General features: G+C 46.3%; 2 long non-coding RNA genes across 3 annotated transcripts; both read left to right on the top strand.

Moving 5' to 3' along the window:
• Positions 1–2,125: 2,125 nt before the first annotated feature.
• On the top strand, positions 2,126–6,645 carry LOC140908104 (uncharacterized). Its single transcript, XR_012157753.1, has 3 exons — positions 2,126–2,444; positions 5,509–5,595; positions 6,376–6,645. It is a non-coding gene; the product is annotated as an uncharacterized lncRNA (long non-coding RNA).
• Positions 6,646–22,816: 16,171 nt separating this feature from the next.
• Positions 22,817–44,717, top strand: LOC140908103 (uncharacterized). Of its 2 annotated transcripts, XR_012157752.1 has the most exons (4): positions 22,817–22,902; positions 23,085–23,302; positions 27,072–27,297; positions 44,515–44,717. It is a non-coding gene; the product is annotated as an uncharacterized lncRNA (long non-coding RNA). The 2 variants fall into 2 exon arrangements; XR_012157751.1 differs by lacking the exon at positions 44,515–44,717 and having other exon boundaries at positions 27,072–27,342.
• Positions 44,718–72,089: the final 27,372 nt, after the last annotated feature.

Genomic DNA, 72,089 nt, shown 5'->3' with positions numbered 1-72,089 from the left:
CAGCCGTGTTAGCCACAAGTCCTCCTTTTCTCTTTGGAGAACCTGTCCCTTCCTCTGATGTATCTGAGAAAGGCATTTGACCTGCAATTTACATCTTCTTTGTATTTAAGGAGCTGGTTTATAGCCCTGCTCCCACTCTGTTCAATGGGAAACTCCCTTTGACTTCAGTGGGATCAAATGTGGTCTTAGGGTGAGTTTGCATTTGCTCTGGCCTATTTCTTTTTCCATATGAGGGTACAGGGCGTGCAGAAGCAGGGACTCGGTGACTGCAAACAGCAAGTACTAGACACTGTCAGTTTCACCTAGGCTCAGTGCTTCCAGCAGACAGCCCCATGAGCCAGTCACTGCTCACAACCTTTGCCCTCTTCTAAGCACTGCAGCTGCCTCATTGCACTGATAAAGATCATGAGCTGAACTTCTCTGCCTCTCTGCTATTAACGGAGCTTCTTTCTTCACCACATTCCCAGGGCCGATGACGCATCCCCACTTGAGGCTTGATCCAAAGGTCTTTGAAGTCAATAGGAGTCTTTTCATGAGCTTTGGGTCAGGTTCCTGGAAGGGGACAGCCACAAATTTACCCTTAAGAGGACATGTTGTACAGAATAGGCTGCACTTCCTGGGCCAGATTCTGATCTCATTTACACTGCTTTACACCAACTGCAGTGGAGTTACTCCTGATTTACACCAGTGTAAGTGAGATCAGAATCAGACCCACTGTAACTATTGCTGGATATTTCTTTGTCCAGTTCTACTTACCCCTGACTTAGCACCAGAGATACCAGATGTAAGTAAATCTACTAACAGTAAAAGGCATGAAAATGTGCATCTGAATAAAACATTGCACGATCATCATGTATTTGTGTTACTCCAGAGTAAAATTCCAGGCTATGGATCTGCTCCCCACTGTGTTACTCTAGTTTTACCCCAGAGTATTTCCTTTGGCTTCAGTGACGTTATCCCTGCATAACAATGAAGTAACTCAGTGGAGAATCCTGTTTTATGGCCTGCCCTTGAATGGCTGAAATGGCAAGTGCTCTCAAAATGAACATGCCTGGGCCAGAAGCTCAGCTGGTGTAAATCGCCAGAGCTCATTTACTTCAATGGAGCAATGTCAATTTCCACCAGTTAGAAGTCTAACTCTGTGTCTGCCTCTGTGGCTATGAACAGAAGCTGCCTCTGTGGCTATGAACAGAAGCTGAATGAATCAAAATTTGTTTGGAAATCCCAATTTCCCAGATTACAGGGTGAGATGCATTATTATCCCATGGACCAATCTCTGAAGAAGTGGTGGACTCCTCCTCACATGGGACTTCTCTTTAGCATCCATCATTAATCTCAGGACTTTATTTCTGGAGTCTGAAATGTTAATAGGAAATGCAGGAGGATTTTCAAAACACGTACAGCGTTGCCAATTCGCACAGTTTAATTGTAAGTTTTGTGATATTTGGTGCTTCTCGTAAAGCCCCAGCTCCTGGAGTCAGTTGATCACCTGGAAATTTCAGCTCTCTCTTTTTGTTTAAAGTGTGTTTTAGCCCTCCTGTTCGCAGAGAAAAACTTGAAAACACGAACCCCAAAAGCTAGGACAACAGAAGACAAATAAAAAGAAACCAGCCTAATATTTTAAAAAATCTCACGTTGTTTAAGCCAATCTCATGATATTTTGGGGCCTGTCTCAGGATATTTGAATGGTTGGGGTTGACAATACTCCTAAGTGATTTAGGAGCCTAGTTTTCTTTGAAAGACTTAGGGACTGCCCTTCAGCTAATGTAAACTGGAATAGCTTTATTGACTTCAACTGACCATGTAGCCAGTTGTCCGTCTGCCCCTCTGGCTCCTACATCACTTTGGCTGTTTTGAAAGTCCCACCTGGTGTCAGGAAACCACCCCGAATACTATTAAAACAGTTCTACAGTTTCAGGTAGCCATGGGTTTTTTCCAGTGTTACAATTGGGTGTTTTGCATTTAAGTGAAGAGCACAGTCCTAAGTTTGACACTTCTGGGGAAAGAAGGGGGTTTCCATGGGAAAAGAACATCTTTTCATTTACTCTCTGCTCTGCCTGATGTCCAGCCAATGAGCTTCCATTCTGCAATGCAGATAAATGCTGATCCTGCACATTTAAGGCCTATTTTACGAAGCAGCTTGTGCTGCCGTTGCCACATTTAGGAGACAGCGAACGGGAAGTCCCATTTTCCTTTGTGCCTCAGCCTGTCTTGTCTGCACCAGACTTCAGGAAAGGTAAAGTATCCACAATCTTAGAGCGGAAACAACCTCCCTCCAGGAGGGATTTCAAATCCCTAGAAGAGTGAGAGCTGGAACTGCTCTTATGGACTGGAGACGGGAATGGATCTTAGCTGCTTTGGCATGAGAGCTGTTCTGTAGCACAGGGCAAGCCTCCTAGAGAACTACCTGCCTCCAACTGAACTAGGAGAGCATCTGTGGGAAGGTACGTGGTTTGGAACTTGCTCTTTTGCTCATTTTAAACTCATGGGGCTTGATTCTGCCATTGACAAATGAGTAACACTGTGCCAGGGCCCCTGGGGTCCCCCGTGTGAGGAGCTGATATCCTCAGGGGAAGGTACAGTCATTTCTAACCCTTAAAGGTTTCATTAGTTGAGTTTTTCTGCATAAATGACACTGTGACAATAGCTTGTCCCCAAGATTAATGAATTTCACGTCTTCAGCACCTTGGAATTGTCAGTTCTCAGTGGTGCAGAGGGAGCTGGGGGGAGCACTGTGCTGGGTAGAGAGAGGTTTTCTGGCTGATGGAAGGCACGACCAGGTGGACCTTTACCAGCAGTGGATGTGGGTCATAAAGAGTCTGGAACAGCCCCCATGGAGAATTCCTCCTGTTATACTGATTCTGATGGAACATAAGGGCCCAAAGAGTCAAAGATGTTCACATGACCTGTCACTGTACAACATTAATATTTTCAGAGTAGCAGCCGTGTTAGTCTGTATTCACAAAAAGAAAAGGAGTACTTGTGGCACCTTAGAGACTAACCAATTTATTTGAGCATAAGCTTTTGTGAGCTGCAGTTCACTTCATCGGATGCATTCAGTGGAAAATACAGTGGGGAGATTTATATACACAGAGAACATGAAACAATGGGTGTTATCACACACACTGTAAGGAGAGTGATCACTTAAGATGAGCTATTACCAGCAGGAGGGGGGTGGGGCAGTAGAAAACCTTTTATAGTGATAATCAAGGTGGGCCACTTGCAGCAGTTGACAAAAACATCTGAGGAACAGTGGGCGGGGGGGGGGGAATAGTTTTACTTTGTGTAATGACGCATCCACTCCCAGTCTCTATTCAAGCCTAAGTTAATTGTATCCAGTTTGCAAATTAATTCCAATTCTGCAGTCTCTGGTTGGAGTCTGTTTTTGAAGTTTTTTTGTTGAAGAATTGCAACTTTTAGGTCTGTAATCGAGTGACCAAAGAGATTGAAGTGTTCTCCAACTAGTTTTTGAATGTTATAATTCTTGACGTCTGATTTGTGTCCATTTATTCTTTTACATAGAGACTGTCCAGTTTGGCCAATGTACATGGCAGAGGGGCATTGCTGGCACATGATGGCATATATCACATTGGTAGATGTGCAGGTGAACAAGCCTATGATAGTGTGGCTGATGTGATTAGGCCCTATGGTGGTGTCCCCTGAATAGATATGTGGACACAGTTGGCAACGGGCTTTGTTGCAAGGATAGGTTCCTGGGTTAGTGGTTCTGTTGTGTGGTATGTGGTTGCTGGTGAGTATTTGCTTCAGGTTGGGGGGCTGTCTGTAAGCAAGGACTGGCCTGTCTCCCAAGATCTGTGAGAGTGATGGGTCGTCCTTCAGGATAGGTTGTAGATCCTTGATGATGCATTGGAGAGGTTTTAGTTGGGGGCTGAAGGTGATGGCTAGTGGCGTTCTGTTATTTTCTTTGTTGAGCCTGTCCTGTAGTAGGTGACTTCTGGGTACTCTTCTGGCTCTGTCAATCTGTTTCTTCACTTCAGCAGGTGGGTATTGTAGTTGTAAGAATGCTTAAACAAGGTCTGGGGTTCCAAGTACAGAGACCTTAGCATGCTTAGTACCATGGCAAACACACTAGGAAATTCATGGCCAAGGTTAGAAACATATCGACTGAGACCCACGAAAGGAAAAGAACCAAAACAAGGCAAAAAGCATTGAAACTGAAACTGCCTGATTATCCAAAACACATTTAATTAAAACATATATCAGACCTTTTTGAGCAGGAGAGGTCTCGGTTAGAGTCTCTTAGCCCACGAAGCAGTTCTTGGTGGGGAAGAAAGGGTTAGTTTTCTTGTTCAATTCTGCGTTGGGAATGATAGTCACTTCCCTTCTTTCAATAAAACAGACATACGGAAAAAGTGAAGACGCGACAGGACAGTAAAATTTGGGGGAATAAGTCTTTTGTTGATGTTCTCAGGATACAGGGCAGCTGATCAGTCACAGGTGGATGCTTTGGGCTGGTAGGTCGGCCGCGGCAGCTGTTACTTTAGACCCTGGCTCACCTCCCTGGTTAGGGACATCATCTGGTTGGTTTGGTCAGGTCGTTTTCCATTACTGCTCCTTCTCAGGCCAAACGCCGCTGGGTGAGCCATCTCATCTCATTGAGCTGGTGCTGTGCAGTGCAGTTGATTTCAGTTTCAGGTGAAAAGCTGAAAGAGAGACCTAAGACAGGCTGAAAATAGTGCGGTACGGAAAGGAACACACAAGGGAGGATAAAACAGAGCAGGATCTCACATATATCAAGCAAGGGTCCTTGCTGGTGCAGTGGTGATGGCCTGGCATCCCCACCGGTGTGTCACAATGAAAATCCTTCCTCTGCCCTCTTTCCTTCCCCAAAGACTTCTTAAAGGGGCTGATGAATGGAATAAGTGCATCCCTTTATTATTTTGTCCACCAATGAGACTTAATTTCTGGTCTCACAACTCCTCTTGTTTGCCAGACACGGCTTTAACACAGTTGTGGGGTGGTATTATTATACCTCTTTGTTTACATTAATGCAGCCTCCCTCTCTCCTTTTTCCATCCTTCTTACACAATTGTGCATCACAAGCCAGTGTGACAATTTAGGAACCTCTGCACACTTTCCACCAGCTAAGGTCACAAGCAGAGCTGGCCTGCTAGGGCCCAGTTATTCCTACACACACACCCCTGCACAGAGGAAGCACAGGGCTGGCATAGGAGTCCTACATTGCCCTCCTGTGGAGACCCTGGCTAGGTCCTGGCAGGAGCAAACTGGGGTGGAAGAGGGAATGGCCAGAGTGCTTTACACTCTGGCAGTTCTGGTCTGCCATGCAACAGGGGGGAGCAGCCCAGTGTTAGAGAGGCACAACACTGGCATATAGCTGTACTCCCTGATCTTCTATGATTCCTGCCCTCCCTCCCACCTTGGGCTGTGCTCCCTGAGAGATGTAACACACAATCTGGCCCAAGGAGCCTCCCACTCCATCTATTAAGAAGCTTCAGTCCTGATCTGCTTCTCTGCTTTCCTCTTCAGACAACTGAGACCCCACCCTACCTCCAGCCATGAGGATCCTTTACCTTCTGCTTCTTGTTCTCTTCCTGGGCCTCCATGCAGCTCAAGGTAAGGCGCACACAGGGATGGGATGGTGAAAACTGATACCCACTTAGCATCTTCAAACCTTAACCTGTTAATCCTCAAAACATGCCTTTAGGGTCACGTGGTCCAGTGGTCACAGCAAGAAGTTGCAGTCTAGAATCCTGGGTTCCAGTCTCAGCTTTGCTACTGATCTTCTGTGTGACCTTTGGAAATTCATTTACGCTCCCTCAGCCTGTTTCCCCATCTATAAAAATGATCATGAATATGAGCTGCGCTTGAGGTCTGCAGATGACGAGTGCTATGTCTTATCATTTTCTCTATTTTATGGGGAAACTGTGTCACAGTAGTAGCTTGCTTAAAGCCAGAGTCCAGACTGCATCTTGGGAGATCTGGAACCCCACCCCTATGATCATCATGTTGCCTCTCAATGTCTCTGTTCTGGTGCTGTTCCTAAGGAAAGTTGGCCGTTCAGCTCCTGCTGGATCACACAGTTCAGTAGATATCAGGAGATCACAAGGTGGGATTGTTGAATTCTTGTGCTTCAAATTGTATCATCCATGTCTGTCAGTGTCTTGAAGGCAATAACTGTACTGTGTGCCATTTGTAGTTGACAGTGTGCATGATCGTTAACATTTTCTTTAGACTGAACACTTTTCTTGCAACAATATTTTGCCCTCGTGGGAATGAATTCACTGGAATGTAGATGTACCAGGCTCTGAACTAGATGTCTCACTCTCCAGCACTGGATAGCTGGCAGTGTCTTCTTTCTTGAAACCACAGTGACTTTCCGTGTTTATTTTACAGGAAGCTTTTCATTTAAAGACACTCGGAAATGTAAAAGCAACTGGTATCATATGGGTGGCCGGTGCCGACTGTGGGGATGCAAATGTGGTGAGAAAAGGACTGGAACATGCTTGGCTGGGTTAATGACCTGCTGCCACCCAAAGCACTAAAGAACCCGCTGTGCTTAGTTGAACATTCCAAGAATGGACTAGTAACATCAACAGCAACATAGATTGTAAGATCCAGGTGGCAGGGACCTCTGGGCACTGTACCACGCCCACTCTGGGCACTCAAACAGTAAATAAAATAATCAAATAATAAATGTGCGTTGTCTTGCACTGGTGCCTAGATGCTATGGTGATGGACTCACTAGACAGGCCATAGAATTGAGATGAACTAGTTTATTTGAAAGCAACAGGCCTGATTCTCCACTAGATACACTCTGTGGAGTCCTTTACATCTGTGCAAAGTGGGTGCAGAATGATACCCTGCCGGAAGGGTGGCTTTTTACACCCACTGTGCACGGGTGTAAATAGTTTGAAAAGGCACAAGGTGATGGAGAATCAGTCCCAAGCTGTTAAACTATGTTTCTTCAATAAGGATTAAAGCCTTTCTGTGACCCATGTGTAATGCCTACAGGCCCCAAGCACCTGGGATCAAAATTGGGAACCTCTGGAGCTTAATGCATGAGCCTCTACTGCATGGTCTAGCCACCACTAGAGGGGGACAGAGTGCCATACCAAGTAGGCGTGGGTTACATATGTACATTTTAGACCTCGGCTTGCATGCATTTATACTTTTTTCTACATGCCTAAATAACCTCAACTTCCCTCCATCTCTCCACCTTTAAGAAGCTACTCCAAATCCTCCATGCTTCAGAAGCATTCACACTTAGGGTGTGTCCACACTGCAATCAGTCATGACTAGCACAAGTAGACATACCCGAGCTACCATTGATCTAGCTAGCATCTCCAGATTGCAGGGTAGACCTACCCTTAAATGGTCACCCCTCACTTTGCACACTGTCTTGTTGTGTTTGCCTCAGTCCCTGCCTTTTTTAGCTGGTCAACTCTTCAGTGGCAGGGACATTGTATCTGTGTAGCTCTGGGCTTGTCTACACGAACACTTAATTCGTAGGAAGCTAAGGTGTAACACTACCCACCATCCACTAAGTGTCCCCACTGACGCTCACTAAACATTCCCTGGTGCAGGTTAATCTAGTCCCATTTCAAAGCAGGGAGATTAAAGCACACTAGAGAGCTTTTAGTGCACAGCAGAAGGGTCCACACAGACACAGAGCGCAGCAGGTTAGATTTACACGCAAGCTTGCCACAAACTAAGTGTTCGTTTAAACAAGCCCTCTGTTCTTCCACCCTACAGAACCACGTGCATTTCTTACGGAACTATATAACGATCTGGGCCTGTGAGCTGCTGAGTCCCTGCAAATCTCAGTTGCGTTGAGGATGGCCCACACAGGGACATTGTTGCAGGCACCATCTCTGAGCACCCCCTTGTGGTCCAGCAAGGCCCAGCAGGCACTCTGGCCTCTATTCGGATTCAGAAATAAACCAGTCACCTCCATAATCCTTACACAACAGCTCCCTTCTCCTGGGATCTAATGTATTTAGTTTGCACAGCTTCCCCCGAGAAGGGCTCCCCTTTAGGTTGACGGGTCCTCCCAACCCTCCTGCTTGGGGCTGGGGAGGATTTTAGTCCTGGCCTTCCTGGCCTCGATTCTCCCCTCAGGTTTGGGAATCGCCCCAGCTTTCCTGCTTGGGGCTGGGGTTGTGTGTCAGACTGTGTGCCTTCCGTGTGCCTTCTGTGCCTACAGCTCCCCTGGCTGGGCTGTGTTCATTACTTCAGGCCCTCTGTGCTGTCTCCTTCAGCAGGTCCCTGTCTCCAATGAGTCCCCCTGCTCCAAGGGTTCAGCAGACAGCCTCCTCCTGGAGTCTCACTCTGGTTCAAGGGAAGAGGCAGCATATATACAGCCCTGTTTCCCAGGGCTGGCTTTGGGGGAGAAGGGAGCCATGCCTCAGCCTCTCCACAAGGCTCCTGGTCCCAGGCCCGTAAAGGAATAGCAACCCAGGTTTCCCACAAACACAGACTATTCCCTTGGGACAGCTTCCTCTCTTGCCATATCTGCCTTGGTCATTTTCATAGACCATTGGGTCCCAAACCTTAAAGGGGCCACACCACAGGACAGGGTGGGATGAGTCTTAGGCCCTACTACCCTAAAGGCAGGGGTGGGCAAACTTTTTGGCCGGAGGGCCACATCGGGGTTCCAAAACTGTATGGAGGACCGGGTAGGGAAGACTGTGACTCCCCAAACCCTAACTGCCCCCTCCCACTTCTTACCCCCTGGCTGCCCCCCTCAGAACTCTTGATCCATCCAACCCCCCCTATTCCTTCTCCCCTGACTGCCCCCTCCTGGCACCCCCCTGCCCCTAACCGCCCCTCCAGGACCCCAACCCCTATCCAACCCCCCCTGCTCCCTGACTGCCCCGACCCCTATCCACACCCCCACCCCCTAATAGGCCCTCTGGGACCCCGACCCCTATCCACATCCCCATCCCCTGACAGGCCCCCTGGGACCCCACCCCTATGCAAACCCCCCCCCACTCCTTGTCCCCTGACTGCCCCCTCCTGGGACCCCCCCCAGCCCCCTGGAACCCCACACCCTATCCAACCCCCCCTGCTCCCTGACTGCCCCGACTCCTATCCACACCCCCACCCCCTAACAGGTCCCCCGGGACCCCACCCCCATCCAACCCCCCCTCTAAAGCCCCTTTCGGAATGTGGCCCTGTGAACACGGGCGGAGGACTCAGGAGGAGCAGGGGCAGCCATGCAGCCAGAGAGAAACGGCGGTTTTGCCTTCAAAAAAAAGTGGGCACAGGCGAAGGAATCAGGGTCTGAGCATGTATGTTGTCAGCGGCACCATAACAGTGAAATGTTTTGGCCACAAAAATAAAGCATCAGCTTTAATCCCTAACTATTTCTTTTTAAGGGGAAACTGAGGCCAAAAAGTGATGCCCAAAAGGTCAGTGTCAGGGCCCAGACTGAAACTCAGGAGGCGCTGGCTCTCACTCCCCAGGGCCGGCATGGAAAATCCCAGACCTGTCTAATCCGGGCTGATCAAGGCAGATAGAACAAAGCCTCTCTAAAAGTGTCAAAACCATCCACAGACGGTGAGAGCAGCAACCAGGAAACAGATGAAATGGGGAATTCCCAACAAGAACAGTGTCATGTGAACCACCCCAGGCTGTCACAACACAAGCCCCAGGGCTGACCCAGCGTCATAAAATAGAGCAAGTAAAACACAGTTCCATGCAGGGTGTACCTATCACCTGTCTGATGCTAGGTAGAACGTGATGGTGGGGCTCCAGAGACCCACCCGGGAATGTGCGGCCCACAGTTTGGGTCGGGACTCCGTGAAAAAGATTTTTGTTGTCTAGTGGCACGGGGCCAAATCTGCTGTCCCTGACACTGGTACAACCCCAGTGCAGTCAGTAGGCTTGCACCCGTGTCCCCCGGGCCCAACCCACCCCACTATCCCAGCTGGAGGTTCGTGTTTGTTGGGGGAGATGATGTGAGGGAATTAGCCCCTCAGGCTGCAGAGCAACAGTGAAGCCACCCCATGGGGAGGAGTGGGCGGCTTCCATTCATTTGTGTCCATGGCCCTAAGGCCCCCCCTTTTCACTGGGATAGGACTGGAGGTTCAGAACTCATGGTTCCCCTGCCCTCCCTTCTCCTGCAGCCCCCAAAGCCCTCTGTGTGGAGCCATGCCTCTATGGAACTGGTGTCCAGCCCATGTCCATGGACCTTCACACTCACTCCTCAGATCCCTCCTCCTCTCCCATCAAGCAGCTTAACTGCACTGTCTGGGGCTTTTCTTCACCTCGAAAGAAGGGGCAAGGCTGGTCCCTTCCGGCAGGAGTGGGGCCACGTTTTCACCAGCAATGCAGCTACTCCGAGTCAGTTGTTCAGGCTGCCCACAGAGAATAGGGAAGGGTTGGAGGGTCACAGTGGAGCATGGGAGGAGGCCTCAGGTAGAGAGGGATACAAAATTTTCACACAAAACTCTTTCTCAGTGAAAAAATGTAGAAATTAGCAACACTGAAACATTTTGCAAATTTGTGTCAGTTTTGCCAAATTGTTCATTTGGGGGGAAAAATCTAAAATTCCAAAAGAATCAGGACTGCCACTTTCAATTTTTTTCAAAGCTAAATGTTGCTATTTGCCACTTTGAAATGACATTTCATTTTAAGATGGCCTTTAATTTTATTTTTCAAAAATTCTTTTGAAAAAGCTCAGAAGAAAGGGGGACTGGTTTGATTTCTGTCACACCCAGGCACTTCATTCATCCCAAGATGATTTTTATTTTTCAGTTCATCAGAAATGTTGAACATTTTCAGTTTGGGTCCTAGCCAGACGCAATTTTTCCCCCAGTATCTCAAAACTGCCAGTGAACCCGAAAATCCGTTCTTCCACAGCTCTAGCTGCCAGGCAGATCCATGACCACCAGCAGCACTCTGAAAACTGAAGGGAGCCTCTGTAGATTGCAGTGAGCTTTCAGAGTAACCTCCTCTTCCTCCAGCCCCTCACATCTCTCTGCAGTAGCCGAAGGAGTGCAACACATAGCTATGATTACAGTTGCGTGCTTGCTGCTGGCAACAGTTATGATGCCAAACGGCACTGCTTTTCTAACTGGCTGGGCAGAGTCGGCAGGAAGGGCTGAGGACTCTGCATTCTGTTTAACCGCTCACCTTTGCTCTCCCGAATATTGCTCCCAAAGCATTTCAGTGGGTTGCTGGGACTATTCGCGTCGCTAAGTGCTGCTCAGTGACAGCAAGGGTCACAGTATGTGTCCCTCAGTTGTTAACGTCACTCTCCATATGTTGCTTGAAGTGGAATTATCAGATGTTGCTGCAAAACCCTGTATTAATTAGACACACTCAGCACAGGGGCAGTGATGCTTCATGCCATTATATTTAGGAAGGCTAGGGAAGGAGGAGGAGTTACGGTGGCTTTGAGGGCCACCAGAGAGCATATGATGAGCCTCTGGGGCATAATGTTGATCCACACAGGGCTCTGAGAATTGTAGGGAGTTACTAAAAATGGGCTGGATTCTTAATGGGCTCCTTAAAATAACAACCCCTCATGGCTGTCACATGCTACCCACACCAGATACTTGTTCCCCATTTATCAACAAAGATATGCAGCAAGAGACAGAACATAGCTACTGCCACGATGCACAGGCCCTTCATTGTAGAATTCATCTTCTGGCACATGCAGGCTATGGGACATCCACAAAAGGGTTCGGCAGTTCTCAGACGTTGCTAGGTCACAGAGTCCTGGCCTCTATCCCTGATCATTCCCTGAGAGTTTGTCCAGTGATGTAAGCCGCACTTCTGCACTGTGTTTCATTGGCTGAGCGTGCTTTCACTGATTCTGCTCCTGGACGGGTGTATCTGTTCACACAGGAAAGACCTATTATGTCTTAAAATCACAGCCCATATCTAACTCAGTATTGTCACTGTTAATTTATTGGTCTGAACCAAACATTTTGGAATCTTTTTTGTATTTATGCAGGGTCTGGCCAAAGGGGCAAGAATCCCTTTAAGTAATTTGAAGGGATAGAACTACAAGGGCCTCATGAGAGCTCTCCATCAGGTCAATAACGACTTATTGCACCTCTCCTTGTCAGACAGAGATGCTGCAAGATCCAGAGAACTAGGTGACCAGCAGAAATCCTGGCATGGGAGCCTTGGATCACTGGAAGAGCAGGTTTTTTCTGCCTCTTTAATGAAAGACAAGCTGTTAAACCATATATTTGCTAATAAGAATATGAATCCTCCAAGTGTGCGGAGGGAGAGTAAGTGTATGTGAGAAAGTTCTAAAGGAAGAATGTTCCTTTCGTTCTTCTCTATGGAGACTCGTGTGTGATTGAAGTGTGGGAAGGGAATGGGGCCAGCTTCTTACACCCTTGAATATTTCAGTCGCTTAGGAAAGTTAGCTCTCAAACTGAGATTTGAGTCGCTGCTCAGAGTCCAAGTGAAAATGTTTGAGGTTAACTCCTGACCAGGTAGGCTCTGTCCACACCAAGGCACGCTTATACAAAGGCAAAATTCATTGATGTCAATGGGAGTTGCAAGTTAGGGCAAGGCTAGGCCCTATTTGTTTATTATGTTAGCGATTCACAGTGCAGGGTCCTGTCCTGGAGAGTTTACAATCTAAAAATCCTTAATTGTAAATTTTTGGGGGCAGGGATTGACCTTTCAATAAGTGTTTCTATAGGAAAAGATGGCCAATTTATCACTACAAAAGTTTTTTTCTCCTGCTGATAATAGCTCATCTTAATTAATTAGCCTCTTACAGTTTGTATGGCAACTTCCACCTTCTCTGTATGCATATATGTATCTTCTTACTGTATGTTCCATTCTATGCATCCGATGAAGTGGGCTCTGGCCCACGAAAGCTTATGCTCTAATAAATTTGTTAGTCTCTAAAGTTCCACAAGTACTCCTATTTCTATTACTGTTGCCCCTAGGAGCCCTAGTCATGGACCAGGACCCCATTTTGCTAAGTGCTGTACAAAACATAACACAAAGATGGTCTCTGCCCCAAGGAGCTTACACCCTAAGTACAAGACAAGAGACAACAGATACAGACAGTTGAGTCCAAGGGAACAGTGAGACAAATTTGATCAGCATGATAGGCAGTGATCTCTGCCCCCTAGCAGTCTAACCATTGTCAAGCTTGTTGTAGGTGTCACGGCAACAGAGAATTTTGATGTCATTGCTAAGTGGATAATACCTTGTCTAGATGATGGTGTTCCCAGGAATTACGTTGTTCACTGAGCACAAGTAACAAGAGACATGTTTATTCACCTTCTTTCAATAAAGACATGAATTGTCTCCTGTGATGAGTGCATATGGGCATGAGATTGGACAGCTCTTTCATTCTTCTCTGTGGAGACCTCCTAATAATACCCCGCTCTTATATAGAACTTTTCATTAGTGACTCTCAAAGCACTTTACAAAGGAGGTCAGTGTCACTACCCCCATTTTATAGATAGGTAAACTGAGGCACAAGGAGGTGATGCAACTTGCCCAAGTATAACTGGGCCTAGAACCCACAGCTTCTAAGTCTCACTTCACTGCACTTTCCACTAGGCCACACTGTAAAACTGCGTGAGCTTCAATTGTGGAGAGGCATGCTGTGTTTCATTCAGTGTCCCATTTCTTCCATTCCTGAATGGTCCATTCCATCAGGAAAGCATATCCCAAGCATAACTGTGATATAAACCACAGCCCAAGAGAAAATGATTGGGGTTAATTAGTCAACACATCAGCTTACTCCACTAGGGTGGTCAGAAATGTTCTCTTATTATTTATTTATTTTATCTTATTATTTTCTGATGGAAAATTGGGGTTTCCATGAATACAAAATGTTCACAATAGCTTTCTGCTTTCCATGACAAGTTTCAATTTTTCATTGAAAAACCAAAAACACATGAAAACTGAAAACTTTTCTGCTAAAAAAATGAAAATTGGCAGGGGGCTGACTGTAAATATTTATTTTGGAGGATTTTTCCATGTAAAATTTCAATGAAATTATATATCTTGGTTTTTGTCAAAAAAAATTTCCACAGGAAAAAAATCCATTGGTTTGAACTCCCCATGTATTGGAAGAGTAGGCAAAGGAGAAAGAAATGAATGCATCAGAAGACACAGGGGCCAAAATTCTCAAAAACGGATACCTACAGTTATGCTCCTAAGCCCATATTGAATTGCCTGGGGGTATTTCTACAGCACTGAAGTAACTTAGGAACACAAGTCCCAAAGATGTCAATTTTTGTAAAAATGCTTTCAACCAATCTGCTCAACTCTACGGTTGCAGGTGAATTTTTCTAAATTTCACCCTTAAAGTGGCAGAAAGCAGTAGCGGGGACCAGCAGTCACCAGTCATTCAAGTTCCTGTGGTAACTTGTAGCCCCTGCAGTCTACATGGATGCTGTCAGAGGGAGAGATTTAAATATGGTAGAAAATGCTAATAAGATACTATTCTTTGGTTTATCTCTACCATAGCAGCCATGTTCATAATAAGGAGCCGTAAAGCAAACACAGCACCCCAAATGCAGCCTTAATAACCGTATGGAAAGGAACTCTCACCTACCTGGCCATACACGTGGTACTCTCAGTGACCATCCAGGCTAAGTGGTGGTTAGAGTTATCTACTGGAATTTTTGGGTAGAGATTGTATCAAGCACTCAAAGTTAGAATCCGGCACAACAGCATTTCACAGACCCCAGGTCCCTATAAATGCAGGGACTCTGTCTCCATCTGGCACAGCTCTTCCTTCTCACTCCGTCTGGTGCCTCTCCTCGGCAGGGACACCTCAATCTCAGCCGACCTTCAGCCATGAAGATCCTGTACCTGCTCTTTGCTGTTGTCCTTCTCCTCTTCCAGGCTGCTCCAGGTGAGAGAGAAAGCTGTGAAGAGAGGGTTTTCTAATGAGTTCTAAGGCCAGCTCTTCTACTAGTTCACTAGGTGGGGTGGGTTCTCGGACACATAGAATCATAGACTATCAGGGTTGGAAGGGACCTCAGGAGGTCATCTAGTCCAACCCCCTGCTCAAAGCAGGACCAATCCCCAATTTTTGCTCCAGATTTCTAAATGGCCCCCTCAGGGATTGAACTCACAACCCTGAGTTTAGCAGGCCAATGCTCAAACCACTGAGCTATCCCTCCATCTTTTACCCTGTTTATGCTCAGTTCCCCCTGTGCAACGGGGAAACAATATTACCTAGCCCACGCATGCTTGGTGAGGGTTAATTAGTTACTGTCTGTCCAGCTCTGTGAAAATGCAGCGGACAATGTGAATTCACTGAGAGATGATGGTGCTGATGGATCAAGCTGAGCATACCTGTGTTCCTCTTTCAGTGAATGGGAAATGCTTGTCATGCCTTGTGATCTAAAATCACAGCTCATATTTGACTGGAGTGTATAGATACGAACAAACGACTTTATACTCTTTTCTCTTTGTGCAGGGTCTGGTGAAGAGGCAAGAATCCCTTCCTGTAGGTTCATGGGAGGTTACTGCATAAGGCCTGGGCAGCACTGTCCCTCAGGACGATTTCTGAATGGACCATGTGGTTTCAGAGAGAGATGCTGCAAAAGATAGAGGCCATGCTGAGCGGCACATGGGGGAACCTGGGATTATCCAAAAAGATGTTTGTTCCCTCTTTTCAATAAAGACAAGCTGTTAAATCATAGCTGCTTAAGGACATGACTCTTCCTTGGGGTGGGGTGGGGGAGAGTATGGGGGTGTGAGGGAGAGGGAAAGGACAGAAGTGGGTTTCATTCCTTTCTGTAGAGACTTCTTTCTAACACCACAGGGTTGAGTGTTAGCACATGCGGTGCTAATCACGGCTTCTGGTAGTCCCCAGTTAATCATAATAGGATCTTATATCTAAGGTTGGATTCTAAATTCCCTCATTGACCATAAAGCATGGAAAAAATACTGTTATTTCTGTCCCGCAAAAGCACATTCCCTTAATCCCAATCATGCCAAAATAAACATAAAGATACACACATCTGAGCTGGGGGGAGGGGCAGAATTCAGATATGCGTTCTCCACAATTCACACAAACGTGGTTGTGTAAATCTCTGGTGCAGTGCCGTGTTAGAAGCTGACAAGTTGCCTGCAGCAACCACTAACTCCTATCCCGCCCTTCCCAAAATATCCCACCCCTCAGAGTTTCACCTCAATGCTGGGTCTAGCGCCAGTGGCTGCAGTTTGCAAACTGGGGCCCAGCTCTCAGCTCTGAGGAACAAGCTCTCCTCGCGTGGAATAAATGGTGAAAAAATGGAGTTTCCTGCCTCATTCCCAGCCTCAGTTACCAGATCACAAAGGCATATGTGCAGATGGGGCCTCGTTATACAACATGCTTTCCCTAGAGTTCACACAGGTGTCTTTGTACTCCTGGTGGCATGTGGGACTGGAGGCCTACGAGTGACCTGCAGCCGGAACTGACTCCTATTCCGCCCTCCGGACGTGTATCACGCCTGAGTGTCACCCCTATTCTAAATGTACTCTTTACTTTTCTCTCTAGAGTAGCCAGCTGTTTCATCATACGAACCCCTGGAGCACACCCAGCCAGCACTCCTAGTACAGCCTCACTGCCTGGATAGAGAGGAATTGTCACCTCCTGTTCGTACACATGAAACTCTGGGTGATTGTCCCAGGCAAGTGATGTGTGCAGCTGCTTGCAGGGATTTCTGGCTACAGATTGTATCAGGTGCACCTCAGGTCCCATGGGTCAACACCTCACAGAGCTCTATAAATACTGGGACACTCTGTCTCCATCTGGTAAACAACCTCCATCTCGCTCTGCCTGGTGCCTCTTCTCTGCAGTGACACTGAGATCCCAGCCGACCTTCAGCCATGAGGGGCCTCTACCTGCTCTTTGCTTTTGTCCTCTTCCTCTTCCATGCTGCTCCAGGTGAGAGATAAAAATAACCTGTAGGGATTATTATTACTATGTAAGTTATGTGTTGTGTTGGCAGCGAGAGGCCCCCAACCAGGAATCAGGGCCTCATCATCCGAGGCACAGTGCACATGTCATAAAGACAATCTTTGTGCCAAAGAGTTCAGGGGCTAAACATAGGGTGAGAGACAACAGGTGCGCACAGCAAACAGAGGGGGGAGGCACCAGGGAACAGGGAGATGATAACAAAGGATAGTTGTGTCTCTGAGACTCCAGTGGCTTGAGAACAAGCCTGAAAGTTCAGACGCTGACTAATGGTGTTATCTCCGACGATGTCTTGGGCGCATATTTTAAAGTTAGACGCCTAAAGGCAAATTTAGGCACCCAGATAAGTCACCTAATTTTTAACTGGCGCCACAGCTACAAATCGCTCCATTTATGCAGGTGCCTATTTAAAGCATCCAGGTTTGAACGGTTTAGCTGTCACCTCTGTACCTCACTTTCCCCACCTGGCAGAATAGGAAGCAACAACTGCTCCCCTAGACCACAGCAGTGTTGTAAGGCTTCACCAGTCAGTGTCTGCTCTGTGCTGGGAAGATGCAAAGAGCTCTAAAACTCTAAGTGCTGTTACTGTTTGGTCACCGGTCCAGTTAAGCGTCCCCTCTTGGCCACTGTCCAGACTGCTATGAGGGGATCCAGCTGCTGGATCCAATGTGTTTTAAGCTTCCAGAGTCTGAATGGAGCCCAGGCAATGTCCCTATTTGAGGGTCTCAGACCACACTGATGGGGGGCATATAGTCTATCTGGTACCCCCTACTGAGAGCTGCGACCAAGTGGCATGCTGCCTTGTCCCTGGAACCAGTGCTGAGCACCTGGAAGTGAGAGACACGCCGCTGAAAGCCAGGCCACTTTTGTTGCAGTCCCTAAATCAGGATGTAGGAGCTTTCCTTTAGGTGCCCAAATTTGGACCACAGCTCATAGCTTCGGTGCAGCTACGGCGACCTGCAAATCACTTCTTTTTCTCTTCGTGCAGGGTCTGGCCTACGCTTACCGTTTGTTCCCTGTCTACTCAAGGGTGGGCTCTGTCTACCGCGTTTAGGCCTCTGTTCCCCTGGTATACAGCTGCTACGTGGAGTTTGCCCGGCTCCACTGATATGCTGCCAAACATAGAGAACACTGCTGAGCTGCAGAAATGCACAAGGGGGAACCTCACGGCATCGAAAGACAGATTTGCACCTCTCCTCTCAATAAAGGCAGTTTGTTAAATCGCATTGTTTAAATGACATGACTCTTGCTTAAGGGCTGTGTATAAAGACTGCTAAAATCACATTGTTTAAATGACAAGAACCTGGCTCTGTGTGTGTGTATACACAGGTTTTGTTAAATCACATTGTTTAAATGAAGTTAATCTTGCTTTGGGCACATGGGGGGCGGGGGGAGGGAAGTTTGTGTGCTCCCTTCATTCTTCTCTGTTCAGACCCATTTCTAAGGTGAGCATAGACATTCAGAACAAGGGAGATGTGTTTCATTGCAAGGCCCATCTTGTCAGTATGAGGACAATCAAAGATTGGGCTTGCTAGGTCAGATCAGCGCTCTACCCCCTGCCAAGGCTGACCTTGCCTATTTTACTTTGCAAAAAAATTGAAGTGCCTTGTGTCTACTGTGTTATTACAGGTTTCAGAGTAACAGCCGTGTTAGTCTGTATTCGCAAAAAGAAAAGGAGTACTTGTGGCACCTTAGAGACTAACCAATTTATTTGAGCATAAGCTTTCGTGAGCTACAGCTCACTTCATCGGATGTGGAAGAGCTAACACAGTTGAATTGTTCTGATGTAAAAACATACCTCTCTGAGGAGTGAAGACAACGCCTAATGGCTTGTCTGTAGTTATAATTCCAGTGATCCCTCTAACTCGCCTGCCATCCATACACACAGGGTTTGTCCATGCTGCAGACTCTTCAGGTGTTGAGGTGCGCAGAGGTGCTCAAACCCGCTATTGTCCACACTCAAAGCCCTGAACCGTGCCCTTCAGGCATGTAGATCCTGAGCTGGCATGCTTGTCTGGCGGGTGTGGGAAGGCGTACAGGTTGGGCTGCGACACACCCTCCCTACCCACTGTGCAGTATAGTGATAGCAAAGGTGCAGGTACCTGGGTCTGAGCCTAGCTAGTTATCCATTGCTATTCCCACAATTCCCTGTACCTGTATCCTCAGGCCCTTCTGCCAACTCGCTTCCCACTGGCCTCAATGCACTGGAACCTACCTGCAGACCCACGTACCCTTGCTTGGACTCCTCCAAGCACTGGAGAACTCAGTGCAGTGGTAAATAGGCCCTATGCCCAGAGTTCTGCTATCTGAGGAGCATGCCAGGGTACGAATGAACATGTGGGGTGAGTACTCCCAGGAGCATGATTTTACTAGGAGCTCAAGGAATAGCCACCTCTACGAGAAATAAGGTGCACACCTCTCCCTCTGCCACCCTTATCAGCAGCAACACAGTCACTAAGGGGTGCCGTGCTGCAATGGACTGGCTCAGTCGCAGCAAAACCAGGCTGGAGATGCCGTGAGCCCTGTCACACACAGTTCATTCCTGGCCCAGCCAGGGCTGCCTTTGCACACTTGGAAAGCTGCCCAGGCCCCCTTGGGGGCCAACACTGCTGGACTGTAGTTGGCATCTCCCACAATGCTGCCAGAGTACAGCTTGGGCAGCTCAGGGCTGGGCACCTAGGGGGCAACGGGATTTGTTTGCGGTGCTGACTTGGCATTTCAGTTCAATCTAAGCTAACAATTACCCATAGCACAGCCCTGTGTGACTCCGCCCTTACCGGCCTCATGTCAATAGCAAAAGGGGTCATTTGAATATGCTAATTGGCAATTGGCACAGGTAACCCAGATGCTTGTAGCTATGGACATTGCAACCTGCATTGGGAATAATCATGAAAACTCTTCTGAGGCAATGATTATGCAGTAACTATTGCTGTTTCCCACACAGATTTCCCCGCTTTCTTGCTGTTGCACAAGCTCAGTGAAAGATACCTTAGTGTGTTCACACACACACACACACACACACACACACACACACACACACACACACACACAGGTACGCCCCTCCGATCCTTTCACAGAGGTGGCTTTTCAGTCTCTGCAACGTGGCATCAAAGCTGCATGTCTGTCATCTGGATGCCTCATAAGAGAGCGGCAGCCCCGGAGTTCCCCTCTAGACTCCTCCGAATCTCCTCAGCAAACACAGATCATCCCATTCAGTCGCAATTCCAGTTCCAGATAGAGTCAATAGTCAACCGTCTCCTCAGCTTCCAACAAGATAGGGATTCTGTAGTCTGACTCCAAAGTGTTCCGCTGTTTATCCAACATGAACCCTCAGTCTTTTTCAGGGTCACTGCTTCCCAGGATAGAGTCCCCCATCCTGTAAGTAGGGCCCAGGTTCTTTGTTCCTAAATGTACACATTTACATTTGGCCATATCAAAACACATTGTTTGCTTGCTCCCATTTTATCAAGCAATCCAGATCATTCTGTATCAGTGACCTGTTCTCTTCATTAGTTCCCACTCCCCCAAATCTTGAGTCATTTTCAAACTTGATCAGTGATGATTTTTTGGTTTTCTTCCAGACCCACTGATAACAATGTTAAATAGTGTAGGGCCAAGAACTGATCACCAGAGATCCTAGTTTTCCGTGATAAAAAGAACAAAATTCTCCAATCAAAAACCATACAAATCTGTGGTTCTCCACAATTAAAATGAAATGCTGAACTTTCGTTTCCCTATCTACAATATACAGTAGAATCCCATTTATTCATGCCTCCATTATCCGGCTCTCTATATTAACCAACCCACTAGCTGCCTGGGGCACAAAATCGGACCCATGCCGCTGTCAGACCCAGGCAGATGGTGGTTCAGTTAATACAGAGACCTGGATAATGGAGACTTGGATAAACAGGGTTCTGCTGTATGTTTAACTATGTAAATTTAGTGTCAATCATTACCTCCCTATTCTCTAGGGCTTTGGGCCACAGGGCTTATATCAGGAACAATAGGGTTGTTTTGTAGTGCTGAGCATTTGGCATTTTCAATACAAACTATGCTAATAATTACCCCATGACACAGCCCGGTATGAATCAGCTCTTACCGTCCTTATTTCAGTATTCAGTTAACATAAATCAGCAGCTAGCAATTGTAGAAAATTGATAAAGGAAGAAAAGGTACACAATGTCAAATCTGTGGCCAGCAGAGTTAAGGATAATAAGTAGAAGTTTTTAAAGTATAGTAGGAACAAAAAGAATCCTGACAATGGTATTGGTCCATTACTAAATAGAAACAGTAGAATTATCAACTGTTCAATAAACATTTCTGTACTGTATTTGGAATAAAAACAGAGGATGTATTCATATCATATGGCAACACTCTTTTCATTCCACTAATCTCTCAGGAGGATTTTAAACAGTAGCGACTAAAGTTTGATATTTTTCAATCAGCAGATCCAAATAACTTTATAATAAATAAAGAATAGTCTGAGAAGCTCTCTGAATAATTTATGTTATTTTTCAATAAGTCTTGGAACACTGGGGAAGTTCCAGAAGACTGGAAGAAAGCTAATATTGTGACAATATTTGGTTGATAAAGGTAATATTGTTGATGAGATACACTTAGACTTCTGAAAGAGATTTGACTTGGTACTACACAACACATTAATTAAAAAACTAGAGCGATATAAAATTAATATGGCACATATTAAATGGATTAAAAACTGACTAACTGATAGATCTCAAAATGTAATTGCAAACAGGGAATCATCATTGAGCAGGTATATTTCTAGTAGGATCCCATACTGTTCGGTCCTTGTCCCTATGCTATTTAACACTTTTATCAGAGACTTGGAAGAAAACATAAAATCATCACTGATAAAGTTTTCAAATGACACAAAAATTGGGAGAGTGGTAAATCATGAAGAGGACAGGGCATGGATACAGGCGATCTGGATTGCTTGGTATGCTTGGCACACGCAAACAATATGTGTTTTAATACGGCAAAATGTAAATGTGTACAGCTAGGAACAAATTGTGTAGCAATACTTGCAGGATGGGAAGCAGCAATTCTAAAAATGATTTGGTGGGTGGAAGAGTGTAGAATCAGCTGAACATGAGCTCCCAGTGCGATGCTGTGGCCAAAACGGCAAATGCGATCCTGGGATGCACAAACAGGGGAATCTTGAGCAGGAGTAGAGAAGCCAGTTTATCTCTATATTTGGCACTGGTGTGACCACTGCTGGAATACTGTGTCCAGTTCTGGTACTCACAGCTCAAGAAGGATGTTGATAAAATGGAGAGGGTTCAAAGAAGAGCCATGAGAATGATTAGAAAACCTGCATTATAATGATAAACTCAAAGAGCTCAATCTATGAACAAAGGTTAAGGGATGCAAAGTGAGAGAAGGATCCTGATGAGGGATAAGGAAGAGATAACTGCCCCCCAGGGTGATCTGTGATGGAATTTGTGATGGTGGCAGAGAAGGAGCTGGGCTGCAGAAATCCAGAATGGTGACCTGAGAGCACCCAAACAGAGATTTGTTCCCCTGTTTTTAATAACAACAAGCTGCTAAATCACAGCTACTCAGCAAGGGCATACAACTTCCTTTTTTGTGTGTGCATGTGTGTCTGCCTTTGTGTCTATGTATGTATCCAATGTGTCTAGAGTGTAGTAAGTGTGGAGGGAGGGCAAGTGTGTGAGGTGGAGGAAAGGTTGGCTGTTTTATCCTTCTCCATGGAGACATGTTTCCAACACTGTGTGAGCCTGGGCTTTGGGTGTGGGGGGAGGGGGGTGTTTCAGACAGAGCCTGATTTCTAATTGTCTTGGCATTTCACTCTCTGTCAGCAAAGTATGTGCTGACCTGTGACAGAAACCACTGATCCCAGCCCAGTTCAAAATGAAGCCAATTTTCATTCTGTGCACCCTGAGGTTGTACACATGCTGCAAACAGCCATTTAAATACCAGCCCTTGCTGAGGGCTCTGCCTGGAGGAACAATCTGGCCCTCGGACACAGAAAGGTGAGTCAAAATAACAAAGGGCTAGATTCTGACTTTAAAGAAAACCCTTAAAGCTCTCCTAGTGCAGCTTTGGTGACTGGGTAGAGAGGAATGATTACCTCTGTACACTTAGATGTGACACTCTTGCTGACCATGCCGGTTATGTGAAAGCTTGAGGTATTTACTGGAATTTCTGGCTACAGGTTGCATCAGACATATCAAAGCAAGAATCCTGCACTTCAGCCTTTCACAGACCCCAACACCCTTTAAATACTGGGATTCATCTGGCACAGAACTGCTGTCTCACTTTGCCTTGGTGCCTCTTCTCTGCAGTGATGCTGAGATCCCAGCCAACCCTCAGCCTTGAGGAGCCTGTATGTGCTCATTGCTGTGGTCCCCCTACTCTTCCAGCCTGCTCCAGGTGAGAGAGAAAGCTGTGAGAAGAGGCACTTCTAATGCGTTCTGATGCCAACTCTTCCACTGGCGCTCCGGGGAGGTGGGGATGCTAGAAGGGATATCTGTGTGTCTGAGAGGTGGAGGGTGCCCGTGATTTCAGAACAGACCTAACAGGCGGGAACTCCTGGCTCTGACCTTGATTCACTGTGTGACATCAAGCAACTTCAAACTTGAATGCCTAAAATCTGCCCCCACATTTTGGCATTGTAATCCATGGCCTGAATTTCATCTGGAGACACATCTGCAAACTGTGCCACTCACCTAGGTGCCTAACTATGGACTTAGGGCCCTGTTTTGAAGCACTCACACTTGAGCCTTATCCTTTGTGTTACACTTTCCCTTCCTGTAGAAGGGAAGCAACAGCACTTACATATTTGGCTCACGAGAGTTCTGTGAAGGCTGGCCAATTACAGTCTACAAGGTGGCCAATTACAGTCTAAAAGGGCAAAAAACTCGAGGCATCCTTCTTTTACTTATGTCCTTTGGAATCCTGCCCCTCCCGCCCTGTTCATTTCTGTGGACAGTACATTTAATAGATTACATTCATTCTTTCATCAGATAGCCGGTGCTGTCATTTCAGGGAGGACACACTGTATTTTTCCTTCATAACAAAGAAGTCAAAATCCTGTTAACGTGCAAAACTCAATTCAACCTTAACTTCAGAACTGTGACCAGCACCTCCGTCATTTAAAGAGCAATCCACCCCGTTGCTGTATCCTATGGCGAGAGCCTTTGCTCAGCATGAACTGTGTTTGAAGAGAGGTTGGTGAATCCGCTGCAGTTAGAGAGCTGCCACCTTGCCCGGCAAGGGAATGGCTCAGAGGAATATCTCCCTAGGGCCAGGGGACAGTGGGAAGGGAGTCATGGCCAGTATTTTCAAAAATGATGAGTGGTTCTGGGTATCTCCAACCTGAGACACCATAAAGTGACTTGATGTTTAGAACACGCTGAGCCCCCACCCTCTGAAACCCAAGCCCCTTCCAGTTGTCTCAAGTTAGGAGCCCAAAATCACTAGTCAGCCTCAAAAATCTTGCCCTGGGACTCCCGGGGCTATGATCCCACCCCTGGCCTGTCCCTGGGGTGGCACGGCTAAATGTTACACCTTGTTCAGTGCCTAAAGGCTTGTCAGGCCCTAAATAACTCACCCAAGGCCACACAGTGAATCAGTGGCAGATCCAGGAGTAGAATGCAGGAGTTTTGGGCGCCTTGCTCTGTACTTTGAGCACTAGGACACACCTCCCTTTATCATCAGCAAAAGCAATTGTTATTAGGGTGGCTATAAGTACCCAGATAGGTTGGGACAGATTCTTTATTTCCCTGCACTGTGTGCAGTCACTTATCTGTAGCCCCTTCCCCTGGGCTGTAGCTCAAACCTTCTCCCATTTCTCTCCCGGATGCTTGCAGTCACCAATATTTGGAGCAGCTTCTGCGCTCTCCTGTGTGGGTTGGATCCTGGGTTCTTTTTCCTGCTGCCTGGCTCTTCCACCCAAGTGACTTCTCACTGGATCAGATACACAGAGGGGCTGACCCTTGAGAAATCAGTGACAATGCTACAAGCAGAGAAGGCGTGTAAAGCCCAATGCACAGTGAGCAATAAAGTAAATAAAACAAACACCAGCAAAGGAACGACCCACCAGTAATCACAGTATAACACAGCAGGGACTCTTTTGGGAACAGGAAAACAGGGTCTGGGGAAGGAAAGGATTAAGGGTAATTAGTACTTAATAAACATTGATAAATGAGCCAATTTTTCACCTCCTAGGGCTCGCAATGTCCTCCCTGCCGACCGTTGCACCCTCTCAAGGTGGACTGTAGGCCAAGGTTGCATGCCTTGGTATGGAGCATTGCCGTGGTGTGGCATGACAAAAGTCACCTTAGTTTTTCTTCACTCCTAGATGCGGAAGAGTACCCTCCTGACTCCAGCCGAGCTCTCTGGTTGCCTGGTCTGGAGTCCACCTGGGCTGGCTCTCAGTAGCCGGTGCCAGGTTGGATCTCTCTCTCCAGATGCTGCTCATTGCAGTGCTGGAGCTGCCTGGCCAATGTATCCGGACTCTCAGAGCAGTGCAAACTCCCCTTCGGGGAAGGGGCAAGTTAGCAGAGATTTCCTGAGCTACTCGGTCTCTCTCCCAGCTTCCGAACTTTAACTGTGTCTGTAAAGTCAGGCTGCCCCTTCCCCAGCTAACTTGCTAGAAGCTGTGCAGCCCTGGCTCGTCACTGATCCAACGGACTGCTCATCCACGTCACCCTGTGCAGAAACCTGCCTGATTTGCTTCAGCTGGGGTTCCTAGTTTCTTTGGTGCTCACCTCCGATTCCAAGCCTGCTGGGAATGAGATCAGAGGCCTGTGGTAGCCACCTAAGTTGTAATCCTTTTGGTAGGGCCCCTAGAGGCTCAGCCAAGAGCTCCAGGAGCTGGTCAAGCCCACGTGGTGGTTTCAGATACCAGTGCAAAATGGGTGTTAACACCGATACATCAGAATGGTATCTACGCACACCAACTTTGCACTGATGTAAATAAATATACGCGTCTCTGGGCAACAGAGAATCTGGCCCCATGTACTTATTTTAACTACGGTGAGCAAGGTTCTCATTGACGCTGAGGGCCTTTACCAGAATGGGCTAACGGGGCCTTGATACAGATGAGAATAAGGCTCAGTCTGGCTGTGAGAGAAGACTGAAAGCACGAGGTTGTATTTGGCATTTACAATGATCTTTTTTTAGCTGCACGTAGCTGTGATACTTGTCTGGGGACCTTTTAAACTTTGCAAAACATTAAAACAAAATACATTTTAATGTATTATTATTGTTGTTATTATTATTAGTATGCTCAGTACATTAGTTCCTCGGGACCAGCCAAGAACAGGGATTCATTATGCTAAGGCACTGTACAAGCACCGGGTAGTTGACAATCCCGGCCTCGAAGACCTTATCATCAAAATGAAACAGAAGGCCCTCATTTCTCAGCTGTCTCGGACTCAGATGCATCCCTCCATTGTTTGGTTTCTTTTACATGGGGAAGAAGTTCATGCAGACCAAGTTGTGTTTCTTTAACCAAGCAAAGACACTAATTTGTCTAAGACTGGGTGTTCAGTCAGATCCCTAGCTCCCCCGCCCCCAGGGATCTCACCTAGGTGATCAGTAGTTCTGAGGGTCTCTGCTGGTTCTGCAACAGCTTTTTTTTATGACCACAGAGAGGCAAGGGGGGTAAAGGCAATATCTTTTACTGACCCATCTTCTGTTGGTGAAAGAGACACATTTTCGAGCTACACAGAGCTCTTCTTCAGATCACAACATTTATGACCTTAAGCATTTTCCCCTGTTGCAAAGAACATGCAAGTACAATTGTCTGCTTCTTCCAGGTCAGATGCACATAAGTGGATTTTCTGCAGGGCTGAGAACTTACAGTGACTTCACTGGCAGCACTGTGTTCAGCTTAAATTAGTCACCTATCCTGATATTTCTCCATTCAAGTCAATAGGATTGCCCTGGACTTCCATGAGCCTAGGAGTGACTCCCTCCACCCACATTTCAATCATTTGGAAGTGCTGAGCATGATAAACTCCCACGGAAGTCAATGGGACTGTGGATCCCCAGTGCTTCTGAAAATCAGGCCACTTTTCTTGAAGTCCCTCAACATGGATTTAGGTCCCTAACTTTAGACACTCCAGTCTGAAAACTTTGTTCACTCCTCTTCGTAGCGAAGGCTGATGACAAATACCTTCTTTCCTTTGTGCAGGGTATGGTCAAAGGATGCAAATCCCGTCCTGTGTTTCTCGAGGAGGTTACTGCGTGGAGGCTTTTGAGATATGTCCCACACATGAATACCTACGTGGAGCCTGCCCCAACTTCATAATGAGATGCTGCAAAAATTAGAGAATGTCCGATCTGCTCAAATCCTGGAGGAGGAACCCTCGACCCACAGAAAGAAAGATTTGTCCCTCTCACCCGCCTTTAAGAAAGAGGTGTTGTTAAATCGTTCATTTTTGGTAAAGAGATCAGTCTTGGTTTGTCTGTGATTGTGTCCCTCTGCACGTGTGTGTGTGTGTGTACACTTATGAGCAGGCCTGTGTGGCAAAAGGTAGAGCGTTTCCTTCATTCTTACTTATGCACACTCATTCTAATAGTGTGTGACAAGGAGGGACTGGACAGAGCCTCTGTGTTTCATTCAAAGCCCCGTACAGTTATTATTGGAGTTACGTTATGAATGCAATGAGATCGTTCTCTGTGCCTCTCCCAAGAGCTTTAGGGGAAGATTAATCCTACATACAGCACATGGTTTGCCCCTTGGTCTGGGCTGATGTAGGACAGTATCACCTACAGGCCCAAACTGCACAGTGCATTATTCTAACACAAGTGTCCCAGCTGTTGTACACTGATGGCCAAAAGCTGCTGAATCCCACTCATTGTAAATGCTTTATATCTGGGGCTAATTGTGCTAGTCAAACCAGCAGGAAGGGTGTCATTCAGGGCAATTGGAGGAAAAATCCTACAGCCTTTCTAGCCACTCCAAGCTGCTTCTACTCTCTGTGTGCTCTTCAGTGTCAGGAAATGTTAGCACCTTCGCCCACCCACCAGGAAATGGGAATCACTAGAGCTGGTCATTTCAGGTGTGCAGCAAAAATCCACTTCTTATCAGAGATGATGATAATATAAATTAACCAGTGCTTTCAGAAGCAGGAAACCATACAAAACAATGAAATAAGAAGCTAACCATAGCATGGTCACTCCTGGCTGGGGCAATGCTTGTTCCCAACAGCAAAACCGAGCTAGCCCTGGAAAATCACCTTTTTAAATCTAGGAAAGTTATAGGTCCAGACTTTGCCCTCACTTATATCACTTTAAATCCAGAATAGCACCACCTAGGTAGAAAGCATTATTATGGATTTACACTGTTGCTAACTGGCACGATTTTATTGTGAGTCTAGCAAAATTCGGGGTATTTTTAAAAGCCCCCGTTCTGGGAGAAATACATTTAGATTGCATGCTTTTTGGGGCAGGGACATCTCTTTTATGAGGTGTGTGCCACGCTTGAGACAATGGGGTCCCGATTCCTGGTTGAAGCTTTTCGCTGCCATCACAACACAAAACCTAAATAGTAAAATAACCTGGAGGGATTATTATCTCTTACCTGGAGCAGCCTGGAGGAGGAGGACGACAAAAGGAAAGAGCAGGAAATGCACAAGGGGGCACCTCACAGCATTGACAGAGAGATTTGCACCCCCTTCGTATAATAAAGGCAGCGTGTGAAACCATGTTTTTAAACAACATGAATACGGCTGTGGTGTGGGTGCACATGGGCGTGTGTGTGTGTATAAAGGGTGAGGGTTCCCTTCACTTTTCCCTGTTCACATCCATTTCTTAGGCATGAATGTGGAGGTTCAGGATAAGGGAAGTGAGGTTCATGCCCCAACCCATTGACTCCAGGCTCGGGGCAAGTTTTGGTGATTTTCAGCCCCCACAGAACTTCCAGGGTAGGCCTGAGGTGTCGCAGGATTAGGCCGATGATTTGGAGCCATAAAAGCTCATGTGACTTGAAACCAGATTAGGAGCCGTGGTAAGAACCACATGCTTAGGGCCACTCCCTGGGCTCTGCTTCCTTCTGCTGCTGCATTCAGCCAACAACTGTGCAAACCAGCAGGACCATGCCCAGATGGCTTTACCTCAGAGTGATTTGCTTTCATGGTACCCCATATGGAACTCCTCAGGGGCCGGGTCCTGGGCCAAGGTAAGAGCTGCCTCCCCTCCCCCTTGGGCCCTGTGGGGCTCGGGGCACTGGGGCGGTGGGGGTTAGGAATTCCTACAGAGCACAGGGCTGAATCCCATGGCCTGGACAGAGCCCTGGCGGGGAATCCTGCCTGCCTCGGGCTGTGGGCCATGCCCATGAGGGGCTGCTCACTGCCCAGCGGGACTTGAATTGGCGGCGGCAGCAGCTGTTAGATATGCCCTGGGCTCATCCCAGCCCAACACTCCCCTGGGAGTGAGCCCAGTCCGCCACCCTACCTGTGGGGAGGATTTTATCTGGTGACCCTGCTTTGCTGTCCAAGTCTAGTTGCTTCTTACCCTGGGCCCATCACTGCTTCTGCAGGGCAGTGGGGTGGCTGGGTTGATCTCCCTGATCTGGGACTGGGCCTGAAGCTCCTTGGCTTGGTTCTTTCTCCTGGTACACAGCCCCTTTCTAAGGAGCATTCCCTATGCTTATGATCTCTCCCTAATCCCCACTAAGGCACTGGCCATGCCTGCAGCCTAAACCTATTCAACATAGAAACGGGCACTTTTGGAAGGGAAAATAGAAATGTCAGATCACGGGCATTAGCTAGTATGTCTGGTGTTGATGCTGCCGGTGACTTTGTCCCTCTGAGGTGTGGTCAGCAAGAGTGATATAATCAAACGCTTACTGAGGAGTCTCCATTTCCCCTCCATATAACTCTGCAATGAAGACAAGTCCTTGTGCATTATCCGGCATTAAAAAACATAATAGAGACAAGGCACTTCAGTTTTACTGCAATATCAGCTCAGCAAGGACAACCCTGGGTGGGGGTAGAGTTCTGATCTTGCCTACCTATCCTGCAGTAAACACTAGACATGCCTTGCCTCAACTGATATTTTTCAGCGAGGTAACTGTGGCCATGTCCAGCCCCTCCAAGTTGCCAGTCCCATGTGCAGCTGAATCTTTTACTTTCCAAAGCATGTAATGCCGAGAAGGCTGTGATCAGTGTGAACTCAGGGCTGAGATGCTGGGTGGAGCTTTCCTTTAATTAAATCTCAAGGAGTTGAATATACTGGGAGCCATGTTTCAGGAAGGATGTGGACAAACTGGAAAAAGTCCAGAAAAGACCAAGAAAAATGATCAAAGGTCTAAAAAAAATTACCTGTGAGGGAAGATTAAAACCATTGGGTTTGTTTAGTCTGGAGAAGAGAAGACGGAGGGGGGACATGATAACAGTTTTCAAGTACACAAAAGGTTGTTACAAGGAGGAGGGAGAAAATTTTTTCTTCTTGCCCTCTGAGGATAGGACAAGAAGCAATGGGCTTAAATTGCAGCAAGGGAGGTTTAGGTTGGACATTAGGAAAAACTCCCTAACTGTCAGGGTGATTAAGCACTTGCATAAATTGCCCAGGGAGGTTGTGGAATCTCCATCATTGGAGAGTTTTAAGCGCAGGTTAGACAAACACCTGTCAGAAATGGTCTAGATCAGGGATCGGCAATCATAGAATCATAGAATCATAGAATATCAGGGTTGGAAGGGACCTCAGGAGGTCATCTAGTCCAACCCCCTGCTCAAAAGCAGGACCCATACCCAATTAAATCATCCCAGCCAGGGCTTTGTCAAGCCTGACCTTAAAAACTTCTAAGGAAGGAGATTCCACCACCTCCCTAGGCAACGCATTCCAGTGTTTCACCACCCTCCTAGTGAAAAAGTTTTTCCTAATATCCAACCTGAACCTCCCCCACTGCAACTTGAGACCATTACTCCTTGTCCTGTCCTCTTCCACCACTGAGAATAGTCTAGAACCATCCTCCCTGGAACTACCTCTCAGGTAGTTGAAAGCAGCTATCAAATCCCCCCTCATTCTTCTCTTCTGCAGACTAAACAATCCCAGTTCCCTCAGCCTCTCCTCATAAGTCATGTGTTCCAGACCCCTAATCATTTTTGTTGCCCTTCGCTGGACTCTCTCCAATTTATCCACATCCTTCTTGTAGTGTGGGGCCCAAAACTGGACACAGTATTCCAGATGAGGCCTCACCAATGTCGAATAGAGGGGGACAATCACGTCCCTCGATCTGCTCGCTATGCCCCTACTTATACATCCCATGTATAAGTAGGCACGTGGCCCATCAGGGAAATCCGCTGGTGGGCCAGGATGGTTTGTTTACCTGCAGCATCTGCAGGTTCGGCCGATCGCTGCTCCCACAGGCTGTGGTTCGCTGTCCCCAGCCAATGGGGGCTGCAGGAAGTGGCAGCCAGCACAACCCTCGGCCCGCACCGCTTCCTGCAGCCCCCATTGGCCGGGGACTAGATCCTGCCTTAATCCTGCCTTAATCCTGCCTTGAGTGCAGGGGATTGGACTAGATGACCTCTCAAGGTCCCTTCTAGTCCTACAATTCTATGAAATATACTCAAGGTCCTTTTCTACAGCCATGTGATGAGTTCAAGCCCTGCTTCAGACTGATGCACTTTAGTTAGGGGTTTGCACGCTTACGTGGTTACATTAGGGCAAACTTCCTTCATACAGTTAGACCTGGAGTGCAGGAATCTTTGTCTATGACAATCCAGCTTTTTACGTTCTAATGTACAAGCTAGGAGAGGACAATCATCGGTGATCGGAAGGCAAACAATAACCCCCATACCTTGCTGAGCTCCGCCTCTCCCAAGGGAAGCCTGTGCCATAGGGGTATGAATAGATCATCTGGTGAAAGGTGCTTGAAAAGCCCTGTGAACCATTCACTGTGCAAACGCTGGTCTGTAAACTGCGGGAAGCGGCATGTACGTGAGGCTGTGCAGAACTGATCTGGTTGTTAGACTGGTGTAATGTCTCAGCAGAGACATTCCCACACTTTCTCCTCCAGTGGACCCATGCTTATAGAGCTAATGCGACTCTGTTTGTCAAATAAGGAGCCACCTCTATGCTAGAATCCCTGCCACACTAGGGTTATGGATAAACATGGTAGCTCCTGACATACTTCTGTCCCTCCTTGCTCATGAGACTAAGTCTACTAACACACAGGCGAGCTGGTCTGGTGCCTAGGCCTTGGCCAGAGCTGACACTTGGCTTACCAGTGTCACAGTTATCTCACTGTAAAACACTAGTGGAGGCAAGGCACTTCTAGATAGCTGGATGCGGTCAGCACTCTACCCCTAGCCAGGTTGTCCTCGCTGAGCTGATGTTGCAGTAAAACCAAAGTGCCTTTTCTCCATTATGTCTTTTGCAGTTGGATAGTTAATGCACAAGGACTTGCCTACGTTGCAGAGGTAAATCAAGTTATAACCCAGCAGTTGTCCCTGACTTGAGTCCCATCCTCAGATAAAAAACTCTGAGTTCAAGCATGATGGTGCGTTTAACTCAAGCTGGCTGTCCCCACAGGCAGGGTACAGTCTACAGTCTACAACACAATCACTCTATGCTGCTGATACAATCACTCTGCAGCCATCCAGTCAGTCTGTGGAGCTCATGTCTTATTGCCTAGTGTGGCTGCTCTCATTCGAGGTGGGCTAACTCGAGAGGAGTTACCTCAAGTTACATACACTCACGTTAACTGCAGAGAAGACATCACCTGAGTCATTCCCTCCCTGAGAACAATAGTCATTTTCCTCTTCAAAGTGTTCTACAAAGTAGCAGCCAGCTCCTCAGCTGGGGTCAATCTGCCTAGATCCATGTAAGTCAACTGACACCAGTGGAGGATCTAGCCCATTAATCTTCACTACACTGCTGGGAGATAGGGCAGAATTGTCTACGTTTTACTGATGAGAGAAAAGAAAACCAATGTGTAAATAAAAAAGACAATACAGTACAAACTTGTAGCACAAATGAATGTAACATCAATTTAAAATTAGAAAGACAGCATACATTTCTGTCCATGTTGGTGCACAAATATAGTCCATTTTGGCTACACACGCAGCAACCATGGCTCTCAGGGGTCAGTATATGTGAAGATGTGGTTGCCCTTACTGACCACCAGTGTGGAGTGGTAGGGGTAGGGAGTTGATGCAACTTGGTTTTGAAATTTAAGTTAATTTATAGTAAAAAAAAAAATCTTTACATTCACTTTCCTGTTTTACAATGAAGTCCATTCTAGAAGTGTCTCAACTCCAGAATCCTTCACTTCTCTGGCTGGCCTGAAATCCATTGCAGACATAATCAGGGGATCTTCAGAAGGCTGATAAATGCCTTACCATAGGATTAACCTTTATAGTAGGCTCTTCTTGTACAAAGTAACTCTTGGACAGGTCGGATCAGGTTATGATCTAATAAGGCTCTCCTTAATGCCTATAGGACCTGGGCCAACGCTCATTGGGAGTCTCTGTCAACTTCATTGACTTCAGTGGGTTTTGAATCAGATTCATGAAAGAGGAACCATTTTATCTTCTATTGAAATGCAGCTACCTCTGGGGTGGAAGGTGATGGTTGTGCAGAATTAACATGTTGAAAAACTGTTGAGGACAGGTATTTAAGAAAGCATACAATATTTAAAGGGTATTTGGGTCGGCAGATTGTAGCTTCTTAACTTGACATCTGTCCAGGAGACTGGGACCGGGACTAGGATTGGTAACAGTGGTCAGTAGCATCGTTTTCCATATCTTCCAAAATGCACCCTGCTGGGACATTGATTCTAAACTGATTCAAACAGACGTGCTTCCTACTAAAACATCTACAGTCCTCCCAACAGCACATGGTTTTCTTTAGAGGTCACTTATCCATGCACCAACCAACTCTGACACGGCTTCTCTTGTGAAATGTTACAACAGCACACTACTCTATGGATGCAGACAACATGTAATTGTTTTTCCAGTGCTAAATAGATGCACCCCCTCTCTGAGGTTGTTCATTAATAAAAATAAACTATGACATTGTAATCAGTGTAAAAAGAAAAGGAGGACTTGTGGCACCTTAGAGACTAACAAATTTATTTGAGCATAAGCTTTCGTGAGCTACAGCTCACTTCATCGGATGCATTCAGTGTGTATCTGCTGGTAACTCACCCTGTCTCCCCCTTGCTCTCTTTATAAAACTCTGCCTGCTTCTACCCTGTATTACTGCAAATTGCTGGTACTCGTTAGAAGAGAGAGTGAGGGAGAAGGTGGGAAAGGAGGCAAGATAAAGCATGTGCTCAGAGGAGGAAGAAGGCTAATTCGGTGTTATGGATTAGGAGCCAATACTGGATAAATAAACTTCCCTGAGCCCAGTGTGCTTGTAAGTATTGCTGTATTATTCCAACTGAAAGTGAACAGTAGAAAATAAGACCAGAGTTATCTTACTAGCAACAGAAAAATGTTCATAGATTTTAAGGTCAGAAAGGACCATTATGGCCATCTAGTCTGCCCGCCTGCATAACACGGGCTGTAAAACATCACCAAGTGGTTCCTCCATCAAATCCAGAACACGTGACTGAACCAGAGTACGTCTTTTGGAAGGTCGTCAGCATGCACGAGAGCCAGATGGCTACCATAACATCTTTTCCCTGTAGTGATGTGGAGTTAAGGGACACTGAGAAGAAGAAAAGCTCTAGTTGGACTGAGACTAAAGTTAGAGCCGAGAGGCCAGGATAATCAAAGCTATGGTCCAAGACTGGCAATCAGAAGACCTGCCATTTTCTATTCCTGGCTTTGTGACCACGAGCAAGTCTCTTCCCCTCTGTGGGCCTCTGTTTCCCCAACTATAAAATAGAGATAATCAAGATTTCATTGATTATCCCCATTTTACAGTGTGGGAGACTGAGACACAGGTGGGGCCTGTCTACACTACAGGACTGCAGTGCATTTGTAAGATGCTGACCCCCCCCCCACATGTTCAGAGCCTATGGATAACACAGCTCCTAAGCACGTGTTTGTTCTGTGCTTTGCCCCCATGTAACACGAGGGCTGGTGGCTTTTTCCCGCTGTGCTGTAGGCAGCAGGGACTTGGTACGAGGGATCTGAAGAGGCTCTCAAGAGCTATTTTTTTTAAATAATTTTTTTCAATGAACTGGAATAAAACATAGAATCACTGCTGACAGCATTGGTGGGTAAAAAAATACTGGCAGAATGGTAAATGATGATGAGGCCAGGGCAATCATAGAGAGCGATCTGGAGTACTTGGTAAGCTGGACCCATTCAAACAAAATAAGTTTTAAAAGAGACAAAAGCAAGGTCATATCCCTAGCAACAAAGGATGTCAGCCACACATACAGAATTGGGAACTGTATCCAGGAAAGCAGTGACTCTGACAAGGATTTAGGGGTCACACTGGGCAAGCCGCTCCACATGATCTCCCAGTGCGATGCTGTGGTGAACAGGGCTAAAGCCATCTTAGACATCTGAGCAGAGGAGTGAGCAGGGAAGGGAGGTGACACAGCATCAGTGAGACTAAGACTGGAATCCTGCGGCCAGTTTTGGTGTCCACATTTTACAAAGATGTTGAAAAATTGGAGATGGGGCAGCAAAGAGCTGTAACATGTTCTGCAGGCTGGAGAAAAATGCCTTCTTGTGAGCTATTGAAGGAACTCAATCTGTTTAGTTTATAAAAAAGAAGGTCAATGGGTGACTTCTTTGAAGTGTCTAAGTCCCTTCATGGAAAGAAAATATTTGGTATTAAAGGGCTGTTTAATCTCACAGAGAAAAGCATAACAAGACCTAGTGGCTGGAAAGTGAAAACAGACAAATTCATATGAGAAATAAGGCACAAATATTTAACAGTGAGGATGGTTCACCATTGGAACAACTACCAAAGGAAGCAGTGGATTCTCCATCTCTTGATGTCTTCTAATGAAGACTAGATGCCTTTCTGGTACATGCTTTGATCAAAACCTAGCTATTGTGATAACAGGAGGGCTGGGGTATGCAGAGGGTCAAATTAGATGCTCTAATGGTCCCTTCTGGCCTTAAAGTCTACTAATTTATGAAAAACTGAGTATGGCATGGGGAGCAGCCTCTGATGCTTTACTGTGTAGTCAACTTCATCCTCAGACTCAGCAGTTATGAAGTGGGGTGATCCAAGGGAAGCAACTCAAACATCCAAAAGAGGCTAGCCAGGACAGGACATCAGCCCTGCAGGGGAGGGTTGGGTGTGGAGGTGACATCACAAAGACCTGTTGCAGGACTTCAGCTTATTAGGCAAAGGTGGTGGGAAGGCGGGAACCTCACAGAGAGATCCAGCCATCAGCCAGGCAGGACAGCTGTGCAAGGCAGGGGCAACCTCAGAGACCCCCGTGGCTTTGCTGCAGCAAATCTCCTCCTCTAGGTCTCTCCTTGAGGACTGAGAGAATTAAAAATCATGTACTTGAGCATGAGGAGGAACCTCTTGGGAGCGTTCTCCTTTCCTACTACTGATTTTGCTAGAAAACTAACATCCCTGTTCTGAAGGTAAGAGCCTCAGAGAGGTTTGGAATCTGTTCAGATTGATCCACCTGGTGCCAGCTGAATTCTAGGCACAGAAAACACTAGGTTAAGATGGCAAAACTTGATTTCCTACAAAGGACTTTGCCCCGTAGAATCACTGGGGACATTGGAGTTTGTTCTTTTAGGTTTCCCTTTTCCTCTTTCCCTCCCTCCTTTCTCTTGTTTCTTTTTTCCTTTTTCCCTGCTTCCTTCCCACCACCAATGGGGGGTGAGGGGTGTGTCAGGGGAGTTTGCTCTCATTGTGGGAGGCCCTCATAAAGAGGTGGGGCTGAAATAGTGCTCTGAGAGTGATCCCCTCTGGTGGTGTGACCAGATGTCCTGATTTTATAATGACAGTCCCAATATTTGGGACTTTTTCTTATATAGGCACCTATTAACCCCTCTCCGCCTGTCCCAATTTTCACATTTGCTATCTGGTCACCCTACCCTGTGGTGGTGACCTGGGCTGTCCTTTGGGACATCTGGTGAGACCCCTCAACCTCTCACCTCTCCAAGTCTCAATGCTGATTAACCAAGGAGGGGGCTATTGACGGGGAGGACTCATCTGACGAAGTGGGTATTCACCCACGAACGCTTATGCTCCAATACGTCTGTTAGTCTATAAGGTGCCACAGGACTCTTTGCCACTTTTAAAGATCCAGACTAACACGGCTACCCCTCTGATACTCAGGTCCTTCTGTTCTCTTTTAAGACCTAGCATATAAGTCAAAACCAATCATGTATTTGATTAATCTTGCTGCTTTTCTCCAATATTGTCTCTGAGCAGTTCATGATTCTCTCTAATGTTCTAGTTCTTCTAAATTACTTGCTGAATAAAGTCTATGAACAATAGTTGGTCTGTAGTTCATCTGAGAGCACTTTATTCTGATCAGTCAATGTATGAAATTCAAGATGTGACAGTAGTTTGAAAGTCAGGACTCCTGGGTCCTATCCCCACCTCTGCCACTGACTGGCTGTGTGACCTAAGAAAAGTCACTTCTCCTTTCTCAGCCTTAGTTTCTCCCTCTGTCAAGTAAGGATAACAGTCCTCTCCTGCCTTCTTCATGGTGGTAGGAGCTGTGAGGATCCATCTGAGAGTGTGACTAGTAGCAGTGCATAATATGAGGTGTTGAATCATATCAGATTATGACATAATATAATATCTGAAATATATTTTATTTGTATTTTATTATTTTGAAATTGTTAAGAGCAGTGTGACGGGGTGGGGGGACCCCGTCCAGTGCAGGTGAGTTCACCCCATCCTTCGAGCTGCCCTCTGTCTCTAGGCAGTGAGACCTACGGGCTAAAAGTCAATAGTTTCCCTGATCTGCAGGCCTGTAAAGCCTAGTGGCCAGAGTCTATATAATCGCTCTGATCCACAGGACTGTAGAGCCTCGTGGCCCAAGTCAATGGGGTAGCCCTCCTCCACAGGGCAGCGAGGCCTAATGGCCAGAATTACCCTGACTCACAGGGCAGCGAGGCCTAATGGCCAGAATTACCCTGACTCACAGGGCAGCGAGGCCTAATGGCCAGAATTACCCTGATTCACAGGGCAGCGAGGCCTAATGGCCAGAATTACCCTGATTCACAGGGCAGTGAGGCCTAATGGCCAGAATTACCCTGATTCACAGGACAGCGAGGCCTAGCAGCCAGTGTCAATAGAGCTACTCCGGGCTTGCAGGGCAGTGATGCCTAGCAGTCAGAGTCAATAGACATACCCCATGTTCAGAGGGCAGTGATGCCTAGTGGTCAGAATCAATAGCGTTGCCCTTCAGGGTGGGGCTGTATGGCGTACGAGCCACTAGGGGTGTGTGGGCCACCACCTGGGGGGTAGGGGGTAGCCAGAGTAGGGGGACCTGGGCCTTCCCTGCTCCACCGGGTCGCAGCCCAGGTCCCTGTCAGTGGCAAGTGTGTCCGCCACTCAGGACAATGGTTAGTTCCCCCCAGGCTACTTCCTACTGTGATTCTTGTGGTGGCGGTCTGTGTATCTTTGGGGCCAAAGGAAGATGCCAGGGAGGGCCAAAGACATGGTGAGAGACAGGCCCTGCCCAAAGAGATTACTGTCTTAATAGACAAGCCAGACAGAGGAAGGGGAAGCAGAGACACTTGCATACAGTCACTCAGGAGGTCAGTAGCTGGGTCAGGAACAGAACCCACCGCTCTCGAATCCCAGTCAGATGCCCTATTCACTTAGCCATACTGCCTTTTCTGAGTGCACAGCTCCCCAGCTGGGAAAGGAAACATGTTACCGCTGTAGGCCCCCCTATTTAAGGAGCCTCTGAATCCTTTCAGAGGTATTCTGATTAGACAGACTTCTGTGTACTGTCTGCTGGCTTTGAAGGACTGCAGGGATGGGGTGGATCTACATGTAATGCCAATAGTGTGGTTATGTTTCTGTCACAACTTGCTGGTGAAAGCTGGAGCCCATTATCTGGGCTATCGCAGCACCACCTACTGATCTGATGTACGTATTACAACTTTATCGATACAGTTTTCTATTGTATGCTGTTAGGATAACTGTTAAGTAAACTTGTGTTGGGTTTATTTTGGGTGTTGATTGCCTGCATAAGAGCCATAATTTATATTTTTGCTCCTGAAGGCAACTGAGGTATACCCACAGGTGTATACAGTGTCTGTCCACATGGCCGCACTGCCAACTATAAATATTCACAAATGTAAGAGGGGATTCCCACCTAACTCCCCATCTCAGCTGCGACCTCCAGGATCTGCATTATGCTTAATGATGTAAGGCACCCAGGCCACGGGTGAGAGTTGCCTGCTCCTGAGTAGCCTGGGAAGGAAAGGTTACACTGACTTAACGAGAGTCCGGTGAGAATTAGTTAACGTTTGCAATGGCTGAGAGAATGCAAAGGTTGCTCGAATTCCAGTGACCATGACTGATTGTTTACAGCAGCTGGGTGCCCACGGCTTCCCAGACACGCAAGAAGCCCCAGTTCCGAAGGACTCTCAAGCTCAGGACAGACAGAGATTGTGGGGGAAAGGAACAAACATAGGTCAGTCTGTTTCACTGTAGACAGGGTGGCTGAAGTGGATCATGAAGAGGGATTGAGAGATGGATAAAGAACCCCCACTCGACCCCCTGGGGGGCCTCACCAGGGCACCAGACTGGGATTAGGGTAGCAGTGCCAGGGCAGAGGGTGCACATATGTAATGGTGGATCACCAAAAAAAAAGACAATAGGCACTTGGTAGGTCACCTTAATAAACAGTCTGGGAACCACTGGAATATAGGGCTCATTCTTGACCCTGAAGCCATGACCAAGGTTGGTGCAGCACAGTGGACAAAAGATCAAAGTCCTTGAGTTTTCATCAAAGTAAAAGTCCACCCAATTGCTCCACCCTAGGTTCCCAAGAAGAGAAGCCCTTCTCAACCCAAAAATAAAGGGCCAGTCACAGACCTGGAGCCAACAGGTGTAGCTCCATGAAGTCAATGAAGTTACATCAGTTTACACCAGCTGAAGATCTGAACCCAATGATTTTTAAACCACATTAGTCCCACTGCTGGCAAAAGCCAGCCTGCTAAGAACAAATGAGTGACTCGTCCCCTGGCTTTGTCAGTGCGGCAGCCCAAAGACAGAATACAGGGTAACCCGAATGAGGCCAATGGAGCTAAAGAGGGGGAAACAGTGCAAATGTCAGCTGGCACTGGGAGTTGTCTCTCCCATGCTGCAGGGTGCTTCTTAACCCAGGTTACTTTGCCTACAACTTGCTCCCCAGCTCTCTGCTGCCCCAGAGCATGGCTAAAATGTCCTATAAGCCACTCTGTAAACCCCCTACTCACACCAGGGCGTAACTTGAGCAGTCACTCAAACAAGATGCCCCCTTCAACTCAGTTGATTAATATATGAAATGATCCATTCCTGACGGCTCATGGTGTTCACGCTTTAACGCACTTTCATGTTGTTCTGGCCCGGTGGCCTTGACACTGCTATGTACACCAGCCCTTTATACAATGCACATTGTTCACTGCCTGCCTTAACCCTGTCTTAGGTTTTTCCACTGGGAATTGGCAGAAGTCCTTCTGTCCCAGCAGAATGACTCACATACAGAATTCCTTCACCTCTGGCTGTGGGGGCCTCACCTCGCCAATGTCACACATGACAAGCTAGCACCTAGTAAAAGGATAAAACATCAGCACAGGGTCTAACGAATGAAGCGTGTTGTGCTCTCCTACACTGTTGCTATTTCAGTGGCAGTGTCCCAGTGAGATATAGAGCAGAATCTGGCCCACTTTAAGGCTAAAGCATACTGTGGATTCGAAACAGGGCTGCCTGGGGAAGAGAGAGAAAACCTGGGTGTTAGAAAAGCGTTACAGGTTGTGAAGGGACTTCTCTCAAAGGGCACTACTTTTGGTGATCATGCAAAACATCAAGAAGAAAATCATCAGCATGAAGCTTCTGCACAGAATTTCCCTCTCTGCTTTGTTCTATGATCCATTTGACTAAGTATGGCTGCTTCGGTGAACTCGGTAACATTGGTAGCCCCCAGCAACCACCTAAGAATTTCTTTCACATTCACAGATTGTTCTAACACAACAGAGCAGACTCCAGCCACCTGTGCAGTGGGTGTCAGGCACCCTGTTGTCCTGGATAGTTGAAAAAAACCAAAGTAATAAATATTTATGTTTGATTCCTAAACACACACGGCTCACACATGAGTCTCGGGGTGCCGCGTGGATGGCCCAGAGTCTCATTTTCGGTGGCCTCGTCTTGAAGCTGTTCAATTTCCATTCATCCCTATGAGATGTCTGAGGTTCCCGGCCTCAAAGGTGAGCTACACACATGAGCTCAGCACAGAGCATACACACCCAGCGAGGATGGGATGCACGGAGCTGATATGGATTGCGATGATCAGGTTCAGAGATCCCGTGATTTGGAAATATTCAGATTCTGAAAAAAAAAATTCACTGGACATGATGGAAAATGTGAACTACTCTGAGCAGGGGAGTGAGGGGAGCAGCATCACAGAAACAGGCAGAGAGAAGACAACTGAGGAGATTTGTTTTCTTGCTTTGCTTCCTTCAAGCTCTCGTGACCATGCCCTAGATGAAATATTTTCCCCACTGGGCATAAAAGGGCCAGTGTCACCCCTCTTGAATGTGGAAACAAGATCTACTCATGACATCAGTGGCAGCGTGGGACTCCAACCACCTCTCAGGCTGTGCGGGGAGAAGGACCCACTGCAGAAGGGACAAATATGAACTTCCCTTTGCATCTTGTGAAACCAATAAGAAATGTTACTGGGAGACAAGTCAAGAGTGCGGCAAGAATAGCGAGAAAATGTTCTAGGAAATGTGGTTATGCCAATGCAAGAGGTGTGCTAAGGACCAGAGACCCTTTTTAAGGCCTTGTCTGGAATAGGGTTCAGTCTACATACATTTTTGTCATGGTATAACTATGTTGGTAAGGGCTGTGATTTGTTACTGATGTTACCCCTGATGGAAACACAACCATACTGCTATCAATGGGCTTATAATGATATATCCGATTCCTCTTCTGTACGGGAGTAAGCTATACTAGTATAAGCCCATTTATACCAATAAAAACACATGTACAGTAGTTAAAGTGATGCAACTTTTGTGTGTAGACAAGGTCTAGAACTTAAAGATGTGACCAAGTGACCTAGCTCGATCTAATTTATACCTTCTAAAACTCTAGTCAAGATAAAGCAGTTGTACATTAGCACCTTCTAAACTAGACAAGTATCTGTCATTTTTACTTTGATGTAGCTAGACAAGGTCACCACAGGCTAGGAGCTATAGGGCACATCTGGAGTATTGCATCCAGTTTTGGGACCCCCCACTACAGAAAGGATGTGGACAAATTGGAGAGAGTCCAACGGAGGGCAATAAAAATGATCAGGGGGCTGGGGCACATGACTTATGGGGAGAGACTGAGGAAACTGGGCTTATTTAGTCTGCAGAAGAGAAGAATGAGGGGGGATTTGATAGCAGCTTTCAACTACCTGAAGGGGGGTTCCAAAGAGGACGGAGCTCGGCTGTTCTCAGTGGTGGCAGATGACAGAACAAGGAGTAATGGTCTCAAATTGCAGTGGGGGAGGTCTAGATTGGATATTAGGAGAATCTATTTCACTAGGAGGGTGGTGAAGCACTGGAATGGGATACCTAGGGAGGTGGTGGAATCTCCATCCTTAGAGGTTTTTAAGGCCTGGTAGCCACACTGCTACAGAGAGAGGGGATAGAGAGGCATTGTTAGCTCCTGCTCTGACGTGTGAAACTCTGGGTGATTGTTTAGAACAAGTGATGCATGCAGCTGTTTACAGGGATTTCTGGCTACAGATTGCATCAGGTGCACCTAAGGTCCCATGGGTCAACACTTCACAGAGCCCTATAAATACTGGGACACTCTGTCTCCATCTGGTAAACAACCTCCATCTCGCTTTGCCTGGTGCATCTTCTTTGCAGTGACACTGAGATCCCAGCCGACCTTCAGCCATGAAGGGCCTCTACCTGCTCTTTGTTGTTGCCCTCCTCCTCTTCCATGCTGCTCCAGGTGAGAGATAAAATAACATGTAAGGATTATTATTACTATTTAGGTTTCGTGTTGCAGTAGCACCAAGAAGCTGCAACCAATACATTCAATTCCTTTGGTTTGAATTAAAGGAAAACTCCACCCAGTGTCTCGGCCCTGAATTCCCACTGATCACAGCTTTCTCAGCATTGTATGTGTTGGAAAATGAAGGTTGGGATTGCATGTGGCTTTGGTGAGTTCATTGCTCTGAATGAACACCTGTCTTGCTGAAAAAGAGAGACCCCATTTCTGGCATTACCAGGACAGAGCCTAAGCCAGTCTCAAAGCTAATCTCCATATACCAGTTCTGTGAACAATTGTGTCCTTAACTTACTCACAAGCTGATTTAAGTTTCATGTCCTAAAATTTAGGACCCGATCCTCAGCTCATGTTGAACAGTCTTTGAACTCAGTGGAGCTACACCAGGTTACTCCATCTGAGGGACTTACCTAATATATTTGTAAGATAAGATCTAAAGTACACAGTTCTATGCTGTATTGAATTTGTTCTGTTGCTACAGTGTTTGGCTTTCGGAGTTGACTAGGTGTTTCTGTGGATGTCTGGTAAACATTGCAAAATTTTAAGACAAAAGAAAATGTTAAAATAAGAAAGAAACCCCCTTTCTAAATGATTTCACACTCTCATATCGAAAATACAGGATGGGTGCTTTGAAATCAGTCTGGTTTTTGTACAGAAGCAAACACAATACATTGCCTCAGGTCCGGTCTACACTAAAAAAGTTAGGTTGACCCAGCTTCATCACTCAGGAGGGTGAGAAATCCATACCCCTGAGTGATGTAGTTAAGCCAACCTAATCCCTGGTGTAGATGGCACTAGGTCGACGGAAGAATTCTTCCATTGACCTAGCTACAACCTCTTGGAGAGGTGTCATACCTACGCCACTGGGAGAACCCCTCCCGTCGGCATAGGCAGTCTCTATACTGAAGCACCCAGTGGATCAGCTGCAGTGCTTCAGCTATACCACCGTAGCGTGTCAAGTGTAGACAAGTCCTCAGATTGAGTGTGCAGCCAGGAGCCTAACTATATTAACTAGGTACTGGGGGTGCTGTCTGTCCCAGCACTCGTTATTGGTTGCTAAACCATTTGGGATTCTCAGTCTTGCAACAGTTTTTATAATTTTAAGCATTTTCCCTTGGTGCCAAGTGAATGCATGTGCAACCCTGTTCCTTTTTATGTGCAGATTTTCTTGCCAGTAGAGCACCCCCTGCTTCCAGCCACTGCAGCCTGGGCTTCATGTTCTTATCCTAAACTTAGGCACCTTCCTCCTCCCTGTTTAGGAACTTTAAAGTGAACTTCAGAGATGTGCTGAGCACCCAACAGTGGAGTCACTGGCCGTGGTAGATATCTGACCCCGCGGAAAGCCAGGTCACTTTTCTTTTGGTCCCTACATCAGGATTTAGGAGTGTAAGTTCAGGTACCACATGTCTGACCATTTAAGCACGCAAGGGAGAGGCCAGGGAGAGTACCTAGTCCACTGTTCATACTCTATTTGCAGCTCTGGCTACCAACCAATCATGTCTTTTTCTCTTGTGCAGGAGATGGCATGCCGTTTCCCTGTCAATCCAGACAGGGTTTCTGCTTAGCGGCTTTGCAAATATGCCCTTCTGGTATATTTCTGGATCTATTATGCATTGGTGGAGGACTCTGCTGTCAAATATAGGGAATATGCTGAGCCGAAGTAATGTACAAGGGGACACCTCACAGCATCGCGCGGGAGATTTGTAACCCTTCTTTGAATAAAATATGTCACATCGCATTTTTAAATGACTGGAATCTGCTTGGGAGCGGGGCAGTGAAGGGAAAGAGTAAACATTCTCTTCATTCTTTTCTGCTCAGAAACATTTCCTAGGAGTGAGTGTGGAGGTTTAGGACAAGAGAGATAGGTGTGGATTATTCTAAAACCCCTCTAGATATGAGGAAGATAAAATAAATGATCTAAGAGGAGCCTGAATCCTGCCCTTAAACCAATAGATGTTTGAAAGGACCAGCTTCTAATACCTTTGCTTTGGTTTAGTAATACCTTACGCCACGGGAAGCCTCTGACTTCATGGAACAATGCACGTAATTGCTGAGGTATACTTCCCAAGGAGCTGAGCCCATTGTCATTTTTCTGGGTGAGTTCATTCAAGGGCATAGTGATTGTCTAGTTTCATCCACATAGTTGTTTTGTGGGGGCATTTGATGCACTGGATGAGGGACACCACACGTTGTGATAGGCATGTGTAGGGCCCATGGATCCTGAAAGGTGTGTTGCAGAGGGTATTGATCATCATAGCAGTGGAGATATGGCTACAGGCTTTGCATCTGTTGTTCTGGCAGGGTCTGGTGCCCCTTTGAGTTTGTGTGTCCTGGTCTGTGGGGAGCTGGCTTCTGATGATGAGCATGGTGAGGTTGGGGGTTGTTTGAAGGCCAGAAGAGGAGGTTGGGGAAACATTTCTGTCAGGATGTGGTCCCCATCAAGCATGGGTTGTAATTGTTTGATCATACTCCATAGGGCTTACAGTGTGGGGTGACAACTAGGGGTGTGTGGTCAGTGGGTTTCTTTTTCCATATTGAAGCAGGTCTCTCAGGGTATTAGGGTGGCCCATTCCATAATGTGATCTAGTTCTTTGGTGGAGTGTCTTTGTTTAGTGAAGGCAGTTTTAAGTGTGTTAAGGTAAATATCTTGGACTTTCCTCTCAGAGCACATTCTGTGATATCTGAGTGCCTGGCTGCAGATAACAGATTTCTTGATGTGTTTGGGTTGGTTAGTGGATCTATGAAGGTAGGTGTGGTGATCCAGGGATTTCTTGTACATAGTTGTCCGTAAGATTGCAATGTTCATAAGAACATAAGTGATCTCTCTCCTGCCATCCATCTCCACCCTCTGACAAACAGAGGCTAGGGTCACCATTCCTTACCCATCCTGGCTAACAGCCATTAATGGACTTAACCTCCATGAATTTATCCAGTTCTCTTTTAAACCCTGTTATAGTCCTAGCCTTCATAACCTGCTCAGGCAAGGAGTTCCACAGGTTAACTGTGCGCTGAGTGAAAAAGAATTTCCTTTTATTTGTTTTAAACCTGCTACCCATTAATTTCATTTGGTGGCCCCTAGTTCTTATATTATGGGAACAAGTAAATAACTTTTCCTTATTCACTTTCTCCACACCACTCATGATTTTATATACCTCTATCATATCCCCCCATAGTCTCCTCTTTTCCAAGCTGAAAAGTCCTAGCCTCTTTAATCTCTCCTCGTATGGGTCCCGTTCCAAACCCCTAATCATTATAGTTGCCCTTTTTTGAACCTTTTCTAATGCCAGTATATCTTTTTTGAGATGAGGGGACCACTTCTGTATGTTGTATTCCAGATGTGAGCGTACCATGGATTTATATAAGGGCAATAAGATATTCTCCATCTTATTCTCTATCCCTTTTTTAATGATTCCTAATATCCTGTTTGCTTTTTCGACTGCTGCTGCACACTGCGTGGACGTCTTCAGAGAACTATTCACGATGATACCAAGATCTTTCTCCTGATTAGCTGTAGCTAAATTAGCCCCCGTCATATTGTATGTATAATTGGGGTTATTTTTTCCAATGTTCATTACTTTACATTTATCCACATTAAATTTCATTTGTCATTTTGTTGCCCAATCACTTAGTTTTGTGAGATCTTTTTGAAGTTCTTCACAGTCTGCTTTGGTCTTAACTATCTTGAGCAGTTTAGTATCATCTGCAAACTTTGCCACCTCCCTGTTTACCCCTTTCTCCAGATCATTTATGAATAAGTTGAATAGGATTAGTCCCAGGACTGACCCTTGGGGAACACCACCAGTTACCCATCTCCATTCTGAAAATTTACCATTTATTCCTACCCTTTGTTCCCTGTCTTTTAACCAGTTCTCAGTCCATGAAAGAATCTTCCCTCTTATCCCATGACAACTTAATTTACATAAGAGCCTTTGGTGAGGGACCTTGTCAAAGGCTTTCTGGAAATCTAAGTACACTATGTCCACTGGATTCCCCTTGTCCACATGCTTGTTGACCCTTCAAAGAACTCTAATAGATTAGTAAAATATGATCTCCCTTTACAGAAACCATGTTGACTTTTGCACAACAATTTATGTTCTTCTATGTGTCTGACAATTTTATTCTTTACTGTTGTTTCAACTAATTTGCCTGGTACTGACGTTAGACTTACTGGTCTGTAATTGCCAGGATAACCTCTAGAGCCCTTCTTAAATATTGGCGTTACATTAGCTATCTTCCAGTCATTGGGTACAGTAGCTGATTTAAAGGACAGGTTACAAACCATAGTTAATAGTTCTGCAATTTCACATTTGAGTTCTTTCAGAACTCTTGGGTGAATGCCATCTGGTCCCGGTGACTTGTTACTGTTAAGTTTCTCTATTAATTCCAAAGCCTGCTCTAGTCACACTTCAATCTGTGACAATTTCTCAGATTTGTCACCTACAAAAAACGGCTCAGGTTTGGGAATCTCCCTAACATCCTCAGCCGTGAAGACTGAAACAAAGAATTCATTTAGTTTCTCTGCAATGACTTTATCATCTTTAAGTGCTCCTTTTGTATCTCGATTGTCCAAGGGCCCCACTGGTTGTTCAACAGGCTTCCTGCTTCTGATGTACTTAAAACACATTTTGTTATTACTTTTTGAATTTTTGGCTAGCTGTTCTTCAAACTCCTTTTTGGCTTTTCTTATTACATTTTTACATTTAATTTGGCAGTGTTTATGCTCCTTTCTATTTACCTCACTAGGATTTGACTTCCATTTTTTAAAAGATGCCTTTTTATCTCTCACTGCTTCTTTTACATGGTTGTTAAGCCACGGTGGCTCTTCTTTAGTTCTTTCACTGTGTTTTTTAATTTGGGGTATACAGTTAAGTTGAGCCTCTATTATGGTGTCTTTGAAAAGTGTCCATGCAGCTTGCAGGGATTTCACTCTAGTCACTATACCTTTTAGTTTCTGTTTAACTAACCTCCTCATTTTTGCATAGTTCCCCTTTCTGAAATTAAATGCCACAGTGTTGGGCTGTTGAGGTGTTCTTCCCACCACAGGAATGTTAAATGTTATTATATTATGGTCACTATTTCCAAGTGGTCCTGTTATAGTTACCTCTTGGACCAAATCCTGCACTCCACTCAGGACTAGATCAAGAGTTACTGATGTAAGCAGAGTCAGGATGAGCTCCACCCTGACATCTGGTGGTGAGGTGTGGCAAGTTGTGGAAAAGAACTTCAGGGGCTGATCTCATTTGCATAGGCACACCCACCCTGCCTAGAATGAGGCCATAACTGCCCAAATGGTTACTTTGGCTGTTGTGGGATCCCCAGTGTCTCTGTTATTGGGGCGGGAAGAATAAATTGTTATTACCCTGATTATGGGAACTGTGCTTGGAACTGTACTTGGCCTTTTGTTATGATGGAGGGACTCACCATCAACTGAGTAGCACTTGCTAGGCAAGGGACATGGGTTCCAAAACTCTGTGAATTGAGAGAGGTTTGAGACAAGTATTTGTACTGGGTGGTGTGGGCCCAAAACACCAATTGCACCTCTGTCTCTCTCCACTGTGGAATGTCAGAGCTAATTTTGGGTCTATTAAGAGTCTTGCTACAGGTACTGTGCTGAATTCACTTTAGCCTTATGGTGCACCAGCACTAAGGCTCTCCCTACCATAAGCTGGAATCACTGAGCACTGTGTCAAGTAGTGGGGAGCCGGAAGAACTAGAGTGCAGTGGTGCTGTTCGTGGATAGGCTGGCGGAGTGTTCGTGAGATGGTGAGGTGAGCTGTGCAGGGTGGAGCTGTTTGTCAGACAGCGGCATGTTTGTGAGACAGCAAGCTGTGCAGAGCGGAGCCCTGTGGGGCAGTCAGCCTCAGGACACGTAAGGTGCCCCTTACCTCTTTCCCCCACACACAGGCACATTTTAGCCAGACTGGGGAGCAACACTCTGCAGATGAACTTTTGAACTCTGGGGCTAGACTTTTTGAACTTTGGGTGATTTGTGGATTGCTGGACTCAAGAGACGTTTTGGGTTCTGGGACTCAAGAATTCGAGGGAAAGGAGGTGGCCCAATTTTCTGGGGTGGGTCTTTGCTCATGGTTTGGTTAATGAACCCTAGTTGTGGTGTTTCCCCAATTTAATGCTGATGTCGTTTACCTCATGTTATTAAAGATTCTCTGCTACACCAAGACTCTGTGTTTGCGAGAGGGGAAGTATTGCCTCCTTGAGGCGCCCAGGGGGTGTGTAAGATTTTCCCAGGTCACTGGGTGGGGGCTCGAGCCAGTTTTGCATTTGCTTTGATGAGAGGGAACCCCTGTGTACTGAACCCGGCCCTTGCTGCTATCAACTCGGCCTGGCAGAAGGGTTACACCTCTCCCCTTGTGGGTTCCTGTACCAGCTGCTCCAAGAAGCCATGATTTAAAGTATCGAGAAATTTTGTCTCTGCATTTTGTCCTGACATGACATGTACCCAGTCAATACGGGGATAATTGAAATCCCCCCACTATTATTGAGTTTTTTATTTTGATAGCCTCTCTAATCTCCCTTAGCATTTCATCATCACTATCACTGTCCTGGTCAGGTGGTCGATAATAGACCCCTACTGTTATATTCTTATTAGAGCATGGAATTACTGTCCACAGAGATTCAATGGAACATCATTTAAGATTTTTATTTCATTTTATTCTACATTTTCTTTCACATATACTGCCACTCCCCCCCCCACCACCACCCCCCCCCCCCCCCCCACATGACCTGTTCTGTCCTTCCAATATATTTTGTACCCCGGAATGATTGTGTCCCATTGATAGTCCTCACTCCACCAGGTTTCTGTGATGCCTATTATATCAATATCCCCCTTTAACACAAGGCACTCTAGTTCATCCATCTTATTATTTAGACTTCTAGAATTTGAGTACAAGCACTTTAAAAACTTGTCACTGTTTACTTGTCTGCCCTTTTCTGTTGTATCAGATTCTTTATATGAATGTTTCTTGTCTGATCTGGCCCATACTTTGTCCTCTTTCATCCCCTCCTCCTGACTAAAACCTAGAGAATCTCCATCAATAGACTCTCCTCTAAGAGGAGTCTCTGTCCGATCCATGTGCACCTCTGCAGCAATCGGCTTTTCCCCATCTCTTAGTTTCAAAACTGCTCTGCAACCTTTTTAATGTTAAGTGCCAGCAGTCTGGATCCACTCTGGTTTAGGTGGAGCCCATCCTTCCTCTGTAGGCTCCCCCTATCCCAAAAGTTTCCCCAGTTCCTAATAAATCTAAACCCCACCTCTCTACACCATCGTCTCATCCACACATTGAGACTTTGAAGCTCTGCCTGCCTACCTGGCCCTGGAACTGGAACTGGGAACTGGAAGCATTTCTGAGAATGCCACCATAGAGGTCCTGGATTTCAATCTCTTTCCTAAATTTGGCCTCCAGGATGTCTCTCCTACTCTTCCCTATGTCATTGGCACCTACATGTACCACGACCACCGGCTCCTCCCCAGCACTACACATAAGTCTATCTAAATCCCTCAAGAGATCCGCAACCTTCGCATCAGGCAGGCAAGTCACCATGCGGTTCTCCTGGTCATCACAAACTCAGCTATCTGCATCCGATGAAGTGAGCTGTAGCTCACGAAAGCTCATGCTCAAATAAATTGGTTAGTCTCTAAGGTGCCACAAGTACTCCTTTTCTTTTTGCGAATACAGACTAACACGGCTGTTACTCTGAAATCAGCTATCTATGTTTCTAATGATGGAATCTCCCATTACTAACACCTGCCTTTTCCTAATGACTGGAGTTCCCTCCCCCGGAGAGGTAACCTCAGTGCGAGAAGATACCACAACATCATCTGGGAGGGTCCCAACTATGGAAAGGTTTCCCTCTGTTCCCGTTGACTGCTCTCCTTCTCTGGGCCTTTCATCCTCCTTAGCAGCACAGAGACTGTCTGACTGGAGGTGGGACAAATCTACAGTGTCCCGGAAAGCCTCATCAGCATACCTCTCTGCCTCCCTTAACTCCTCCAGTTCTGCCACCCTGGCCTCCAAAGCCCGTACACAGTCTCTGAGGGCCAGGAGCTCCTTGCACCGAATGCACACAATGCCACCCGCCCACAGGGCAGATAATCATACACGCTACACTGAGCGCAATAAACAGGATAGCCCCCACTCTGCTGCTGGGCTTCTGCCTGCATTTTCTCCGATAGCTACCTAGGTTAAAGATAGGGTTTTTGTTTAAATTAAGAAGTTTTGATTATAGTTTAGTTTAAAGGTTTTAAAGAATGGCAAGTGTACCTCGCCCCCTTCCCACTCCCCTTCCCAACTCCTCTTGAAACTCCCTGTTAGCGGTCCCTGTTCACAAAGCTCCCTGGTTGCTTCCTCACTGCTTTATAAAGCCCTGGCCTTCTTGATAGCCCCACCTCCTGACTAAGGCTCAGCCAATGAACAGAGGCTTCTAGATTTCAAACCTTGTTTAGAAGCTCACAGCTTCCAACTGCCGGCCACAGCACATGGTTCTTCAAACAAACAAACAAACAGACAGACAGACAGACAGACAGACAAACACAAGCTCAGCACACAGCAAGTAACCCCCAAACACAAACACACGCTACAAACAGCCACTTACCCCAGGAGTCCCGTATTTGCTCCTCCTTCACCTGGAGAACTCCCTCTCGAAACTCCCTGTTAGCGGTCCCATGTGGAGACCTGCATGAAAGACCCCCTAAACTTATTCTTACCAGCTGATGAGGTTCAATAAGGATAAGTGCAGGGTCCTGCACTTAGGACGGAAGAACCCAATGCACAGCTACAGACTAGGGACCGAATGGCTAGGCAGCAGTTCTGCGGAAAAGGACCTAGGGGTGACAGTGGACGAGAAGCTGGATATGAGTCAGCAGTGTGCCCTTGTTGCCAAGAAGGCCAATGGCATTTTGGGATGTATAAGTAGGGGCATAGCGAGCAGATCGAGGGACGTGATCGTCCCCCTCTATTCGACATTGGTGAGGCCTCATCTGGAGTACTGAGTCCAGTTTTGGGACCCACACTACAAGAAGGAAGTGGATAAATTGGAGAGAGTCCAGCGAAGGGCAACAAAAATGATTAGGGGTCTGGAACACATGACTTATGAGGAGAGGCTGAGGGAACTGGGATTGTTTAGTCTGCAGAAGAGAAGAATGAGGGGGGATTTGATAGCTGCTTTCAACTACCTGAGAGGTAGTTCCAGAGAGGATGGTTCTAGACTATTCTCAGTGATGGAAGAGGACAGGACAAGGAGTAATGGTCTCAAGTTGCAGTGGGGGAGGTTCAGGTTGGATATTAGGAAAAACTTTTTCACTAGGAGGGTGGTGAAACACTGGAATGCGTTGCCTAGGGAGGTGGTGGAATCTCCTTCCTTAGAAGTTTTTAAAGTCAGGCTTGACAAAGCCCTGGCTGGGATGATTTAATTGGGTATGGGTCCTGCTTTTGAGCAGGGGGTTGGACTAGATGACCTCCTGAGGTCCCTTCCAACCCTGATATTCTATGATTATATGATTCTATGATTCAGCTTAGGTTAAAAACTTCCCCCAGGTACAAACTTTGCCTTGTCTTTGAACCCTATGCTGCCACCACCAAGCGTGTTAAACAAAGAACAGGGAAAGAGCCCACTTGGAGACGTCTTCCCTCAAAATATCCTCCCAAGCCCTAAACCCCCTTTCCTGGGGAAGGCTTGATAAAAATCCTCTCCAATTTGTACAGGTGAACACAGACCCAAACCCTTGGATCTTAAGAACAATGAAAAATCAATCAGGTTCTTAAAAGAAGAATTTTAATTAAAGAAAAGATAAAAGAATCACCTCTGTAAAATCAGGATGGTAAATATCTTACAGGGTAATCAGATTCAAAACATAGAGAATCGCTCTAGACAAAACATTAAGTTACAAAAAGACACAAAAACAGGAATATACATTCCATTCAGCACAGCGTATTTTACAGCCATTAAACAAAAGGAAATCTAATGCATTTCTAGCTAGGTTACTTACTAACTTAACAGAGTTTCTGAGACTGCATTCCTGATCTGTTCCCGGCAAAAGCATCACACAGACAGACAGAGCCTTTGTTTCCCCCCCTTCAGCTTTGAAAGTATCTTGTCTCCTCATTGGTCATTTTGGTCAGGTGCCAATGAGGTTATCTTTGCTTCTTAACCCTTACAAGTGAAAGAGTTTTGCCTCTGGCCAGGAGGGATTTTATAGCACTGTATACAGAAAGGTGGTTACCCTTCCCTTTATTTTTATGACACTCCCCATAGACCACGACACACCAACTAAAAGTGGCACTTGACCCTGCCAGAACAACAGATGAAAACCCTACAGCCATATCTCCACTGCTGTGATAATCAATACCCCACACAACACACCTTTCAAATCCATGGGTCCTACACATGCCTATCACATGTGGTGTACCTCATCAAATGCCCCAACACCAACTATATGGTGCAACTGGACAACCACTTCATTCTTGAATGAACTCACACAGAAAAATGGTAAAAGACAAAAACACCCTGTCACCTGTGGGCAAACACTTTTCACAAAATGTTCACTCCATATCTGACCTCTCAGTCCTCATCCTCAAAGGAAACCTGCACAACACCTGCTTCAAAAGACAAGCCTGAGAGCTTACATTCATAATTCTGCTAGACACCAAAAATCGTGGACTCAGTAGAGCCACTGGTTTATGTCTTATTACAACTATCTGTAATCCACTAACTCTCCTTTGTCCTATAACTGCAGAGGTGTTAATTGCCCGCTTCATTTGTAATGGTTTCTTTCAACATATGTTCCTTATGCCTAATAATCTGCTCAACCTCATATTTAGCTGTTTGTGCTGATTACCTTTCCCAGACCTGAAGAAGAGCTCTGTGGAGCTCAAAAGCTTGAATCTTCTATCAACATAATTTGGCCCAATAAAAGCCTGTCTTGTCTCCTGTCTTGTCTCTATTAATTACACTTGGCATTTATGAGTATATTACTGGTAGCAGCAACCTTGTGAAAAAAACAAACCTTCAATTTCTGGCACTGCCAGCATGATGTATTAATGTCAGAGATTGCAACCTGGCTTGTAACCAACTTCAACACTAGTTGATCCATCATGCACAAAACTATAATGTTAAAAAATTGAGGTCCTTATTGTCTGCCCGCTTACACTGGTTTGAATCCAGAGTAATTCCAGGGAAGTCAAGGGAGTTAGACAGTGGATAATTTGTAGTGTAGACATACCCTTACTTGGGCTGTGAGATGTCACTAGAATCTAAGGGCTTCTCTTCACCGCAGAGTTTACTTGACTTGTAACTTCAGTCCCAGCCACACTCAGAAAATAGGTTTCAGAGTAGCAGCTGTGTTAGTCTGTATCTGCACAAAGAACAGGAGTACTTGTGGCACCTTATTAACTCATTTCTGATGGGGCTTTTTAACTGAAGGTGACTGATCCGTCATGGGGTGTAGGTTACAAGTAGAGTTAGTACCACTCGCCAGCTACTAACCCAAGCACTCTATGTGGCTAGTACCATTAATCTGTGCAGTTATCCATTCATTCTGTGTAGCACAAGTGTTGTTTTGTGGTGTGGCCACTCTGACTAGAACTAGACTCACTCAGGAGGCTTTAACTTGAGATAAGTCTGCAGTGAAGACATTGTCCGAGTCACTCGCTCTCTCACAGCTGGCCTACACTACAAAGTTAGGTCGACTTACTTGTGCATGTATCTACACTCAAATTTGTCAGTGGCCAACATAAGAGCCCCATTATGGCAACACAGTAAAAGAACCTCCCTGAATGGCTTAAAGCCATGGTCGACCTACTGAGGTTGATGCAGTGCAAGTGTAGACACTGCATTACCTGCATCGACCCTGACATCCTCCAGCAGCTCTCCACAATGCCGCATTCCCTGCAATCGTGTCCACTCTGGTCACCATTGTGAACTCCATTGCCCAGGGGTCACAGAGACCAGAAGCTTCTGCCTCCTCCCTTAAAATCCCCTTGTGATGGGGTGTATAAACTGGAACTGAAGCGGTTAAGGAACAACTCTGGGCCCAGATGACCTCGACCAGCCACATCTGCCATGCACATTCCAGATAGAGATGGCATTTAAAGGGGAGCCAGACAAGGCAGGGAGAGGGACCTACCCTGACAGCTCCTGAGCAAGGTCATTGCAGAATCCTTCTCCTGGAGAGGGAGAGCCTGCCTGCTGCTCCCAGGGGGCTGACCGTTCAACTAGCATATTTTCTCTTACTGCTTTGAGAACGACTGCAAGACTTTGGCAAGAGAGTGGGCAGTAGCAAGCAGCCCAGGAAGCCAGCTTTAAGGCACGCCTGGGTGCTGGTCATTTGGTAACCCTTACAGGGCTTGAGCCTGGTGGAGTGGGAGGGCCTGCGCTCCCGTACCAACCCCCTCCCCATTTGAAGAAGGGCACGAAACCATCACCTTCTAGAGTCCTCCTCTGGGAACGGATAAATACCGTTTGAAGGCCCTGGCAAGGATTGGACACTCCTGGGGGGTTGTCATAAATATAAAAGGAAGGGTAAACCCCTTTGAAATCCCTCCTGGCCAGGGGAAAGCTCCTCTCACCTGTAAAGGGTTAAGAAGCTAAAGGTAACCTCGCTGGCACCTGACCAAAATGACCAATGAGGAGACAAGATACTTTCAAAAGCTGGGAGGAGGGAGAGAAACAAAGGGTCTGTGTCTGTCTATATGCTGGTCCTTGCCGGGGATAGACCAGGAATGGAGTCTTAGAACTTTTAGTAAGTAATCTAGCTAGGTATGTGTTAGATTATGATTTCTTTAAATGGCTGAGAAAAGAATTGTGCTGAATAGAATAACTATTTCTGTCTGTGTATCTTTTTTGTAACTTAAGGTTTGCCTAGAGGGGTTCTCTATGTTTTTGAATCTAATTACCCTGTAAGATATCTACCATCCTGATTTTACAGGGGGGATTTCTTTATTTCTATTTACTTCTATTTTTTATTAAAAGCCTTCTTGTAAAAAACTGAATGCTTTTTCATTGTTCTCAGATCCAAGGGTTTGGGTCTGTGGTCACCTATGCAAATTGGTGAGGCTTTTTATCCAACATTTCCCAGGAAAGGGGGGGTGCAAGTGTTGGGAGGATTGTTCATTGTTCTTAAGATCCAAGGGTCTGGGTCTGTAGTCACCTAGGCAAATTGGTGAGGCTTTTTACCAAACCTTGTCCAGGAAGTGGGGTGCAAGGTTTTGGGAAGTATTTTGGGGGGAAGGACGCGTCCAAACAGCTCTTCCCCAGTAACCAGTATTAGTTTGGTGGTGGTAGCGGCCAGTCCAAGGACAACGGGTGTAATATTTTGCACCTTGGGGAAGTTTTGACCTAAGCTGGTAAAGATAAGCTTAGGAGGTTTTTCATGCAGGTCCCCACATCTGTACCCTAGAGTTCAGAGTGGGGGAGGAACCTTGACAGGGGTCAATAACCGAATCCTATATCTTCCTAGGAACCCTGTCACACTGGGGGTGGATAAGACTGAGGGGTGACCTGAGCAAAGGGATGAGTCAAAACCCATAAAAGACAGACCGCTACTAGGTGTAAAGGTGGCCCGGGGGAAAGAGGGAGGAGTGGTGAACTATCCCCCTAACCACTAGATGGCACCACCAACAAACACCACCCATCACACCACCCACGCATTTTTGAAAGGCCCTTTTCTGATTGTGCAGCTTGGCGAGCACACCTAGCAGTTCTCCCTGGCTGTGTCCAACTGCCCAGATGACCGTGATGGATCCACACACTAGACGTGCTCCTGCCTGGAGCAGACACGAATTATTGGATCTTCTGGGCCCGTGGGGAGAAGTTGTGCACAGCTATGGACCAGCTGTAGAAACGTGGTCATCTACCAGCAGATTGCACCGGGGCTGCTGGCCAAAGGGGGCAACAGGGATCAGCAGCAGGGCTGTATGAAAGTGAAGGTACCATGCCAGGTGTATCCTGTGGCCTGGGAGTGCAACAATCGATCTAGGGCTGAGCCACAGACCTGCTGCTGTTACCACAAGCTGCATGCCGTACTTGGTGGAGACCCCACCAACACCCTGCACACCGCTGTGGCTATTGCAGAGGAGCCTGAGACAGTGACCCCTGCTGTGAATAGCGAGAAGGAAGAAGAGCAGGAGGAGGAGCGGGAGACATGTTTTGGGGCTCTGGCCAGGCCATGAACCAGGACCCTGTCTGAGACTCCATCACGGTCAAGCCACTCCTGCCAGCTGAGCACAAGCAAGCTCAATGCAGGGGAAGGGACCTCTAGTGAGTGTGCGCATGCATGTTGCCTTACAATGTTTAGATGTAAAGATGGCACCCAGCCCAACTCCAAGTTAACAAGACACAGGTAGGGACTTTTCATTCTTTCATTCATACGAGAAGAGGTAGTGGTACAACACACAGAGGCAGAGCTGGCATCTGCTCTTCAATCCCCTGTAGGGTTAGACAGGGAGTGCCACATGGAACAGTTTGTTTAGGTACACAGGGATGTCCCTTGTATCATAGAATCATAGAATAACAGAGTTGGAAGGGACCTCTGGAGGCCATCTAGTCCAACCCCCTGCCCAGAGCAGGACCAATCCCAACTAAATCATCCCAGCCAGGGCTTTGTCAAGCCTGACCTTAAAAACTTCTAAGGAAGGGGATTCCACCACCTCCCTAGGTAACGCATTCCAGTATTTCACCACCCTCCTGGTGAAAAAGTTTTTCCTAATACCCAACCTAAACCTCCCTCACTGCAACTTGAGACCATTAGTCCTTGTCCTGTCATCTGCTATCACTGAGAATAGTCTAGATCCATCCTCTTTGGATCCACCTTTCAGGTAGTTAAAAGCAGCTATCAAATCCCCCCTCATTCTTCTCTTCTGTAGACTAAACAATCCCAGTTTCCTCAGCCTCTCCTCATAAGTCATGTGTTCCAGTCCCCTAATCATTTTTGTTGCCCTTCGCTGGACTCTCTCCAATTTATCCACATCCTTCTTGTAGTGTGGGACCCAAAACTGGACACAGTACTCCAGATGAGGCCTCACCAATGTCGAATAGAGGGGAACGATCACATCCCTCGATCTGCTCGCTATGCCCCTACTTATACACACCAAAATGTCATTGGCCTTCTTGGCAACAAGGGCACCCTGCTGACTCATATCCAGCTTCTCGTCCACTGTCACCCCTAGGTCCTTCTCTGCAGAACTGCTGTCGAGCCATTCGGTCCCTAGTCTGTAGCGGTACATTGGATTCTTCCGTCCTAAGTATCCTCCTGAGAGATCTCGATGAAACTTTCATGGAGATTGTCATAAATATAAAGGGAAGGGTAAACCCCTTTGAAATCCCTCCTGGCCAGGGGAAAGCTCCTCTCACCTGTAAAGGGTTAAGAAGCTAAAGGTAACCTCGCTGGCACCTGACCAAAATGACCAATGAGGAGACAAGATACTTTCAAAAGCTGGGAGGAGGGAGAGAAACAAAGGGTCTGTGTCTGTCTGTATGCTGGTTTCTGCCAGGGATAGACCAGGATCTTACCAGGGGTAAGGGATGGTGTGATCCTGAAAAGTTTGGGGACCACTGGTCTAGGGCCTGGTCACCCGCCAAGTAGAAAAGCAGGTTTGCTGTCAGATGAGAGATGTTTATCTAGCTGGCAGCTTATATGTAAAGGATGTTGTGTGTGTTTCACAAGGGGTCTCCTCGCACCGGGATCTAATTTGGATATGGATAGAGCCCTTTTTAATGTTTTTAATAAAGTAAATACTAATGGAAACTGTGTGATCATGGGAGACTTTAACTTCCCAGATATAGACTGGAGGATGAGTGCTAGTAATAATAATAGGGCTCAGATTTTCCTAGATGCGATAGCTGATGGATTCCTTCAACAAGTAGTTGCTGAACCGACTAGAGGGGATGCCATTTTAGATCTGGTCTTGGCGAGTAATGAGGATCTCATAGAGGAAATGGTTGTAGGGGATAATCTTGGCTCAAGTGATCATGAGCTAATTCAGTTCAAACTGAATGGAAGGATTAACAAAAATAAATCTGCAACTAGGGTTTTTGATTTCAAAAGGGCTGACTTTCAAAAATTAAGGAAATTAGTTAGGGAAGTGGATTGGACTGAAGAATTTATGGGTTTAAAGGTAGAGGAGGCCTGGGATTATTTTAAATTAAAGCTGCAGAAGCTATCGGAAGCCTGCATCCCAAGAAAGGGGAAAAAATTCATAGGCAGGAGTTGTAGACCAAGCTGGATGAGCAAGCATCTTAGAGAGGTAATTAAGAAAAAGCAGAAAGCATATAGGGAGTGGAAGAAGGGAGGGATCAGTAAGGAAAGCTACCTTATTGAGGTCAGAATATGTAGGGATAAAGTGAGACAGGCTAAAAGTCAAGTAGAGTTGGACCTTGCAAAGGGAATTAAAACCAATAGTAAAAGGTTCTATAGTCATATAAATAGGAAAAAAACAAAGAAAGAAGAAGTGGGACCGCTAAAAACTGAGGATGGAGTGGAGGTCAAGGATAATCTAGGCATGGCCCAATATCTAAACAAATACTTTGCCTCAGTCTTTAATAAGACTAAAGAGGATCTTAGGGATAATGGTAGCATGATAAATGGGAATGAGGATATGGAGGTAGACATCACCATATCTGAGGTAGAAGCGAAACTCAAACAGCTTAATGGGGCTAAATCGGGGGGCCCAGATAATCTTCATCCAAGAATATTAAAAGAATTGGCACAAGAAATTGCAAGCCCATTAGCAAGAATTTTTAATGAATCTGTAAATTCAGGGGTTGTACCATATGATTGGAGAATTGCTAACATAGTTCCTATTTTTAAGAAAGGGAAAAAAAGTGATCCAAGTAATTATAGGCCTGTTAGTTTGACATCTGTAGTATGCAAGGTCTTGGAAAAAATTTTGAAGGAGAAGGTAGTTAAGGACATTGAAGTCAATGGTAAATGGGACAAAATACAACATGGTTTTACAAAAGGTAGATCGTGCCAAACCAACCTGATTTCCTTCTTTGAGAGAGTAACAGATTTTTTAGATAAAGGAAACGCAGTGGATCTAATTTATTTAGATTTTAGTAAGGCGTTTGATACTGTGCCACATGGGGAATTATTAGTTAAATTGGATAAGATGGGCATCAATAGGAAAATTGAAAGGTGGATAGGGAATTGGTTAAAGGGGAGACTACAACGGGTCCTACTGAAAGGTGAACTGTCAAGTTGGAGGGAGGTTACCAGTGGAGTTCCTCAAGGATCAGTTTTGGGACCAATCTTATTTAATCTTTTTATTACTGACCTGGGCACAAAAAGTGGGAGTGTGCTAATAAAGTTTGCAGATGATACAAAGCTGGGAGGTATTGCTAATTTAGAGAAGGACAGGGATACCCTACAGGAGGATCTGGATGACCTTGTAAACTGGAGTAATAGGAATAGGATGAAATTTAATAGTGAGAAGTGTAAGGTCATGCATTTAGGGATTAATAACAAGAATTTTAGTTATAAGCTAGGGACGCATCAACTAGAAGTAACGGAGGAGGAAAAGGACCTTGGAGTATTGGTTGATCATAGGTTGACTATGAGCTTCCAATGTGATATGGCTGTGAAAAAAGCTAATGTCGTCTTGGGATGCATCAGGAGAGGTATTTCCAGTAGGGATAAGGAGGTTTTAGTACCGTTATATAAGGCACTGGTGAGACCTCACCTGGAATACTGTGTGCAGTTCTGGTCTCCCATGTTTAAGAAGGATGAATTCAAACTGGAACAGGTACAGAGAAGGGCTACTAGGATGATCCGAGGAATGGAAAACTTGTCTTATGAAAGGAGACTCAGGGAGCTTGGCTTGTTTAGCCTAACTAAAAGAAGGTTGAGGGGAGATATGATTGCTCTCTATAAATATATCAGAGGGATAAATACCAGAGAGGGAGAGGAATTATTTAAACTCAATACCAATGTGGACACAAGAACAAATGGATATAAACTGGCCACTAGGAAATTTAGATTAGAAATTAGACGAAGGTTTCTAACCATCAGAGGAGTGAAGTTTTGGAATAGCCTTCCGAGGGAAGTAGTGGGGGCAAAAGATCTATCTTGCTTTAAGATTAAACTCGATAAGTTTATGGAGGAGATGGTATGATGGGATAACATGGTTTTGGTAATTAAATATTCATGGTAAATAGGCCCAATGGCCTGTGATGGGTTTTTAGATGGGGTAAGATCCAAGTTACCCGGGAAAGAATTTTCTGTAGTATCTGGCTGATGAATCTTGCCCATATGCTCAGGGTTTAGCTGATCGCCATATTTGGGGTCGGGAAGGAATTTTCCTCCAGGGCAGATTGGAAGGCCCTGGAGGTTTTTCGCCTTCCTCTGTAGCATGGGGCACGGGTCACTTGCTGGAGGATTCTCTGCTCCTTGAGGTCTTCGGACTACAATTTGAGGACTTCAATAGCACAGATATAGGTGTGAGGTCTTTTTTAGGAGTGGTGGGTGAAATTCTGTGGCCTGCATTGTGCAGGAGGTCAGACTAGATGATCATAATGGTCCCTTCTGACCTAAATATCTATGAATCTATGAATCTAAGAGGTGCCCTGTGAAGACAAGATTTGAGGGCAAGGGAGTTACAGCAACTAATATTCTGGAGGCCCAATTAACATTTTTGGTGGCACAGTTTACTAGTATTTTCTGCAATAAATGGCTGGTAATAGGTAACAATGACACTTTCCCTGAAGTAATTCTTTTCTCCCTACTAGAGTAGGTGAATATGGACCTCACTCTGAAACTGTGGTTCTGGTCGCAACAGATACATCCGGCGCATTCAGTAGCTGATGTTGTATACGGAAACAAAATCCCCACTTGTGATTGGCTGAAAAGAGTCATGTGATGAGCCAGAATTTTCTGTTGTCTACTTCCTCAGAGGAAAACAAGACTAAATTTAGAGTGTTAGCCAATGATGTCATCAATGTCAAAAGATAAATGCTGTTTGCCAACTCTCATCTTCAACCAATCAGGAGTTATCCTTTTACATATACAATATGTAACCAACCATTCAGCATGTGACTGTCACAGGTCCAGCTGCGTGCTCCCTGTGGGAATGCATTTTTTAATTATGATGATGATGATTATTATTATGATTATTAAGTATTATTATTAAGGAAACATAATTTAACAACGGTTTATTTTTAATTAAAAAAGAAGACAAAGAGAGATTTCGATGCCTGTTGTACATCTCGAAATCAGATGCCTCTAGGACAGCATCTCCTCCTCATCCTGGCAGCATAACATGGTGTGGTGGTAGCAGGTGCCAATCTCCACTTCACCATCATCGCAGTCATTATATCGGCATGTCCCACCTCTCTGTAGGCAGTGGCTGAGATCTCGAGTCATGCGCTGGCCATTTGCTGTGCAAAGAAAAAGAGTTCTGTTTGCAGTTGCAAAGGCAGGCCGATATCAACTGTGACATCAGGTCAAAGGACAAGAGGAAATGGCACAATGATGGTGGGGAAAATCTTAATCATACATATGCTAGAAAAACTCACAGGGAGAGAAGTCTAACAGCCCAATCCAATGCCCACTGAACTCTTCCCATTGACTTCAAGAGGCTTTGGAGATGACCACAAGTCAGAAAAACAACATAATGCTGACTGTTCAAATCCTGAATAAGCATCAGAATAGAGGAAACTGAAACCTACAGAGTCAAGATTCACCCAGTAGACAGGGCTCTAGAGTAGGAGTCAGGAGACCTTGGGCCCTGAATTTAACAGGATTGCTCATGTACCTGAATATTTTCCCTAAATTGTGGGGAAGGTCAGACCCTAATCCAGACTTTGCACCTGGACAGACCCGTCTCTGGTTCTGAGTCAGCCAGGGATTGATTTTCAAGTGAGTTCCCTCCCTGTCTTCTTCTCCAGAGCTTTTGGGAGGCAATTGTGACTCTTGGTTCAAACCATGCAACACTGAGTGATTATCACTCAAACCCAGAATGAGCACTGAGGGTGAATCCTGGTGCCATTGAAACCAATGGGAATTTTGTAGTTGACTTGAATGGGGCCAGGATTTCACCTGCTGAGTTTTCACCATGATTCACTTCAAGTCTCCATTGGAACCTGAAATTCAAAGTGAAAATCATGGGGACCAACGTCCTGCAAAGCTAACCCACATTTGGGAACCGATACAACCAAGTTTGGCACGGCTCCAATATTTACATCTTACCTGAAGTGGCCAGGGAGATCCCTGAGAGAACAACAAGCAGAAGGTAGAGAATCCTCATGGTCTGCAGTCAGCTGGACTCACCAGGAAACTGGAGAGAGGAGACATAAAGACAAAACAGACTCTCAGATACATGTCCACAGGTGCAGTATAAACAGCCCAACAGAAAGAGAGACACAGAGACAGATAGGTGATGAATGGATAGAAAATGAAGCTGAGGTTCCTTGAAAGATGAACACAGATCTCCAAATTGACACAAATTTTCCCAGTAAAGAGCAGGATGCTAATGGTCCCATGAACCATAATAGATCCTGGTCCAAGACTTGGTCTCCTGGGAGCTATGGGAATACAAATAAGAATAAGAATAATCTTCTTCTCATTTAATCCTCTCTTGTTTATGCCTTGATGCCCACAGCAATAGTCAACAATTGTCATCATCTAATATCTGCATGTTTCCCACTTTCATGTAAAGGCCAACCTCTCCCCCATCTCCAACCCACAGCACCACCCAGGCATTCACATGCCCAGATTTGTTGCATCATCTGTTCTGTCCGCAGGTTGGTTGTAAGCTCCTGGGATCAGGAGTCCTAAGCTCATCTGTGGGTGCTCTCAAATCACACTAATAAGGGAAGCAGATACAAATGAATGAAATGAATTGAGCTTGAGTTACCTGGTACTTACAGCTCAACACCCTTCAGACTTGCTTCAAACCAAAGACCCGGTAACAACAGATCCACTCCCAGCTGCTGTGGCTGGCAAAGGGTCAGCTGCTACCACCAAATAACTGTAGAGAAGAGAAACGAGAGTGATACAGATACTGGGTTCCTTAAGAGATAAAGACAAAGAGTTCGTGAATTCAGACATGAGAGACAGAGTTTTCCTAGCAAAGCTCATGGTATTAGGGAGAGAGGACATAGATCCATTGAATTACCTAGAGCCTACAGTACAGCACTGCTCTCACACCGTGGCTGTGACTCTGTCAACCACTTGTTTGGAACCTTATTGTTACAGAGAAGAATAAAATCCCGTCTTGTGGTTGGCTGAAGAGTCTAGAATTTTTTCTCATTGTTTGTCTAGACTACGTCCCGCTACATTCTGGAGCAGTATTAGCCAATCAGACTGCATATGTAAATATCTCCATCCTGACTGGCTGCAATGAAGTTCAGTGCTACTCATCACTCATTAGCTTCATAGAGGCACATACTTATTTCTGCACCTTGGATGGGTTATCAGAAATAACTTTGTTTTCCCCTGGAGTTATGGATTCATAGAGTCCAAGGCCAGAAGGGACCAGTGTGATCATCGAGTCTGCCTCCCTCTATAACACAGGCCAGAGAACTTCCCCGAAATAACTCCTGTTTGAACTCGTGCGCATCTTTTTAAAAAATCCAATCTTGATTTACAAATTGCCCATGAGGGAGAATTGATTCATCATAACCCTCGGGAAATCGTTCCACTGATTAATTACCCTCCCTTAATTGCCATCATTTCTAACTGCAAGTCCCTTCTAGAGTATTAGTTTTAAAGAAAAAATAGAAGTGCTTAAGGAATTCATGCCAGGATTTAGTGATCTCCAGAGGTTCCCATTTAAATACCCAACACATTAAGAAGGCTTGTACAGCAACAAGGCTTATGCTTATTTCAATGATCATCCAGATTTCTTGTGTTTGGGTTGCCACACCCCCGGGAAGGCTGCGGTGGGGAAGGGGTGGGGTATAGTTAATGCTGCCCTACATCTGTCCTTCCTCTGCTGCAGAAGCTATATCTGTGCATGCACAAATAATCATCGTCATCCTCTCCTTTCTCCAATGCCCAGGTCAGGTTGGGCCAAGGTTATGAGCAGATTCTTGCCCATTTTGTCAGTGTTTTGTCGTAAGTAAAAGTAGCGCCATATAGGGGGGTGGGAACCAACATCCCCCCCCCGCCCCCGAAAGTTTTGGCAGTGGCTCTGAGTTCCACTGGTCACGGAGTTCGGGGCAGGGCCCATGGCAGTGGTCCCACACAAAATCAGTACAGCTGCTGCTAGAGTTGGTCAGGCACGTTGCTCTGGCTGTGCGGTCACAACACCACTGACATTTGGCCCAGCCGCCCCTCCGTGCAGATGCAGAGGCAGCCAGGCCAAATGATGCTGCAACTTGGCACGTCGGGACTCTGTTACTGGATGGCAGAGCGGAGTGCAGTGCGCCGACAGCGCGCCCCCTAGTGGCACCAGCTCCTGCACCTTGTGGGTAAGAGAAAGGGGAGACTCCCCAGCCAAGGGAGACCTGGGGTCCCTGAGGAGAGGGGGGGACCCCAGCAGGGAGTGGAACAGGGTATATAATATGGGCTGTATAAGGAGGGGCATTGCCAGCAGACCGAGGGACGTGATCGTTCCCCTCTATTCGACATGGGTGAGGCCTCATCTGGAGTACTGTGTCCAGTTTTGGGCCCCACGCTACAAGAAGGATGTAGAAAGGCTGGAAAGTGTCCAGCGGAGGGCAACAAAAATGATTAGGGGGCTGGAGCACATGAGTTATGAGGAGAGGCTGAGGGAACTGGGATTGTTTAGTCTGCGGAAGAGAAGACTGAGGGGGGATTTGATCGCTGCTTTCAACTACCTCAAAGGGGGTTCCAAAGAGGATGGATCTAGACTGTTCTCAGTGGTACCAGATGACAGAACAAGGAGAAATGGTCTCAAGTTGCAGTGAGGGAGGTTTAGATTGGATATTAGGAAAGACTTTTTCACTAGGAGGGTGGTGAAGCACTGGAATGTGTTACCTAGGGAGGTGGTAGAATCTCCTTCCTTAGAAGTTTTTAAGGTCAGGCTTGACAAAGCCCTGACTGGGATGATTTAGTTGGGGATTGGTCCTGATTTGAGCAGGGGGTTGGACTAGATGGCCTCCAGAGGTCCCTTCCAACCCTGAGATTCTATTCTACGGTACCTGCTGGGGTGGGGTGCAGGGACTGGAATTTGCAGTCCCAAACCAATACCTGAATTTGCACCCTTTTAAGTAAGTACCAGACTGCCAGCCACCTGAAGTCTAGGCAGCACCTTCCTATTTGCTACCCATTGGGGTATCCGGGTTGCACCATGAGAAGGTTGGAGTGGAACACCAGGGTTCTGGTCTGGTTGGATCCCGGCTCCCATAGAAGGTACCATGGGGTTGGCCCTGTGAGTGTCTGACTCAACAGCAAAATCTGCTCGCAGAAAATCCACTCCCACTCTGCAACCTGCATGCACAAAGGCAGGGAAATATTTCCATGCCTGCTGGAGCTGTAAATAAGGAATTATTGTGCCCTAAGCATTCAGCCAGGTCCCATGGGGCTTTCGTGAATGCTCAGGAGAGCCTCAGGGCTATCAGAGAATGGTCCCAGCGGCATTGTGAGCTCTGGGCCTTTTCTCCTTAACACACAGTCTTCAAACTGCACTGGCTAGTGCTGGATACCCATGTCCATCCTTGGCACCTAGGTAACAATAACCCGATTCTCAGAGGGGCTGAGTACCTGTGAACTGAGTACAGTGAACTGAGTGGTGTGCTCAGCTCCTCTGATATCAAAGCCAGTCATGCTGGTACCTAGATATGGATTATGGGGGTCTGGCCTAGGGCACCTGAATCTGACCATTTTGGCCGCGTCCCTCATCTGAACTTCCCAGGAGTTGAAGTAGGCTGGGCTGGGTCAGTACCATTTCCCATCACGTGTCACTCACCTGGGGCCTGATCCAAAGCCCCTGGAGCCAGGGGGAAGAGTCCCATTCACTTGAATGGGTTTTGAATCAGGCCCTTCAGCTCAGCGCCAGATGTGGGCCGAGCTGCAAAGTGAAAGGAACAAGATAGCTACAGCTTCCAAAGAATGAGCGGCTAGGAGTTTCCAGTTTCTCTGCTACTGAGCTGTGCACGCAGCTGACTAGTCCTGTGCGCACACTGCATAGGGTGACCAGACAGCAAGTGTGAAAAATCAGGACGGGGTGAGGGGGTAATAGGAGCCCATATAAAAAAAAGCCCCAAATATCGGGACTGTCCCTATAAAATCGGGACATCTGGTCACCCTACCACTGCGGGATGGCAGAGGAGCTGATTCAGCTGTCAGCAGTTTTCTTTACTGCAAAGGCAGAAGGGCAAATAGTAAAACTACACCAACCCCCCTGCAGCCCCACCGCCAAGATTTTCAGAGCTGCCTAACTACTGTGGGTGCCTCCGTTCTGGGGGGCCTGGCTGCTGGGGCACTGAAGAGGGGCATGTCGATGACTCTGCACTCCTGCAGTCTTTGTGGCTATCCCTTCTGTCTGCAACCTTTGTTGCTGTTTTCCTTCTGTTTCTATGCTTAGTTTACTCCTGACACCATGTCATGTTCTTCTGTGCCAGATCTGGACTGGTCACAGAGCTTGCTTATACACCCCAGATGTGTTCATCATGAGATCCTTCAATGCTCTGCCAGGTACGGTGTTCCTTTAAATAAGGTTTCAGAGTAACAGCCGTGTTAGTCTGCATTTGCAAAAAGAAAAGGAATACTTGTGGCACCTTAGAGACTAACCAATTGCTCACGAAAACTTATGCTCAAATAAATTGGTTAGTCTCTAAGGTGCCACAAGTACTCCTTTCCCTTTAAAAAAGGTATATTGCACACAACGCCTCCTAGTGGCTGAACAGTATAATACAGATTAGTTTTCCTTTACAGATGGGGTCGGCAACCTTCGGCATGCGACCCATCAGGGTAATCTGCTGGCGGGCCGCAAGACATTTTGTTTACATTGACCATCCACAGGCATGCCGCCCCCACCCCCCACCCTGCAGCTCCCAGAGGCCACGGTTCACCGTTCCCAGCCACTGGGAGCTGCGGGGGGCTGTGCCTGTGGACGGTCAATGTAAACAAAATGTCTCATGGCCTGCCAACTCTGAGGGGGCCACATGCCGAAGCTTGCCGACCCCAGCTTTTCAATCTCTGTATACCAATTTCCGAACCAGGTGTAAAACTGTTTAATGCTGGACAGTGACTGGTTTATGTTAACACCTTTGACTCTTTGGGCCTGTATATTCCATCTAAATTAATACGGCAGGAGACCCAGTGCTGCTGGTCCTGCCTGTCTGGGAGGGGAAAAGGGCTCACCAGACATCACCACGCCAAGATGGGTGGGCTCACAGTGTGTGAGCAGAGGCCCCCGATTGCTTTAAACTGGCCTTGGAGAAGACAGAAGCACCTGAGTGCTGAAGAAACTCCATCAGCTCCGCCTGCTCCATGGTTTGTGTGTCAGGATGCGGGGTGTATATGTGTCTGTTACAAAAGTACCACTTCACTGCCTGGACTGCACCCTGTCTTGCTGAGTGAGGTCTTAGATGTTCCAGGAGGGCTGTGGTGACAGGAACTTGGCTCCTCGTGGCCCCTAATGAAAAGAGTTGCGAGTGCTTTCCTTATACAGATTGCGGTGTGATGCCTAATCAAAGCACCATCACTGGATGTCTCAACTTCCAACAGAAATTCCCCACGTGGAGACGGAGGACTTTTCCTTTACTAGCTTCCTACGGCAGGGCCTGCTGAAAAGCAGTCACAGAGCAGAGCGTTCTAAGTGAACTGTAACGGCCTTGCTACTCATAATGTTCACTCATAGGAAGGATCATCCCAGGATTAGGGCACGCGCCTGGCACTGAGGAAACCAAGGTTCAGTGCCCTGATCTGCTTCTTCTCTGACCTTGGGTGAGTTGCCCTGGGCTTGTCTTCACTGCATGGTTGGCTTCAGCTTTACTCCTACCCTGACATTCATCCACACATAAAAATCTCTAATTTAGTTAAAAGGAGCTTTAAACTGGCTGCTCTGATGTGATGTGGAGGGGCGAAGCTCATGTGGCTGCTGATGCCCAGGCTGGTAACGCAGTGAGGATGCAGCAGTTTGAGTTACAGCAATTCATCAGCTGCTAATCTAATCACTCTGTGCCGCTTGAGTGTTGTTCTGCTGGGTGGTCGCTCTCACTCGAGCAAGGATAACCGGAGCGTCCTAACCAGACTATCTGCTGCAGGGAAGACAAGTCTCTCTGTGCCTCAGTTTCCCATCTGTGCAGTGGGGTGATCACACTGCCTTGCCTCCTGGAGTGATGTTACAGCAACTCATCAGCCGCTAATCCAATCGCTCTGTGCTGCTTGAGTGTTGTTCTATCGGGTGGTCACTCTCACTTATGGAGGGGATGGTATGATGGGATAGCCTAATTTGGGCAATTAATTGATCTTTGACTATTAGCGGTAAATATGCCCAGTGGCCTGTGATGGGATGTTACATGGGGTGGGATCTGAGTTACTACAGAGAATTCGCAAAAAGAAAAGGAGTACTTGTGGCACCTTAGAGACTAACCGATTTATGTGAGCATAAGTTTTCGTGAGCTACAGCTCACTTCATCGGAAGTACTCCTTTTCTTTTTGCGAATACAGACTAACACGGCTGTTACTCTGATACAGAGAATTCTTTCCTGGGTGTCTGGCTGGTGAGCCTGGCCCACATGTTCAGGGTTTAGCTGATCGCCATATTTGGGTCGGGAAGGCATTTTCCTCCAAGGCAGATTGGCAGAGGCCCTGGGCGGGGATTTCGCCTTCCTCTGCAGCATGGGGCATGGGTCACTTGCTGGAGGATTCGCTGCACCTTGAAGTCTTTAAACCACAATTTGAAGACTTCAGTAGCTCAGACATAGGTCAGGGGTTTGTTACACGAGTGGGTAGGTGAGATTCCATGGCCTGCGTTGTGCAGGAGGTCAGACTGGATGATCATAATGGTCCCTTCTGAGCTTAAAGTCTATATTCTATGATATGACAAGGCTAGCTAGAGAGTCCTAAGCAAACTAACTGCTTCAGGGAAGGCAAGTCTCTCTGTGCCTCAGTTTCCCATCTGTGCAATGGGGTGATCACACTGTCTGCTTCCTGGAGTCATGTGAGGATAAATATGTTTAAAATTCTGCAGTGCTCAGATACTATCTTACTGGGGTTGTGTGTAAGTACTGAAGGTCACTAGCTAGATTGACCTGTGATCAGTAGATTATTAAAGAAATGCTTCCTGGAAACTGACTTGAATTTCCACATTGTATCAGGGTCTTTATAGCAAAAGGAAGAAAAGAAAAACATGCCATGTGTGCCCCTGTAGGGATTCATATGTTTGTATTATAGAGGTGTGCTTTTGCACCAGTTTGTTTTTAATGCAAGTAGAAGGGTGCAGATCTCGCTGCATCACCAATCTGAGGTCTCAGTTCAGCCCTCCAGCTGTCAGAGTCCTTGACACGTTCTAATCCCTCTCTCTGCAGCATTTCATTGTGAAATGGTAGCAGGTGACAATCTCAATTTCATTGTAATAGCAGCTGTCAAACTGGCAAACATCCTTCTATTCATCTGGCCCTTAATGCCTTATAAAATCAAGTAACCTATGTGAGTGGCCTACACACAGATAACATTTCCGCTTCTCTCTCCCTGCCCAGAAACAGTTCCTTTCTCTCTTCTTGTCCTTGTCTTCTTGCTCTTCCTTTCAGCATTTTGGATTCCATATTCCTCCAGTCAGCTGATGATGACACAACAAACATGTTAACCAGTCCAGGTCATTGGCTACACAGGAAACAGAAGTTTGAGCTGGAGTATGTTTGAAGTTTTTTATAACATCATGTATTTTGCTAGGCTCGCCTCTGTATAACTGTGACAATCGCCAGCCCTTATGCCCTTCCAAACCACTGAAAATCCAAAGGAGACAAAACACAATACAAGCAAATATTCTTTAGAAATTGCCAAAATGTTTCTGAATAATTGTTTTCCGTTATTCACCTACTCTAGTAGAGAGAAAAGAATTACTTCAGGGAAAGCGTCATTGTTACCTGTTACAGCCATTTGCTGAAAAGAATATTAGTAAGTTGCGCCACTGTGATGCTCTGTACCTTGGGGGAACACCCTACACCCCCATGTTCATCTTTTTAAAATGATTGTGTGGTATCCAATGCAAAGTTTGCCATGCTGGGTGTCTTTGGAAGGTTCATAATGCACTGAGCATTGTTGTTATAGTGATGTTATAGTAACTGTAACAGTAATGTTATAGTTAGGTTATAGGTTATAATTTCATGTATTATGAGGCTGAAAACGTATCCTCATGGCTTAAAGTAAGCCCATGCAAAAACTCCCCAAGAACAGAGGGGCAGTTCACACCTCATCAGGGCATGGATGGGACAAACCCAGCCCAGCCTCACAGGAACAATGGATACTGGCTTAGGCAGCAACAAAAGAATCTGTTAGACCCTCGAGGGAGTCACCCCCTTCCTTTGGGCAGTTTGGGACTGTGATGAGATAATGCTTACCTGACTCTGAAGTGGGGGGAGGGCAAAGCCAAGAGGAAAGAAAGGACATGATAAATGAATGCCTAGAATGTGTCTTGCTTTTATTTCATTTACCCAAATCTAACTTGTTGTGCTTTGACTTATAATCACTTAAAATCTAACTTTATAGCTAATAAATCTGTTTGTTTATTCTACCAGAAGCAGTACATTTGGTCTGAAGTATGTCAGAGGCTCCCCTTGGGATAACAAGCCTGGTACATATAAATTTCTTTGTTAAATTGATGAACTTATATAAGCTTGCAGCATCCAGTAGGCATAAATGGACACTGCAAGATGGAGGTTCCTAGGGTTGTTTCTGGGGCTGGAGATATTGGCTAGTGTCATTCACATGCAAGTAGCTGGGAGCAGCTTACATGCCAGAGGATGTGCATGAACAGCCCACGAGTGGGGGTTCTCACAGCAGAGCAGGGTAAGGCTGGCTCCCAGAGTCAAGGATTGGAGAGGCCCAGCAAATCACAGGTACAGATAACACCAGAGGGGAACATCACAGCCACCAAAAAAGTAAATCAATCCTGCAGAAAATTAGTAAATTGCAGCTACCAAAAATGTTCTCCAACCATAATGTAGCATGTCA

Source organism: Lepidochelys kempii, chromosome 3 (genome assembly GCF_965140265.1).
Source record: "Lepidochelys kempii isolate rLepKem1 chromosome 3, rLepKem1.hap2, whole genome shotgun sequence".
In the NCBI taxonomy this organism is placed as follows: domain Eukaryota; kingdom Metazoa; phylum Chordata; order Testudines; family Cheloniidae; genus Lepidochelys; species Lepidochelys kempii.
This window is presented reverse-complemented; position numbering and strand designations above follow the sequence as displayed.